Raw genomic sequence first — 72,089 nt, forward strand, 5'->3', positions numbered from 1 at the left:
TTCAACATTCACAAAATTCATTTTACAATTCACAAGACTCATTCCATACCCCTCAAAATAACTTCACCACAATACATCCATATCCATAAAATTACTCTCAACCTTCATTTCTTGAGCCACTAGTTGAGGATAACCTTCAATGGTCCAGAGAATTCTTGGAAAGACAAGAAAAATTCTTGGAAAGCCAAGAATAACTCATTGAAAGACTAGAGCAATCCTGGAAAGAACAAAAAATTCTCTTCATGAAGATGGATGGGCATTTAGAGCAAATAAGGAGAAACTTAGGATTGCCAAGCATTGAGGATGAAGATGAATTTGTGGGTGAGAAAGTGGAAGAACAAGAAAAAAATGTCCCTGTGTCAAGTGAAATTTCAATGAAGAATGAGGTTGTGGAGGTATATAAGCCTAGGATTCCATATCCACAGAGGCCACTTGAGGTAACAGAGGAACATGAAGACTCACTCCCAAAGGACTTAGTGGAACATCATAAAAAAAGAAAGGGAGAAAGTCAATCAAGGGAGTTCACAGTCAAGTGAAGCAGAGAGTTGCATAGAGGAAGGGTTCATCGAACCATCAATTCAAAAGGCTTTTGATGAAGAGAACACTCCAACAATCACACAACACCCAAGTCTTGAAATCAAAGAAGTGAAGGAAATCAACAAAAGCACCAAAAAGAGGATTGTGACCAAGATACGAAGGACAACATTCATGAAGAAAAAAAGGTCAATTGCAAACAATCCAACCCCTGCCCCAACAAGCGAAGAAAATCAAGCAAATAACAAAAGAAAGCTTGTTGGGAAGTGGCCAAAACAGGGGACATCAACTTACTCTTCTCTCCCCTTGAGGTCATTCCTTTTAACAAACTGGAAGAAGAGGAAGAAAGTTGAGAACAACATGTCAAGCTAATGACATTAAAAGAGCGCTTGTTGGGAGGCAACCCAACCGTAGGTAACAATTCCTTTCTTTGCTTTGTCAATTTTCAATAATTGGGCATATGATTACATTGTATGTTTGGTGTTGCCATGCAACAATTTGATTTTCAATCTTCATTGGGTACTTGCATCATTCTAAAATGAACGTGTCACACTAAGTTTTAAGTTGGGTGTGCCACTTAATTTTCTATGCAATGATTCCAGCAACACCACTTGTTTGTATAATCATAATGCCTTTGCTTCTTAGGCCTGCAGTGTTATCTTTGTTTTGGTGTGACACTTTTTCTTTCTCTTTGCTCTAGTCATTCCTTTATTTTTCATACTTTCTTTTATTTTGCTCCTTAACTGTTTTTGTTAATACCTCACCAAGAAATCCTTACTCGTGACAAATTTTTCTCTTGGTGATTGTGTTATTAGCATAAAACAGTTTCCTTTGTTTAGTTTTAGTTCAAATAAATTGACATGTGATTGCATTCTAAGTTTGATGTTGCTATGCAACAAAATTTATTTCCAATCCTTACTGGATACCTGCATCAATTCCAGGTGAAAGTGTCACATTAAGTTTGGTGTGCCACTTATCCTTCATGCAATGTATCATGCACACCGCACTTTTTTTTGCAATCACAATGTCTCTATTTTCTATGCCTCTATTGTTATTTTTCATTTTACTTGCTTAAACATATGTACTACTGACACTCCATTGTTTAAGACACTCATGACCCATCATAGACCCATCACCACTATTTGAATTGTTTCTTGAGGATAAGCAAGCATTCTAAGTTTGGTGTGGGAAGGGAAAGAATAGGAGGAAAAGGATAACAACAATGAAGATGAATTACAAGGTGGTAACGTTCCTTTTCCATCTTACTTGTTTCCAGTACTTTAAACTGCATGAGTGTCTCTTATTTTCTTAGTATGCATATGTATTGTGAATAAGCATAGCTTGATTTCTTGAATTGCAACATGCTTCTGTGACATTATGACTACCATCTTAAGTTTTGTGAGTTCAAAGCAATTAAGTATCATGATCATAAACAAACAAGGTAATTAAAGAAGAAGTTAGCATGAGCTTATAAGTATTGGGAAGCTAGCATGATTAGTGTTGCTCAATTGCATTAGAATTTGTTTAATTGAAGTTTTCATTTAGGACATTTTATGAAATTTTTGAAATCATGAAAACCTTGAAGAAGCAATTGCAAATAAGGCAAGAAAAAGAAAAGGGAATGAATGAGAAAGCTGAAGGCTCTGAGTACCAATGACAATTCATTTGTTAAGTACTTCCAGTGTTTATGTATCAGGCAAAAAGCTTGAAAACGAAACACTTAGAGTCAAGGCTAGGCTCATGTGCAAAAGCACTCCCTCAAAGCTCAAGACTCTGAGCATCAATGATTAGAGAGTAAAGAAAAGAAACAAATGAGCTTAAAGAAGCCCTCTAATTAAATGCTTGTTGTGCTTATGTATCAAGTGGTAATTAATACCTGAAAACAAAACATTTAGAGTTGTAGCTTTGTTTTCAACTCATGGTGCAAAGCACCCAAAAGGAGAAGCTAAGTGGAGAATGAAAAACTTGTTTCAAGGAAGAAATATAAAGAAAAGATTTCATAAAATGAGCTAGATAGAAACATCAATCATTTGAATTTCTTTTGTGATTGTTGTATGCATAGAAAACTAGCTAACCATGAACATCAACTTGCTATTCTTCTCACCTTGGGTTGTCAAAATTTATTGCATGATTCTTTGTTTACTTGAGGACAAGCAAAGTTCATGTTTGGTGTTGTGATGACCGTGCATCATGTTGTGTTTTTATATGCTTTTTCATACAGGAAATTAATGATTGATGCTTAATTATTAAGTGTTTTAGTGCTTAAATAGTATATTTCTTTGATCTTTTGATTTGATAAATTTTATAGGAAATAAGTAGAAAAATAAGCAAAGAAGCACAAGACAAGCTCAAAAGAAGAAAAGAAGAATTTTGGACACACTTTGAAGCTGGAGCATGCTTTTGAACCTTAGGCCACGCTTTTAAAAGCGTGGCCCATGATTAAGTCAAGGAAGATTGCTCCGTTTTTCACAAAAGAGCGCTCCAGCCAAAAGCGCTACATTCTTCTTCAAAGAGCACTTACGATAGTGAAGCTGGAAAATTCTCCAGTGACGTGTATGCGTCGAAGTGAGAACTTTGGAAGGCCACGTGTACATATGCATGATGCGTACGCGTGGAAGTGGCATTTTGGAAGATCACACATACGCATGCTTTTGTGAAGGGCCACGTGTACGCGTGGATGACACGTACACGTGGGAGAGCGCTCTTGGCGTGAGCGCTACGCTCTCCTGGAGAACACTGAAGGCGACGCGTACGCGTGGGTGACGCATACGAGTCATAAGGGTAAAATGCAAAATGGCGCGCACGCGTGGGTGTAAAAGTGCTCCGCTCTTCAGAACAATGCTACTCTCTCCTAGAAGCCTCATTCTGGTTCAATTAATCTCATTCCAAGCCCATTTGAACTACAAGCAAGCAAGCCCACTCATATGACTAAATGAAGACCACAAGGATCATCTAGAATAGCAATTTTCATGTAATTGTAATTTGTTTCCAATTTGTACTTTAGAAAAGCCTGTATAAAGGCTTTAGTTTCATAGTTTAGGAGAGGAGCACTGGAGTACAGTAGGAGTAGGGGTAGATGATGCACGGAAATTTGTCTCTCAATAAATTTCCCTTCGGCAAATATACCGAATTGTCGTCAAGTAAAAACTCACAATAGAGTAAGGTCGAATCCCACAGGGATTGATTGGTCAAGAAACTTTAATTAGAGGAATGTTCTAGTTGAGCTAAGCAGATATTGAGTTGAGGAATTACAGGAAATTAAATGGCGGAAAAGTAAATAATAGAAAGTGTAAATGCTGGAAATAAATGGCAAAATGTAAATGGCAGAAAGTAAATTGCAGAATCTTAAATGGGGATTTGGGAAGATGAGAATAAAAGTAAATGGTAGAAAATAAAAAGAATGGGTAAGATCAAAAATGGGGGATTCATTGGGATTAGGAGATGTTGCATTCTCCGGATCAAGTTCATTCTCATCTCTTCCTCAATCAATGTATTCATTGATCTCCTTGGAAATCTTAAGTGATTGGATTTCAATTCCTTGGCAACCCAATCTCTTTAAGCTTGAACAATTGCCCAATTCCTTGATTTAGTTGCTCATGGGAAGAGATGAAGTTTGGTCACTGATTATACCACATGCATTCCCAAATCAAAGTGTTGGTAGGATTATATGTCACTATATCCATCCAAGCCCCAATTTGGTCCAGCATAAGAAAGCAATTCTAGCATGATCTCCTCATTCCTCTTTCAAGGTTCCCAGGAGATCCAATTATGGAGAGCTTCTGTTCCAAGATAGCTAACCAATTGGATGAAGAACGAAAGCTTTCTAGTAAAATCAAGAGAAAAGAAAGAGGAAGAATAATGAAAACTATTATTGATCCATCAAATTACAACAGAGCTCCCTAACCCAATGAAAAGGGATTTAGTTGTTCATAGCTCTGGAAATGGAAAGGAAAAATGAAAAGTACATTCTGAAAATAAACTAGAAGTTGCAGAGAAAGTAAAATATACAGAGTATAGTTCTCAAGTTCCCGATCTCCTTTTCAATTCAAAACTATCCCTATATATACAACTCTTCAGATCTTCTAGTTGGATCTTCAAGTCTTGGATATGGGCCTTTGATCTTCAGTTGAACCAGTTACAGTCTCTAGTGGGCTCAGCTTTGCTTGCAAAGAAAGTGTGAGTTAGGCGTGATGGGAAGTTAGTTAGGACGTTAGTGGCGTTAACGTTAAGTGTAAATTTGGGTTCGAGAGCGTTAGTGACGATACCTTTGTCACTAACATTCCAAACTAAATGATCCACATTAACTTCAACGTTAGTGGTACTAACGTGACCACTAACGTGGCCTCTTATCCCTTCGCAAACGTTATTGGCACTCACCTTTACCAATAACGTTGCTCTTTGTCCCTTTCTTCCACGTTAATGGTCCACGTTAGTGTAACTAATGTGGCCCTTAACATGGGCATGCTCAAGCTTCGAGAGCGTTAGTGACATTCACCTTTGTCACTAACGTTTCAAAGTGCCCCTTTTTCCCACGTTAGTGTAACTAACGTGGCCACTAACGTGGGTATGCTTGCCATCTCCAATGTTAGTGACAAAGGTGAGTGTCACTAACGTTGGCCTATCATTCATTGCTCCATGTTACCCTTCACGTTAGTGGTCTTAACGTGACAACTAACGTAGGCAATCTAAGCTTGGCCTAGCGTTAGTGACAACGGTGAGTGTCACTAATGCTTGCGACCTCCTCTTTACTCCATGTTAGAGTCCACATGAATTGGATTAACGTGGCTCTTAACGTGTCTTAGTGTGGCGTTAGTGGTGATCACTTTCACCACTAACATTGGAGCTCCCCCTTTCTTCCACGTTAGTTCCCACATTAGTGTAAGTAACGTGGCAACTAACGTGGGTTATGATGGCATTCGAGGGCGTTATTGGTGGTGACTTTACCACTAACATTGCAAGCTTGCTCCCTTTCCACGTTAGTGGGCACGTTAGTGAGACTAACATGGCTCTTCTTTGCTTTCTTTGTCCTGAAATCAAACAAATAAGGTTCATCAAAGATTTGTTTCAAGTAATGAGATCATGCATCCTCCATATTATCATTCAATTCATGCATAATTCTCATGAAATCATGTAAAGTTCATAATGTTTGCTTGAATCAAGATATAAGTGTATATTTACCCAAAACTTGCTTATTTACTAAGAAAATGCATGAAACTATCTTAAAGGAGTAAAGAAAAAGGTCAGTGAAACTGGCCAAAATGCCCTAGCATCACAACACCAAACTTAAAGCTTGCTTGTCCCTAAGCAAGTACTAAAACATAAGAATGATGAATGAAAGAACAAGAGAAACAAGTTCTTATTACAGAACTAAAGTTCTTGGCTTCATGGGGTTTCATACATAGCAATTTAGGTTCATTCCTTTACTGGTTTTCAGGTTCCTATCATGCTCTTGAATACTTGCTTGATTGCATTCTATGAGATCCTTATTCCTTGATATCCCCCTTCTTTTAAGGGTTTATTGCATTCTTAGGCTACGTGCTCTGTGAGGGGGAGACTCTTTAAAAGAATCTTTCAGCCAACACTCCCGAACCAGTTGGTTCAAGGTGCTAGGTGTTGAAACACCCCTAAGGACTTACTCCCTCAAGTCTCTCTTCCCCATACATGCACACCACAGGCATATGGTTTGTTATTTTCTTTTCTTGAGGCCTTGGTGTCCAGCACCTCTTTGGATTACTAAGTGTTCTGTAGCAAGGTTGCTCATGATAGTGGATTTTCAGTTGATAATCCCGGGTTAGTTAACCCAAGTTACCAAGTGATGAAGCACTCCTAAGAACTTATTCATCCAAGCAGATCCTTGATACAGGAACACCACAGACACATCCCTCAAGATTTAAACCCTTGGTGCCTAGCCTTATTTCTTATTCTTTTTCTTTCTTTTTCTAATTCTCGCTGTTCTTTTTCTTTTTCTTATTAGGACCTTGTTATTTAACTAGTCTCATAGAATGTGCTTCAAGCACAAGATTCAGAACATGTAGCTGCCTGTATTCCTTATTGGTGAACCAACTTAGCTAACCAATTACTACACCACAAACATTAAGAACTTACTCCATAAGATGAACCCCACTCTGGTTTTTCATAACATTTTCTTTTATTTAACTTAAAGGACAAGCATACATTTAAGCAAGATGAAAAAGAAAACAAGGAACTTAGACTAGCACACATATGACAAAGGCAATAAAATCTTAAAGGCTGAATTGAAACTTCCTAAGCTACTTGATAAACCACTATTTTATGGTTTATCTTGTGCCCAATTGAGTGAATTTTATCAACTCTTTACCCATTTATTCATACTATTTGTATGGTTTTACTTTTTCCTTCCTGATTTTGTGCTATGATTGAAAACATGCTTCCTTGGCCTTATATTTGCTAATATTAATCCTCTCTTATTACCATTAGATGCCTTGATATGTGTGTTAACTGTTTTCAGAGATTACAGAGTAGAAATGGCTTGGAGGATGGAAAGGAAGCATGCAAAAGTGGAAGGAATAAAAGAAGTTGAAGGAACTGCAAAGCTGTCAGGCTGACCCTCTCGCACTAAAACAGTCATAACTTGAGCTACAGTGGTCCAAACGATGCGGCTTTAGTTGGGTTAGAAAGCTAACGTCCGGAGCTTCGATTTGATATATAATACGCTATAGTTGCCCTGACATTAGGTGACACGAACGCGTGCTTCACGCGGATGCATCGCAGTGACGAAAATCAGCGTGGCAGATTTCTTCTCCAGTGATTTCTGGGCTGTTTTCGACCCAGTTTTCGGTCCAGAAAACACAGATTAGAGGCTATAAAGTGGGAAAATCCATTCATTCATAATCATGAGCTCATACATTCACTTTTCATAATTTAGATGTAGTTTTTAGAGGGAGAGGTTCTCTCCTCTCTCTTAGGATTTAGGATTATGATTCCTCTTAAAGGAATTAGGATTTCTTATTATTTCAACTTTATTATTTCAACTTACAATTTCTTCCGAGTTCCAGGTTCAATGTCCTTTTTATTTATTTTATCAATTTAGCTTATGAACTCTTTATGTTTAGATTGATTTTCTCTTATTAATGCAATTGAGGTATTTCAGATTTATGATTCTTATTTAGCTTTTTTACATTCTTGGCTTTAATTGATTAACTGGAGGCTCTTGAGTTATCAACTTATCGTGATTGGTTGTTATGTCGGCTAATTGACTGGAATTCCACTAACTCTAGTCTTTCCTTAGGAGTTGACTAGTACTTGAGAAATCTAACTAATTAGTTCACTTGACTTTCTCTTGCTTTAGCAAAGGTTAACTAAGTGGGATTAACCTCCATTCTCATAAGAATAACTGGGATAGGACTTCCAAATTTTCATACCTTGCCAAGAGTTTATTTTATAGTTATTTATTTATTTTACTTGTTATTTAAATTACTTGTTCCTCACTTTCAAAACCCCCAATTTACAAAACTCATAACCAATAATAAGAACATACCTCCCCTGCAGTTTCTTGAGAAGACGACCTGAGGTTTAAATACTTCGGTTATCAATTTTAAAGGTGTTTGTTACTTGTGGCAACCAAAACTTTTGTAAGAAAGGTTGATTGCTTGGTTTAGAAACTATACTTGCAACGGGAATTTTTTCTGAATTCTAAACCGTCAATCTTCCGTTCTTCAAAATGGCGCCGTTGCCGGGGAATTGCAAACGTGTGCCTTATTATTGGTTATTGTAAATATTTGCTTTTTACTTGTTTATTTGTTTTTGTTTTTGTTTTTTATTTTTGCTTTTTTGTAAATTAAGAGGTTATTGGTTTTTATTTAGTTATTAAAAAAAAATTTTCAAAAGTTTGTTCTTCATGTTCATCTTAAAGTTTGTTTTTTCAAAAAATTTAAGTTTGGTGTCATTTTATTGTTTTTCTCTTCCCTCATTTAATTCAAAAATATCTTTTCTCTTTATTTTTATTGAATTTTCGAAATTTCCAAAAAAAAAAAATATTCCGATTTTGATTTTAAAATTTTATCTTAGTTTTTAATTTCAAAATATATCTTATCTTATCTTAGTTTTTAATTTCAAAATTCAAATCTTTTTCAAAAATCATATCTTTTTCAAAATCTTCTCTTATCTTATTTCAAAATCAAATTTCAAATTTCAATATTTAAATTCCAAAATTCAAAATCCAAATTTTAAATTTTAAATTTTAAATTTTAAAAATCAAACCTTTTCAAAATTTAAATCTTTTTCAAATTTTTATCTTATATTGTTGACTTTTTCAAAATTCAAATTTCAAAATTTAAAAATTCAAATTTAAAAATTTTCAAATTTCAAATTTCAAATTTCAAAATTCAAATTTCAAATTTCAAATTTCAATAACCTTTTAATTTAAATTTGTTTTTATTTTCGTTTTTAATTTTTATTTGCTAATATGAACTCTCACCCCTTTGGCTATGAGTCTGGTTACAATTATATTGCAGGAAGAGAAAACTATAATGAAAATAGACATCAAGGTTGGAAGAATCAAAGATGGGAGGAGCCACAAGGATTTGATCAACCCTCTTGGCAACAACCCCCTCCAACGCACTATAACCAACAACCATTCTGTGATGCATACCAAAATGATGACTATGGTGGACCCCCTTGTAGTTACCAACAAGCCCCGCCATATGCTTATGAACCACCTCCTCAACACTACTTTGAACAACCATACTCACAAGTCCCTTACCACCAAATACCACCATATGACCCTAACCTGTATCCACCACACCAACCACCATATGAACCACACCCAGAACCACTACCTCAATATTCACCATCTCTATATCCTTATCAAGAAGAACCACCTTCCTATTATGAACCCTCTCTCCCAACCAATGAACCCTCATATCGACCCCAACCTCCAATGGATGACAGACTTCGTGTTCTTCTTCAAGGGGAAGCGAAGATGCAAAGGAGTATACTAGAACTCACGACTACCTTAACCGAGGTAGTAAATATAATAGCTTCCCGACATCTGAACACTCAAAGAACTCCCATGGCTACATGTGGAGAATCAAAAGAAGAGCAAAGCATGAAGGAGACACTAGAAACTTCGGTGGACAATGAGGAACATGGCTTTGTACTAGAACAAGTGGAGGAAGCCATAATAGTTGCAGAGGAAGAAATAGTTACAGACTTAGGAGATGCTGAACCTCCATGGGAAAGTCAGGTTATAGAACCTCCTTCCAAGGCGATTGAAATTGATGCTGAGGAGGGTGTACAACCTCCAAGGCATATCATAGTTGAAGACTTGGAAGAGGTTGGTTAAGAGATGGAGATTAAAGAAGAAGAAGCACAGCCTCCCATGCCCTTGGTGAGCAATGAAGAAGAGATTGAATTGGAAGAAAGCTACCAAGAGGAAGAGGTTGATATTGAAGAAACTTGCAAAGAGGTCGAAGTTGTCAGAGAAGAGCACAAGGGACTGAAGCTTGCAAATTTGTTAGAAATACCTCCCCCTAAGTTGCCATCATCCTTCACAACATTCAAGTGGGTAAAATTCATATCCCTTAGCTTTCTAATTCCACTTGAATATGGGCTACTGAAGACGGATGGTCAACTTAGAGCTCTTTGTGGCATTAAGAGTAAGAGAAAGATGGTCAGTGGTAAGAATTGTCCTACAAGGTTCATTATGGTTGTAAGCTTTAAGTTTAAAACGCAAAGGTTGGTGTAGAGCTCAATTGAATGGGTCTGGGAAGTTATTTGGATGCTTCAGTGAGAATTCTAAGGTTGAACCACCCAGATGGAATCATGATAATCAACTTGAAGACGGGTGTAGAAACAAGATTGGGATCCAGGAATATATGAGGATCAATTTTGGGAGCTCAAAGCTTGTGAAAATCTCCATCAAAGATTGAGGAATTTACTTGGTATTGATAGAGCTTATTGGAAGTCCAAGCATTGGTGGAAGTTTCAAGATGAGTTCAAGCACAAGCCACCATGAGACGGAGCTCACAAAATGTCCAACTTAAGGACTTTAACTAAAAGTGCTAAGTGGAAGACAACCCACCATGGTATGATCACTCCTTTTCCAATTATAATTTTATTTAGTTTTGTTTATTTTTTAGTTTTATTTTACTTCATTGAACCTGGAATAATTCATAACATCTGCATACTGCATTCTGCATTTTGCATTAAAAAAAATATATTTCGCACGCGACGCGACAGCGTCGACGACGCATTTGCATCATATGTGCCTCAAGGAAGAAAAGAGATTTTACAGAGAGTCACGTGACAGCGTGGCTGGAGGCGTGCCTTTAGCACAGATTGATCCACGCGACCGCGTCGATGACGCATCCGCGTCATGTGGGAAAAATGCCTCCCACGCGTCCGCGTCACCCACGCGAACGCGTGGCCCTGTAAAATCGACGTAAACGGATGTATGGCAGAAAGTTATGATGGAGTGGGGATGGAACTATGCTAGAAGCACAAGCCCTGCCACACGAACGCGTGCCCCACGCATTCGCGTCATTTTCAAAAGAAAGGCCATTCACGCGATCGCGTCAAGCACGCGATCGCGCCACCCAGATTTTTTGGCAATATGCATTTAAAATAGAGAGTTGCGCAAACGTGAGGCTGCACTCGCGCCAATCGCACAAATCAGGCCACGCGATCGCGTGACCCACGCGTCCGCGTCACCCCCGCCGCACAGCTTATCCAAATCAGCGCCAAATATCTTATCTTTTCTTCCTCAATCCTAATTTTTCCTCCCTCCTTTCTTAATTACTTCTTCTTCCCTTCTTTCCCTTCTCATTCCTCTTATCTTTCAGTTTATTTTATTTTAATTCATTTTTATACTTTCATTCATTACATTTTAATTTAGTGCATATTTTTATTTTTCTTTTCTAAATTCATTATTTTTCTATTGGTGTTAAATTTTCTTATTCAACTGTTACATCTTTTCTTGAATTATTCTGGTGCTTCATAACTTGTTTTATTCTGATTGGGTATTATCAATTATATGTCAATGCTAATTTTTATAATACTGGTATTCCTTTTGCATTGACATGAATTTATATTATCTTTCATTACCTACACTTCTCCCCCATTTGTTGCAATTTTTGCACCACTGGTATGCCATTTGCTTCCACTATTTTCTCACTTGCATGTTGTAGCTACCATGTAATTGAGACCTTTATTATTTGGCATTAACACCCATATTTTATTTATGTTCTTATCTTTATTTCTGGGTTACTTTCCTTCTTTTTCTCTTCTTTCAGGATGGCCACCGAGGAAGGAAAAGGGAAAGCTTCTAACTGAGGAGACAGGCAAGTCAATCTGCACAATCTATAGAGAAAGACATAAGTTAGAGCAGCCCATCCACTTGTACATCTTAGCATGCACCGAGGACGGTGCAATCTTTAAGTGTGGGGAGGTCGATACCGATCTCCATGGGTTAGTTACTCTTCTATCTCAACACCAATGGTTTTTTTCCTTGTTAGTTGTTGCATTTGCATGTTTGATTGCATGATTATTTGATTTTGAGCATATTTTACCACTTGGTTGAAGTAGTATTTTCTTTTTCAAGAAACCTTTTAGAGCATTTCACTAATTTGAATAAAATTTAATGTTAAACTTGTTTGAAGAAATATTGTACTGGAACATGGTTTAGAGCTTGAACACACAAAACCAGTGAGATTTTGAGCCTATTTGATTGGTTGCATTTTATCAACCAAAATTTTATTTTTGGTGTGTGTTGTTCTCTCTAAAATTGTGATTTTTCTCTTGCTTAATTCTATATTTCCATTATTTGATCTATGCATACACTTACATGATTGAGGCCTTTATTTCACTGAGCTTACATACCCATGTGGCCTTACCCTTTTCATTATTCTTTGCAAACCAATTTTGAGCCTATTTTACCCCTTTGTTCTTTACTTTAGCACATCATTAACTCTAAGCGAAAAACAATAATGTCCTTAATTTGAATCCTTGGTTAGCTTAGACTAGTGAGAGTGCTTATGATTTAAGTGTGGGAAAATTGGGTTTGGAAACATTTGGTTTGAGAATTGAGTATGTTAGAATTTTCTGAAAATGTGAATGAAATGTTTAGGACATGATTCATGCATCCAATAATTTAATCATATGCATTGAGAAAAATAAAAGAAAAGAAAAAATATATATATATATATATATATATATATATAAAGATGTGAGAAAAAGAAAAGAAAAAGACAAAATAAATAAAAGGGGACAAAATGCCCCAAAGTAAATGATGAAAGCAATGCATATGTAATTACATGGATTATCTTAAGTTAGGTAGGAAAAGTTTAAGTTAATTAAGGATTCAGATTTTAGTCCACTTGGCCAAATACAATCCTACCTTGACCCTGACCCCATTACAACCCTTAAAAGACCTCTTGATATGTGTATCTGTGCATTAAATTTTTGTTGATTGTTAGATGAAGAGCAAGTCTTAGAAAGCAAAGTTAGTAGAGAATTGAGAGAATCGAAACCTTAAACACATGAGTGATTAGAGTGTATACACTTCCAGTGAGGGTTCGATGCTCGATTCTTTGTTCCCGGCTTTCATGAGCCTTTTTCTTCTGCAAGTCTATTTGTACTTCATTTTTATGATTTGAATTAGTGAAATCCAGTTCATGTTTGTTCTTGAAAGGTTTATTTACTTTTCACCATGTTGGTAGAAACATTTTGCATTTAGTTGCATTCATATAGATAGGATTGCATTTCATACATTTTACCATTCCTCTTCACTCCTTTACAGCTTCTCTTTAGCTTAGCATGAGGACATGCTATTGTTTAAGTGTGGGGAGGTTGATAAACCACTATTTTATGATTTATCTTGTGCTCAATTGAGTGGATTTTATCAACTCTTTACCCACTTATTCATACTATTTGCATGGTTTTACTTTTTCCTTCCTGATTTTGTGCTATGATTGAAAACATGCTTCCTTGGCCTTATATTTGCTAATATTAATCCTCTCTTATTACCATTAGATGTCTTGATATGTGTGTTAAGTGTTTTCACGGCAGGAATGGCTTGGAGGATGGAAAGGAAGCATGCAAAAGTGGAAGGAATACAAGAAGTTGAAGGAACTGCAAAGCTGTCAACCTGGCCCTCTCGCACTAAAATAGTCAAAACTTGAGCTACAGAGGTCCAAACGACGCGGTTCTAGTTGCTTTGGAAAGCTAACGTCCGGGGTTTCGATTTGATATATAATATGCCATAGTTGCCCTGACGCTAGGTGACACGAACGTGCGCTCCACGTGGATGCGCCGCAGTGACGAAAATCAGCGTGGCAGATTTCTTCTCCAGCGATTTCTGGGTTGTTTTCGACCCAGTTTTCGGCCCAAAAAACACAGATTAGAGGCTATAAAGTGGGAAAATCCATTCATTCATAATCATGAGCTCATACATTCACTTTTCATAATTTAGATGTAGTTTTTAGAAGGAGAGGTTCTCTCCTCTCTCTTAGGATTTAGGATTAGGATTCCTCTTAAAGGAATTAGGATTTCTTATTATTTCAACTTTATTATTTCAACTTACAATTTCTTCCCAGTTCCAGGTTCAATGTCCATTTTATTTATTTTATCAATTTAGCTTATGAATTCTTTATGTTTAGATTGATTTTTTCTTATTAATGCAATTGAGGTATTTCAGATTTATGATTCTTATTTAGCTTTTTTATATTCTTGGCTTTAATTGATTAACTGGAGGCTCTTGAGTTATCAACTTATCGTGATTGGTTGTTATGTCAGCTAATTGACTGGAATTCCACTAACTCTAGTCTTTCCTTAGGAGTTGACTAGGACTTGGGAAATCTAACTAATTAGTTCACTTGACTTTCCCTTGCTCTAGCAAAGGTTAACTAAGTGTGATTAACCTCCATTCTCATAAGAATAACTGGGATAGGACTTCCGAATTTTCATACCTTGCCAAGAGTTTATTTTATAGTTATTTATTTATTTTACTTGTTATTTAAATTACTTGTTCCCCACTTTCAAAATCCCCAATTTACAAAACTCATAACCAATAATAAGAACATACCTCCCTGCAGTTCCTTGAGAAGACGACCCGAGGTTTGAATACTTCAATTATCAATTTTAAAGGGGTTTATTTCTTGTGACAACCAAAACTTTTGTAAGAAAAGTTGATTGCTTGGTTTAGAAACTATACTTGCAACGGGAATTTATTCTGAATTCTAAACCGTCAATCTTTCGTTATTCACTACTATGGAAGCATGTTCTATTTCATACATGATTTTTCTTATTTAGATATTGAAAGAAGGAAAATGAAAAGGAACTCCGCCACCTTTTACTCATGAGGGTGCCCATGCTCTCTTTCTTATTTGTTCTCTTTATGTCCTTTTTGAGAGCTTGAGCCCCCATTTCCTTTGCGCTTTCCAACCAACTTTTTCCAGAAGCCAGCATCTTCCATCTTCTTCTTCAATGTTTCCTTATGTTGTTTCACCTTCCCTTCTTCTTGTTCTATTAGGTCTTTTTGGACTGTATCATACCTTGAGATCGCAGAGTGAAAGTTATGCATATGCCCAGCCACATAAGTCAACTTGGCCTGAGTGTTTATGTTGAATTCTTCCCTGTGTAGTTGCCGTCCTTCATTAAGCACGCTGAACTCGTTGAATGCTTTCATCTGAGCTAGCTGACGTTGGTTGAGTTCTTGAAGGCGTTTATCTTGAAGCTCTTGCCTTTCAGTCAGTTGATTGATGGCTTGAGTGAGTTGGGAGTAGTGTTCCTGTTGCTGCTCCATTTGTTGTTTCTGCAACTCCCCTTGTTGATTCATCCAATTAGCAAGTAGTTCTTCCTGACGATCCATCCTTTGGGATTGAAAGTGTAGTTGTTTCTCTTGTCTTTCCATATATCTCCTTGCCAAATCTTCAATGGCTCCTTGAATGTGAACCAGATTTATGTTGGTTGGATCGTATTGATCTTTTTGCTGGTATTCTGTTTGTTGAGGTTCTTCTTGATGAGGTTTTTCTTGTGATGTTCTTTTCCTTATCTGAGTCCTTCTCTGTTGTTGAGAAGGTGCTACATATGTTATGCACTGAAGCGTAACTAACCTTCCAGGGTTTATCCAATTTGGATTGCTATCTTCGAAGACTACCTTGACTTTCATACATAGTTTCAGGATGGTACTGGGGTACCAAAGCCGAGCACTCGGATCAATCTTTTCAGTTGCTTCTTGGATCCCCTCAGCTATAATTTCATGTACATTGATATCTCCACCCCTCATAATGCAATGTACCATAGTAGCTCGAGCAATGTTGACCTCAGAATTGTTTGAGGCTGCAAGGATAGATCTTCTCACGAGCTCAAACCATCCCTTGGCTTCTGGGATGAGATCTGCTCTTCTAATGAACCGTGGCCTCTTATCCGAATACCTTTCCCAATCTGATCCTATAACACACATATCATTCATAATTTCTTCAAGCTCGTCATTGTCGGGGCCATTACTTATTCTTGCTTGATAACTTGGCTTGTCAGAGGGTTGTGATCTCAGATGAAGAGTCCTCATGATGGTATTGGGACTGAAGTCCACCTCTATTCCTCTCACATAGCTACTGAAGGTAGAGGCCTTGGTGGTATCTTCTCTGGCCATATTGGCATAGAACTCCTTAATGAGATTTGCATTTATCTTTGTGCCTGGGTTCGTGAGCTCTTGCCAACCCCTTTGTTCAATCTTCTCTCTAATCTGTGGGCACTCATCATCATTGAACTGAAATGTCAATTCTGGCAATATTTTCTTGTGCTTTATCCGTTCAAATTGAAGCTCATGGAAGGCGGTCTTGAACCCCCCTTCATCAAAAGGGATGCTCTCCACCGGTCCCTTTCTCTTTCGCCTCTTGGAGCTTAATGATGCCATGAGTAGAAGTTAGAACGTGAAGGTGTTGAGAATTATGGATTAATGATCGAATTCGGCCGGGTTAAGATAGGGAATAGTTATGGGATTGTGTTTGGATGAAGGAAGAAGTGTTGGGTGTGTGTGTTCGAAAGATAAAAGAATAAAATGAAAGGGCATTTGAATATGGAGGGGTATAGAGTAGGGGTCATTTATATAGGAAGATGATGGGTGATTGAAGGGTGTGGATTGATGGTAAGAACCAATGATGGACGGTTGGGGTTTGGCTTGAAATGAGCACCAGGATCACCACTTTCATGATGTGAGTGGTTCGGTTTCCAAGTGTGTCATTCTTCCAATGTTGCATGGCCACATTTCCCAATGCATTCCCCTTTGAAGACATGTGTATAGACCCCTTTTGTGAAGTGGCTGAGCTCCCTTCTTCATTTGTCCCAGCAATTCCTTCCAATCTTCCCTTCATTTCTCCTACAAGATAAAAGGAATGAAATAAATGAGTTTTGATAGTGGCGGCAAAATTAGAAAGTGGAATAACTACTTTTTAAAATTTTTGTTTTTAAATAATTAAGTGATTTTCATGAATGCAAACCAACATACTCTCTTTAGAGTTCATGTATGCAACATTGGTGACACCAAACTTAGTTTGTGACCATGTAGTGTAAAAAGAATTGACTTAGGCTCTAAGATTAACATGATATGTATATCCTCTTAGTGTGCCTTGAACACCAAACTTGTTGTTCACTATATGTTGCATATAAGGATTCATTTAAGTGTTTGTCAAAGTTGATTTGGAATTCATGAACCTCGCTTTATTAACTACTTTAAACATCCTAAAAAGAAACTGAAAGGATATAAAACATATAAAACATGGGTTGCCTCCCATGAAGCGCTTCTTTAGCGTCATTAGCTTGACGTTTTGCCTTTGTTAGGGTGGTTGGTAATGCTTCAAATCTTCCCCTCACGCAGTGAATCTATCTCCGTTGACTTCATTAAAATCCTCCACATGTTCCAAGGAGAGAATTCTACTAATGGTGAAAACTTTAGGCAGCAGAGATGGAATGGTGGGTAGATGAGGTGGAATAGCTGGGAAATGAGCAGAGATTACTTTATCCCCTGGAGAGAAATCTTATGTAGGGATCTTCTTGTTCCTCCATCCCCTTGGTGCCTTCTTCCTTGTTTCTTTTAATGCTCTCCTGCTCCTTGTGGCTTCTTTTTCCAGGGAGATTTTGTTGCTGGTCTCATGTGACTCTGGTGGGTTTAGCTCCTCTTGGGTTTCCTTTAGCTGTTGTGCCTTCTGATTGTATTGTTCGTCAACCAAAGGGATTCCCAGGGTTATTGTTTGTGCTTCAGTGCTTGTTTCTTCCACCAGTGCCTTATTGTGATCTCCCCTTCATTCCTTGTTTTCTTGATCTGCTTCTTATGAGGGTTTGAAGACATTGAAGGTAAGTTGTTCATCATGTATCCTCAGTATTAGCTCTCCTCACTCCACATCTATAAGTGCTCTGACTGTGGCTAGGAATGGTCTTCCCAATATGATTGGATGGAGGTAACTCTCTTCCATTTCCAATATGACAAAGTCTGTAGGAAGGAAGTAGTTCCCAACCTTTACCAACACGTTTTCAACCACTCCTACTGCTTGTTTTTGAGTTTTGTCAGCCAGCTTGATGACTACATTTGTGGGCATTAGCTCATTGATCTGAAGCTTCTTCATGAGGGATAAAGGCAATAAGTTAATGCTTGCTCCCAGGTCACAGAGTCCCTTATCAATCACTGTTTCTCCTATGGCACAGGGGATGTGAAAACTCTCTGGATCCTTCCTTTTCGTAGGCAACTCTGGTTGAATGAGAGCACTGCACTCCTTATTCATCACTATTGTTTGCCCTCCTTTGAGTGAACTTTTCTTGGTCAGCAGCTCTTTCATACATTTGATGTATGAGGGCATTTGTTGGAGAGCCTTGATGATGGTATATTTACATGGAGAGATGCAAACATGTCGAGGAACTTTGAGTACACTTTCCTTTCTACACCACCCTTGAGTCTATGGGAAAAAGGTGCATATGGGTTCAGAATCTCCTTCTCCCTTAACTCCTCCCTCTGTGTGGGGTTGGTTCCTTGGTCACTCTCTTCTTGCTTCTCTGCTGGAAAATTTTGAGGGTATTCTAAGGGTTTGTTCAGTTCTTTCTCAGTCCCCTTATCACTTATAGTGACCATCTTGCATTCTTTCCATCTCACTTTCTTTGCTTCACCTCTCGGATTTTTCTCTGTGTCACTTGGGAAGCTATCAGTAGGTTTGGGAATCTGCTGAGAAAGGTATCCCACTTGAGACTCCAGCCTCTTGATGGTGTCTCCCTTGTTTTTGATATTAGCTCACACCTCATCCTTGAACACTCTGTTGTCTTGGAATTCTTTGCATATATTTTCAAGTAAAGTCTCAATTCTGGAGAGTCTTTCTTCGGATGGTGATGATGGGTTGAGGTTGGAGTGGTGAGAATGGCCATTTTGGTTTTGATATGGATGATGAGAGGTATTGTTGGGTAGGTATTGATATGATCTCTGTGTTGAATGTTGGTGAGTTCAATTATTGTTGGGGTTGTGACGTCTCTGATCTTGAAGGCCTTGATCTTGTTAATTTCTCCACCCAAATATTGGGTGGTTCTTCCAACCAGGATTATAAGTTCTGGAGTATGGATTATGGGTCTGCCTAGGTGAGTTCCCAATGGGACTGCTACAACTTGGTTTCTTTCCATCCTCTTGGTAAGGTCAGCCAGCTGCTTGGTGATCATCTTGTTTTGAGCCAGTAGCGCATCCATGTTGTTCAGCTCCATTACTCCTCGCGTATTGCCCATTTCAGAAGCATAGAAGTAGTCATTCTCACCTACAGTCTCTATAACATCTATGGCTTCTTCAACGGTCTTCTTCTTGTTTAGAGATCCCCCAGATAAATGGTTTAATGCCTTCTTTGATTCATAAGAAAGACCCTCATAGAAAATGTGTAACTGCACCCATTCATTGAACATATCTGGCGGGCACCTTTTTGTCAAGTCCTTAAACCTCTCCCGTGATTCATAGAGAGTTTCACCATCTTGTTGCCTGAAGGTTTGCACCTCAGCTCTCAACCTGATGATTCTTTGAGGAGGATAGAATCTCGCCAAGAATTTGTTTACCACATCTTCCCAGGTTGTCAGACTCTCCTTCGGGAAGGATTCTAACCATTTAGATGCTTTATCCTTGAGTGAGAAGGGAAACAAAAGCAGCCTATAAGTGTAAGGATGGACACCATTAGACTTCACAATATCACATATCCTTAGGAAGGTGGTGAAATGTTGATTGGGGTCTTCTTCGGCACTTCCTCCGAATGCACAGTTGTTCTAAACGAGGGTGATAAGTTGGGGTTTTAGTTCAAAGTTATTGGCATGTATGGTTGGCTTTTGGATGCTACTTCCATAGTTTCCTAGGTTTGGATTGATATAAGAGCCTAGAACTCTTCTTTCTTGCCCAGCATGATTCACTGGACCTTCTCTGACATGGTTGTGAGCTTCTTCTTTATGGTGGTTCTCCATATTCTCCTCTATGTCTGGTTCAAAATAATCTTCCTCTTCCTCAGCACCAACGACTCTCTTTCCTCTTGCTTCCCTCCTTAATATAAGGAAGGTCCTCTCAGGTTCAAAATCAAAGGAAGTTAAAGCGCCGCTTCTTCTGCCTGTCATATAACCAACAAGGCAAAAAGCAAGAGAGAAATTGAATGGAAATTACTCTTGTTAGAATGGCTGTTAGTGTGAGTGATGTAATATATCAAACAGTTAGTGGGTTAGTTAACTGACCTGTAAACAATGACGAAAACACAATAAACGGGTAAGGGATAAAGGAAAGAAAATAACTAAAAATGAAAGTAAATCACTCAAATGGAATTAAACAAAACAAAAGAAAAATGCTCAATCTAGTTATCCTCCAACTTAATCATTGTCGATACAAAATCAATCCCCAGCAACGGCGCCATAAACTTGATGCACGAAAACTTATCTCTCAACAAGTTTCCCTTGGGCAAGTATACCGAATTATCGTCAAGTAAAAACTCACAATAGAGTGAGGTCGAATCCTACAGGGATTGATTGGTCAAGGAATTGAGTTAAGGAATTGCAGGAAATTAAATGGCGGGAAAGTAAATAACAGAAAGTGTAAATACTGGAAATAAATGGCAGAATATACATGGCGGAAAGTAAATTGCAGAATCTTAAATGGGGATTTGGGAAGATGAGCATAAAAGTAAATGACAGAAAATAAAGAGAATGGGTAAGATCAGAAATGGGGGATTCATTGGGCTTAGGAGATGTTTCATTCTCCGGATCAAGTTTATTCTCATCTCATCCTCAATCAATGCATTCATTGATCTCCTTGGCAATCTTACGTGATTGGATTCCAATTTCTTGGCAACCCAATCTCTCTAAGCTTGAATAATTACCCAATTCCTTGATTTAATTGCTCATGGAAAGAGATGAAGTTTCGTCACTGATTATACCACATGCATTCCCAAATCAAAGTGTTGGTAGGATTATATCTCACTATATCCATCCAAACCCCAATTTGGTCCAGCATGAGAAAGCAATTCTAGCATGATCTCCTCATTCCTCTTCCAAGGTTCCGAGGATATCCAATTATGGAGAGCTTCTATTCCATGATAGCTAACCAATTGGATGAAGAACGAAAGCTTTCTAGTAAAATCAAGAGAAAAGAAAGAGGAAGAATAATGAAAACTATTATTGATCCGTCAAATTACAACAGAGCTCCCTAACCCAATGAAAAGGGGTTTAGTTGTTCATAGCTCTGGAAATGGAAAGCAAAAATGAAAAGTACATTCTGAAAATAAACTAGAAGTTGCAGAGAAAGTAAAATATACAGAGTATAATTCTCAAGTTCTCGATCTCCTTTTCAATTCAAAATTATCCCTATATATACTACTCTTTAGATGTTCTAGTTGGCTTTTCAAGTCTTGGATATGGGCCTTTGATCTTCAGTTGAAGAAGTTACAGTCTCTAGTGGGCTCAGCTTTGCTTGCAAAGAAAGTGTGAGTTAGGCATAATGGAAAGTTAGTTAGGACGTTAGTGGCAGTAACGTTAAGTGTAAATTTGGGTTCGAGAGCATTAGTGACGATAACTTTGTCACTAACGTTCCAAACTAAATGATCCACGTTAACTTCAACGTTAGTGGTACTAACGTTGTAAACCCCGGTTAAATTAGTAAATAATTAGTCAATAAATCAGTTTTTAATAAGGAGGATTAGAAATGTGAATATTATATTAAATTAGGATAGAGCTCGTTGAAACGAAAATTTTGACACCAATTTCAAAAAAAATCGGTCAAAAATTAGACCGAACGGGCCGAACCGGTTGAACCGGCCCAAACCGGGCCCGTGGGCCCAACCGGCCCAGCATTTAATGAATCCAAGTCTCTCTTCTTCCCCATTCAGCAGAGGCAGCGTGAAACACATTTAGGGGAAGAGAGAAACGAAGAACGTTTCCAACCCTCACGGTAAATTTAATTTGCCGTAACTCCTCCGTCCGAGCTCCGATCGCCGCACCGTTTGTGGCCACGCGTCCACCGCGTCGAGCTCTACATTTCTACCGGAACAATTTTATAGGTAAATCATTCTTTTATTCTCAGCCTCTTCTTCCCCAATTTTTGGGAAATTAAGTGGAGGTATTAAATTTCTTTACTCTTTGATGTTTTAGGATCCAATTAGCTTGAGGAAAACGTTCACTCTTGCTTATGTGAAGCTTGGGTAAGGTGAGAAAATCATAATTCCATTTTAATTTCATTTAATTTGAGCTTTGAGTATTAAATTGGGTATATATGTGTTATAAATGTGTATTAGGTTGTAAATAAATAATTGGAGCTTGAAATTGTGAATACTGGAGCTTGGAGGAAGCGGATTAGTTGAGGTTTTGAGGGCTGTGTTCTTTTAGGAAAATTGTCTTGGAATAATTCTTGGGAATCGGCTAAGGTATGGTTTAGGTTTCTTGCATTTAATATATAATGTTCTGTGAAAACTTAGGCTAGATGACCATAGGATAAGTTGGAATGCAGGTGTATATTTAATGTTTAGTAATGGGTTGATGAATATGCTTGGTTTGGTTTGGTGATTTGTTTGTAAGATGATATTGGTTGCTAGTTGGATCTTTGAAAGGATATGTGATTGAATTGTTGATTAAATGGCTATATTTTAGTTTGGTTGAATGATGATTGATGAAAATATATGGAGCTTGTTGAGGATTATTGTTAGCAATTTGGATTGGTGGTAATAGGTTTGAAAATAATTGGAATGGAAATTTTGAATGAAAAATGAGCTATTTTGTGTTAAAATCCTAGGATTTGTGAACTATGATTTTTAGTTGAATTTTGGTTGTTGGATTTGAATATTGTATGAGTATAATTATTGACTGAGGTAGATTTATTGTGGTGATTGTTATGATGATGAGGAAGGGTATGTTGAATTGAAAAGAATACAGGTTTGGACCCGAAAAGGGTGGCAAAGTCCGAGTTTTAGAAGAGATGCTGCCGAAATTTTATAAAAATTAAAGATTTTGTTTAGATGATTATTTAAAAAGATTTAGATTCAAAGGTTATATGGTTTGATTTTGAGTTATTAAGAAAATGAGCATGTTTTAAGTTTGATTCATTTAGAAAAGAATAAATTATGTTTTGAATTGAAACTATTGATGGACGGAATGGGAGGTGTGATAATGAAAGATAAGGATTGAATATGATTGATGTATGATGATGAATGAGATGCGATTGAGAATGATGTGGATGTTGATGAATTATAATTGAATTATTTATATGGCTTGAATAATTTAATGATCTGAGATACGAGGTTCCCTGGATTAAGTGCCGTGGCTTGCCACCACGTGTACCAGGTTGAAAACTCGATACTCTGTTGACCCTACGACGTAAGTGTGACCGGGCACTATATAAATTCCCGGGAATGTTACCCCCATTGAGTAATATTGATTATTTGAGATAAAGCTATGCATAGACTCTTGGGGATGCACGTCGGGGGACAGTCTAAGGACAATTCAGACTTGTCGGGTTGGCTGGATAACCGACAGATGAGCCTCATCAGCCATAGGACAGGCATGCATCATCTACATATTACTTGAATTACTTGCTTGTGCTTTAATTGGGTGTGCCTATATGTACTTGCCATGTTAAATGTGTATTTGTTACCTGCAGTATTTGTAACCTTCTTGTGCTTGCCTTTATCTGTCTATTTGTCTGTGAAAATGCATGATGGAGTTGGAGGTATGGAGGAATGGCAGTATGGGACCTAGATTTAAGATTAAGTTAAGTTAGGTTTAAATATTCTTAGAAACCACCTTTTATGGCTTCTGTTTAATACTTTAAACTCTATAATCTGAGTGTCGGCGTTCTAGGATTGCCTCTGGCATTCCTAGGACCTTATATATTATGTGTGTGGCACCTTTACCATACTGAGAACCTCCGGTTCTCATTCCATACTATGTCGTTGTTTTTCAGATGCAGGTCGAGAGGCATCTCGTTAGGCGTCTGGACTCTTGAAGCGGAGTGGTTACTGGGTTATTTTGTTATGCTATGATGTATATATATGTACTTAGCTTTCTCTCCACATAACTTATTCTTTTTGATCCTCCTAGAGGTGTATGGAGAGGTAGGATTTATTTTATGTACATTTGGGTTTTGGATATGTATATATATGTATATATGTGTGTATATTCTCCGGCCAGTCTTGACTTCGCAGGCTGAGTCAGGAGCTCGTTATTGTATCTTTGACTCTCTGTTCCTGTTTTGGGTTACTTTACACTTGACAGCGGTAGCTTTCTTAGCACACAAGTTAACTCGTTTTTCGAGCGTTGCGCTTTTATTTCACGATTTCTATTTCCTCTATTCTTCAAGGCTCCTAGCATATTATAATTCTTCTGCTATTATATATATACATTTTATTTTAGAGATCGTAATACCACACCACTTCTGTTTTACGACTTAAGCGTAAAGCTCTGAGTGGTAGGGTGTTACAAACGTGACCACTAACGTGGCCTCTTAGCCCTTCACAAACGTTATTGGCACTCACCTTTACCAATAATGTTGCTCTTTGTCCCTTTCTTCCACGTTAATGGTCACTAACGTGGCCCTTAACGTGGGCATGCTCAAGCTTCGAGAGCGTTAGTGACATTCACCTTTGTCACTAACGTTTCAAAGTACCCCTTTTTCCCACGTTAGCTCTGCACATTAGTGTAACTAACGTGCGTATGCTTGCCATCTCCAACGTTAGTGACAAAGGTGAGTGTCACTAACATTGGCCTATCATTCACTGCTCCACGTTATCCTTCACGTTAGTGGTCTTAACGTGACCACTAACGTAGGCAATCTAAGCTTGGCCTAGCGTTAGTGACAAAGGTAAGTGTCACTAACGCTTGCGACCTCCTCTTTACTCCACGTTAGAGTCCACGTTCGAATATGGAATTCAAAGGTATCAAATAGAAAATGATACTATGAATCATAGAACTATAATGAAATGCACGATCAACCACCAGTTATCAAATTTGAAAAAGAGTCAGAAGAAATGGTTCGATCCTCTTATTTTGATTTCTCGAACCGAGAGATCCATGAATCGGGATCTTAATGCATGTAGATACAAATGGTCCAATGGGAGCAAGAATTTCCAGGAACATTTAGAACTTCTCAGTTCTGAGCAGAATAGCCGTTTTCAAGTAGTGTTCGATCGATTACATATTAATCAATATTCGATTGATTGGTCTGAGGATGAGGTTATCGACAAAAAAGATTTGTCTAAGTTACTTTGTTTCTTTTTGTCCAAGTTACTTCCTTTTTTGTCCAAGTTTCTTCTCTTTTTGTCTAACTCACTTCCTTTTTTCTTTGTGAGTTTCGGGATGAATTGGATTAGCGTGGCTCTTAACGTGGCTTAGTGTGGCGTTAGTGGTGATCACTTTCACCACTAACGTTGGAGCTCCCCCTTTTTTCCACGTTAGTTCCCACGATAGTGTAACTAACGTGGCAACTAACGTGGGTTATGATGGCATTTGAGGGTGTTATTGGTGGTGACTTTACCACTAACGTTGCAAGCTTGCTCCCTTTCCATGTTAGTGGTCACGTTAGTGAGACTAACGTGGCTCATAACGTGGCTCTTCTTTGCTTCCTTTGTCCTGAAATCAACCAAACAAGGTGCATCAAAGCTTTGTTTTAAGTCATGAGATCATGCATCCTCCATATTATCATTCAATTCATGCATAATTCTCATGAAATCATGTAAAGTTCATAATGTTTGCTTGAATTAAGATGTAAGTGTGTATTTACCTAAAAGTTGCTTATTTACTAAGAAAATGCATGAAATTATCCTAAAAGAGTAAAGAAAAAGGTAAGTGAAACTGGCCAAAATGCCCTGGCATCAGTAGAATAGAAGGCTTTTCACTGACAATAGGAGTAGGAGTAAGAGTAAAGGCTGGAGGATTAGAGACTCCAGAGAGCTTAGTGTAGAATTTCTCTTTTGTACTTGTTTTACTTTCTGCACTTTCCTTCTTAGTTTGTACTGAATTCACTTTTATTTTTATGTAATTTCCAATTCTAGCACTTGTTCTCTGATGCAAATTTACATTTCTGATCGTATTACTTTCAATTTCCTTTCATGCAATTTTAAATTCCTGTAAGTGTTCTTATAGCTATGATTCACTAAACCCCAACTCATTAGGGGGAGGAGCTCTATTTAATTTATATGAATTGAATGAAATTTTTTTCCTCTCAGTCTACCTGGGTAGCTAAGAGATAACTTCTGTTTTTATTTGATTCATTCACTCCGAAAGGTGGTTCAGATCTATTGAATTTCCATGTGAGCCTTAGAAGGGGAATCATGGAAGTTAGAACTGATGGTCTATCTCTTCCAACGCTCTTGAACAATACTATTCAGGAGGAATTGAGATCTTGAGAATTTGTGTGGCTTATGGATGAGAGACATGCACTTAAACTCTTCTCATGACAATTGGATCAAAGAATTGGCAAGATTGATTGTGATTAGAGAGATTGGATTGCCAAGGAACTAGGATCCAATCAATTTTAATCTGCTATAGATCTACTCATATGATTGAGAAAGAAGTTGAGAACCATTTGATTCATTGTGGATTATGATATCTCCAATCCCTGATGAGTCTTTCTTTCTGTTAATTCTCATTTTGATTGCCTTGAATCTTATTTGATTGCTTTGATTTACTGCTTCTTTTAATTTTCCAACACCCAATTCCCATTTACATTTTCAACAATTTACTTTTTAAGTTTCAGTCATTTAAATTTCTTGCCATTTAAGTTTCAAGTAATTTACATTCAGCACTTTAGATTTCTTGCAATTTACTTTCTATTGATCAAACATCACTCAATTCATCACTTGTGAGCTTAACTAGACTAATCACCTCGCTAAAGTTGCTTAATCCATCAATCCTCGTGGGATCGACCTCACTCTCAGTGAGTTTTATTACTTGATGCGACACGGTATACTTGCCGGTAGTTCATACGTGTGAAATCTAATTTTCACGTATCACCTGTGCGCACGCATAGGCAAGGAAATGCTTTCTGTTTACAGCGGTAGCATAGCTGGTGCGCGCACATAACCAATGATGTGTTGTAACATGTACGCACGCACAGCCCTGTACGCATGCACAAGTTGGGAATGACAGTCCGTTGAAGGCGCTAGCACACCTTGTGCGAGCAAACGGACCTTGTAAAATTTTCCTACCCAGTTTTCGTGCCCTTGAGAAATTTGATTTTTGGGGTTTGGTCTTGAGTGAAATCTTGTGTCTTGGGTGTTCAAGTACACTCTAATCCTTGCTTAGCATTGGATTTTAGCTTCCAAAGCTGTTGGAAAAAGTAAGAGGTCTTGAACACTTGTGAAGTTTTAATTATGATGAGCCCTAGGTTGATTAGTGATGATTTGTGTGTATATAGATTGATTATTGTGAGTTTGGAAGCCTTTGGAGCTTGTTGGTGCTTTTTGGAGTGAAATTGGAAGCTTGCTTGTGGTGGAAAGCTTGAGTTGAGCTCAATTTGGGGTTTTGGTTCATAGGGGATTGGCCAAGGTATGGTTCGGTTTCCTCTATGTAGTATATAATATTCATGGACACTTAGGCTAGTGACCCATAGGATAGGTTTGAATTAAAATGGTTGTTGAGTTGTTGAATGTTGAGGTATGATGATTTATGATGAATTAATGAGCTTTGGTTATGTTGATGAAGTGTTGTATGGTAACTAATGATTTGGAATGATTGATAAATGGCTATATTGATGTTGATAGTTTGATATGGGAGATTGATATTGAAATTGATGATAGAATAATGATTGGTGAATGTATTTGATGAGCGGATAATTTATACGCTTTTTGGCATTATTTTTAGTATGTTTTTAGTATATTTTAGTTAGTTTTTATTATGTTTTTATTAGTTTTTAAATAAAAATCACTCTTCTCGACTTTACTATGAGTTTGTGTGTTTTTCTGTGATTTCAGGTATTTTCTGGCTAAAATTGAGGGACCTGAGCAAAAATCTGATTCAGAGGCTGAAAAAGGACTGCAGATGTTGTTGGATTCTGACCTCCCTGCACTCAAAGTGGATTTTCTGAAGCTGCAGAAACCCAATTGGCGCGCTTTCAATTGCGTTGGAAAGTAGACATCCTGGGCTTTCCAGAAATATATAATGGTCCATACTTTGCCCAAGATTTGATGGCCCAAACAGGCGTTTCAAGTCAGCTCAAGAATTCTGGCGTTTAACTCCAAAACTGGCACAAAAGCTGGAGTTAAACGTCCAAACTGGCACAAAAGCTGGTGTTTAACTCCAAGAAAAGTCTCTACACATGGAAGTGTCAATGCTCAGCCCAAGCACACACCAAGTGGGCCCGGAAGAAGATTTCTGCACTAATTACTGATTTCTGTAACCCTAGGCTACAAGTTCCCTATAAATAGGACCTTATACTATTATATTTCTACACACATCTTGGGACATTTAGTCCTTAGACCTTTGAGTCTGGCCATTCGGCCATGCTTACACTATTTTTTCTTATGTATTCTCAACGGTGGAGTTTCTACACACCATAGATTAAGGTGTGGAGCTCTGCTGTTCCTCATGAATTAATACAAGTACTATTATTTTTCTATTCAACTCAAGTCTATTTCTTCTCCAAGATATTCATTTGTTCTTCAACTTGATGAATGTGATGATCTGTGACACTCATCATCATTCTCACCTATGAACATGTGCCTGACAACCACCTCTGTTCTACTAGCAATGGCTTGAATGCGTATCTCTTGGGTTTCTAATCTAAGATTGGAACCTTCGTGGTATAGGCTAGAATTAATGGCAGCCATTCCTGAGATTCGGAAAGTCTAAACTCGCGATTGTGGGGCGTGTGACAGACGCAAAAGGATCAATGGATCCTATTCCAACATGATCGAGAACCGACAGCTGATTAGCCGATGTTGTGACAAAGCATCAAGACCATTTTCACTTAGAGAATGGGATGTAGCCATTGACAACGATGATGCCCAACATAAAGCTTGCCATGGAAAGGAGTATGAATGATTGGAAGAAGGCAATAGGAAAGCATAGGTTCAAGGGGAACAAAGCATCTTCATACGCTTATCTGAAATCCACCAATGAATTACATAAGTATCTCTATCTTTATTTTATGTTTATTTTCATCACCTTAAACTCCATAACCATTTGAATCCGCCTGACTGGGATATACAAGATGACCATAGCTTGCTTCAAGCCGACAATCTCCGTGGGATTGACCCTTACTCACGTAAGGTTTATTACTTGGACGACTCAGTGCACTTGCTGGTTAGTTGTGCGGAATTGTGACAAAGTGTGATTCATGTTTAAGAGCTCCAAGTCTTTGGCGCCATTGTTAATGATCACAATTTCACATATCAAGTTTTTGGCGCCGTTGCCGGGGATTGTTCGAGTTTGGACAACTGACGGTTCATCTTGTTGCTTAGATTAGGTATTTTTTTTCAGAATTTTTAGGAATGAATTCTAGAGTTTCAAGGTGATGTTCTTATCATCACAAAAGCTGATTGATTCTCATCAATTTAGCTATTGAATGTAATGTCCTGCTGAAGCTTGGCCAAACATGTCTAATCTTTTTAGACTGAAGCTTTAGACTAACATTGCATGATTCCTGGAATTCTTATTAAAAGTTTTGAATCTTTTTATTTTCTTTCCCATATAAATTTCGAAAATCACAAAAAATTTATAAAACCATAAAATCAAAAATATTTTTATGTTTCTTGTTTGAGTCTAGTATCAATTTTTAAGTTTGATGTCACTTGCATGTTTCTATTTTTCTTGCATTTTTCATGCATGTGTCTTCATTAATCTTCAAGTTGTTCTTGATGATTTCATAGCTCTGATCTTTAAATTCTCTTGTTTTGTATGTTTTGTTGTTTCTTACATGCATTTTTACATTGTTATAGTCCTTAGTATATAAATTTTTAAGTTTGGTGTCTTGCATGCATTGGTTATTTGATCATAGTTGCATTTTTTATTGATTCCCATCATCAAAAATTCAAAAATAATTTATAAGACTATGTCTTTTCAAGTCAATAATACAGAGAATTGAAGATTCAGAACATTCAGTAGAGAAATCAAACAGAAAAAGCTGGGCGTTCAAAACGCCCAGTGAAGAAGGAAAACTGGTGTTTAAACGCCAGCTAGGGTACCTGGCTGGGCGTTTAACGCCCAAAAAGGTAGAGATTTGGGTGTTAAATGCCAGAATGGGCACCTTTCTGGGCGTTTAACGCTAGGATGACACTAGAGGGAAGATTTTGTTTTTAATTCACAATTTTTTCAAGTTTTCATAATTTTTCAAAATCAAATCTTTTTCAAATCATATCTTTTCAATCATATCTCTTTCAAAATCAATTTCTTTCCATTTTATATTCATTTTTACCATTTTCAACAATCCTTGCTTCAATTAAAGATTTACTTCAAAACTTTCAAGTTGTTACTTGCCTATTAAGAAAGGATCAAACTTTAAATTTTAAAATCATATCTTTTAATTTCTTGATAGTCAAGTAATCAACTTTAATTTTAAAAATTTTTCTTTTTCTAAATTGATTTTCAATCATATCTGTTCAAACATATCTTTTCAATCACATCTTTTTCAAAATTAATTTTTTTCAATTATATCTTTTTCTAATTTCAAAATCTTTTTCAAAAATCACTTTATTTCTTTCCCAATCTTAGTTTTCGAAAATCTCAATCAAATTTTCAAATTTCTTTTTAAATCTTTTAATTAATTTTGAAAATTTCTTCCCTCTTCTCACATCCTTCTATTTAAGGGACTAACACTCCTCCTCAAGGTGTAATTCAAACTCTATCCCTCTTGATAAGTTCGAATTCTCTCATCTCTATCTCCTCCTTCTATTCCTCTTTTCCTCTGACACCTCAAGGAATCTCTATACTGTGACATAGAGGAGTCCATACTTTCTTGTTCTCTTCTCTTTCATATGAGCAGGAACAAAGATAAAGGCATTCTTGTTCAAGCTGATCCTGAACCTGAAAGGACCTTGAAGAAAAAGCTAAGAGAAGCTAAAGAACAATTCTCTTTAGAGGGCCTAACAGAGCTCTTCAAAGAAGAAGAAACCATGGCAGCTGAAAACAACAATGCCAACAATGCAAGGAAGGTGCTTGGTGACTTTACTGCACCTACTCCTGATTTCTATGGGAGAAGCATCTCTATCTCTGCCATTGGAGCAAACAACTTTGAGCTTAAGCCTCAATTAGTTTCTCTAATGTAACAGAATTGCAAGTTTCATGGACTCCCATTGGAAGATCCTCATCAGTTCTTAGCTGAGTTATTGCAAATCTGTGACACTGTCAAGACCAATGGGGTTGACCCTGAAGTCTACAGACTTATGCTTTTTCCTTTTGCTGTAAGAGACAAAGCTAGGACATGTTTGGATTCACAACCTAAAGAAAGCCTGAACTCTTGGGAAAAGCTAGTCAATGCCTTCTTGGCAAAGTTCTTTCCACCTCAAAAATTGAGCAAGCTTAGAGTGGAAGTCCAAACCTTTAGGCAGAAAGATGGTGAGTCCCTCTATGAAGCTTGGGAGAGATACAAGCAATTGATCAGAAGGTGCCCTTCTGACATGCTTTCAGAATGGAGCATCATAGGAATCTTCTATGATGGTCTGTCTGAACTATCCAAGATGTCATTGGATAGCTCTGCTGGAGGATCTCTTCATCTGAAGAAGACGCCTGCAGAAGCTCAGGAACTCAATAAAATGGTTGCAAATAACCAATTCATGTACACTTCTGAAAGGAATCTTGTGAATAATGGGACAAATCAGAAGAAAGGAGTTCTTGAGATTTATACTCTGAATGCCATATTGGCTCAGAATAAAATATTGACCCAACAAGTCAATATAATTTCTCAGAGTCTGTCTGGAATGCAAGCAGCAACAGGCAATACTAAGGAAGCTTCCTCTGAAGAAGAAGCTTATGATCCTGAGAACCCAGCAATGGAAGAGGTGAATTATATGGGAGAACCCTATGGAAACACCTATAATCCTTCATGGAGAAATCATCCAAATCTCTCATGGAAGGATCAACAGAGACCTCAACAAGGTTTCAACAACAATAATGGTGGAAGAAACAGGTTTAGCAAAAGCAAGCCTTTTCCATCATCTTCTCAGCAACAGACAAAGAATTCTAAGCAAGACCCCTCTGACTTAGCAACAATTGTCTCTGATCTAATCAAAACCACTCAAAGTTTCATGACTGAAACAAGGTCCTCCATTAGAAATTTGGAGGCACAATTGGGTCAGCTGAGTAAGAAAATTACTGAACTCCCTCCTAGTACTCTCCCAAGCAATACAGAAGAGAATCCAAAGAGAGAGTGCAAGGCCATAAACACGTCTTACATGGCCGAAGCTGGAGAGGAGGAAGAGGCAGTGATCTCCACTGAGGAAGACCTCAATAGACGTCCACTGACCTCCATGGAGTTCCCTAATGAGGAACCATGGGAATCTAAGGCTCAGACGGAGACCATAGAGATTCCATTAAATTTACTTCTGCCTTTCATAAGCTCTGATGAGTATTCTTCCTCTGAAGAGGATGAAGATGTCACTAAAGAGCAAGTTGCTAAGTACCTTGGAGCAATCATGAAGCTAAATGCCAAGTTATTTGGTAATGAGACTTGGGAGAATGAACCTCCATTGCTCATCAAAGAACTGGATGACTTGACTAGGCAGAGATTACCTCAAAAGAGACAGGACCCTGTAAAGTTCTCAATCCCTTGTACCATAGGCACCATGACCTTTGAGAAGGCACTGTGTGACCTAGGGTCAAGCAAAAACCTTATGCCTCTCTCTGTAATGGAGAAGCTAGGGATCATTGAGGTACAAGCTGCAAGAATCTCACTAGAGATGGCAGACAATTCAAAGAAATAGGCTTATGGACTTGTAGAGGATGTCTTGGTAAAGGTTGAAGACCATTACATCCCTGCTGATTTCATAATCCTAGAAACTGGGAAGTGTATGGATGAATCCATCATCCTTGGTAGACCCTTCCTAGCCACAGCAAAGGCTGTGATTGATGTTGACAGAGGAGAATTGATCATTCAGGTGAATGAAGACTCCCTTGTGTTTAAAACTCAAGGATATCCCTCTGTAACCATGGAGAGGAAGCATGAAGAGCTTCTCTCAATACAGAGTCAAACAGAGCCCCCACAGTCAAACTCTAAGTTTGGTGTTGGGAGGCCACAACCAAACTCTAAGTTTGGTGTTGAACCCCCACATTCAAACTCTAAGTTTGGTGTTGGGAGGTTCCAACAATGCTCTGAACATCTGTGAGGCTCCATGAGAGCCCACTGTCAAGCTATTGACATTAAAGAAGCGCTTGTTGGGAGGCAACCCAATTTTTACTTATCTATGTTAAATTTCTATTTTCTATTGTTATTTTATGTTTTCTGTAGGTTGATGATCATGTGAAGTCACAAAAACAATTGAAAAAGCAAAAACAAAGTGAAACTAGAATGAAAAATAGAACACCCTGGAGGAGATAGTTACTGGCGTTTAAACGCCAGTAAAGGTAGCAGAATGGGCGTTAAACGCCCAGTCTGGCACCATTCTGGGCGTTTAACGCCAGAAAAGGGTACCAGACTGGCGTTTAACGCTAGGAATGGGCAAGAAGCTGGCGTTAAACACCAGAAATGGGCAGCAGCCTGGAGTTTAACGCCAGGATTGGCAGAAAGGGGCATTTTGCACGTCACTTGGTGCAGGGATGAGATATCCTTGACACCTCAGGATCTGTGGACCCCACAGGATCCCCACCTATCCCACTACTCTCTTTCTTCTTGACCTATTCACCAATCACCTCAATACCTCTTTCCCAAAAACCCCTCACCTATCAAATCCCACTATTCTCTTCACCACTCACATCCATCCTTCATAAAACTACACTTACCTCACCATCAAAATTCAAACTACTTTCCCTCCCAAACCCACCCATAATGGCCGAACCACACACCCCTCTCACTCCTATATAAACCCATCTTCACTTCTTCATTTTCACACAACCTAAACACCACTTCTTCCCCTTGGCCGAAACACAAAGCCCACTCTATCTCCTCTATTTCTTCTTCTTCTACTCTCTTCTTTCTTCTTTTGCTCGAGGACGAGCAACCTTCCAAGTTTGGTGTGGTAAAAGCTAAAGCTTTTTGTTTTCCATAACCATTTATGGCACCAAAGGCTGGAGAAACCTCTAGAAAGAGGAAAGGAAAGGCAAAAGCTTCCACCTCCGAGTCATGGGAGTTGGAGAGATTCTTCTCAAGGGTGCATCAAGACCACTTCTATGAAGTTGTAGCCAAGAAGAAGGTGATCCCTGAGGTCCCTTTTAAACTCAAAAAGAATGAGTATCCGGAGATCCGACATGAGATCCGAAGAAGAGGTTGGGAAGTTCTCACCAACCCCATTCAACAAGTCGGAAACTTAATGGTTCAAGAGTTCTATGCCAATGCATGGATCACCAAGAACCATGATCAAAGTGTGAACCCAGACCCTAAGAATTGGCTTACAATGGTTCGGGGGAATTAATTAGATTTTAGTCCGGAAAATGTAAGGTTGGCATTCAACTTGCCTATGATGCATGGAGATGCACACCCCTACACTAGAAGGGTCAAATTTGATCAAAGGTTGGACCAAGTCCTCATGGACATATGTGAAGAGGGTGCTCAATGGAAGAGAGATTTAAGAGGGAAGCCAGTTCAACTAAGAAGGCATGACCTCAAGCCTGTGGCTAGGGGATGGTTGGAGTTCATCCAATGCTCAATCATTCCCACTAGCAACCGGTCTGAAGCTACTATAGACCGGGCTATCATGATCCATAGCATCATAATTGGAGAGGAAGTGGAAAGTTCATGAGGTTATATCCCAAGAACTCTACAAAGTGGCGGACAAGTCCTCTCCTTTGGCAAGGTTAGCCTTCCCTCATCTCATTTGTCACCTCTGCAATTCGGTTGGAATTGACATAGAGGGAGACATTCTCATTGATGAGGACAAGCCCATAACTAAGAAAAGGATGGAGCATGAGGAAACTCCTCATCATGAAATCCCTGAGATGCCTCAAGGGATGCATTTTCCTCCACAAAACTATTGGGAGCAAATCAACACCTCCCTAGGAGAATTAAGTTCCAACATGGGACAACTAAGGGTGGAGCACCAAGAGCATTCCATCCTCCTCCATGAAACTAGAGAAGATTAAAGAGTCATGAGAGAGGAGCAACAAAAGCAAGGAAGAGACATTGAGGAGCTCAAGCACTCCATAAGATATTCAAGAGGAAGAACTAGCCGCAATCACTAAGGTGGACCCGTTCTTTAATCTCCTTGCTCTTTATCTTCTGTTTTTTTGAATTTTTATGCTTTATGTTTATTTATGTTTGTGTCTTATTACATGATCATTAGTGTCTAAGTGTCTATGCCTTAAAGCTATGAAAATGAATCCATCACCTTCCTTAAATGAAAAATATTTTTAATTGAAAAAGAAAAAGAAGTACATGAATTTTGAATTTTAAAACAGTTTAATTATTTTGATGTGGTGGCAATACTATTGTTTTCTGAATGAATGCTTGAACAGTGCATATTTTTGAATTTGATTGTTTATGAATTTTAAAATTGATGGCTCTTGAAAGAATGAAAGGAAAAAGAGAAATGTTATCTGATGATCTGAAAAATCATAAAATTGATTCTTGAAGCAAGAAAAAGAAAAGCTTGCAGAAAAAAAAAAAAGAAAAGCAAGCAAAAAAAGCCAATACCCCTTTAAACCAAAAGGCAAGGGTGATAAAAAGGATCCAAGGCTTTGACCATCAGTGGATAGGAGGGCCCACAGGAATAAAATCCTGGCCTAAGCGGCTAAACCAAGCTGTCCCTAACCATGTGCTTGTGGCGTGAAGGTGTCAAGTGAAAACTTGAGAGTGAGCAGTTAAAGTCGAGGTCCAAAGCAAAAAGAAGAGTGTGCTTAAGAACCCTGGACACCTCTAATTGGAGACTCTAGCAAAGCTGAGTCACAATCTGAAAAGGTTCACCCAGTTATGTGTCTGTGGCATTTATGTATCCGGTGGTAATACTGGAAAACAAAGTGCTTAGGGCCACGGCCAAGACTCATAAAGTAGCTGTGTTCAAGAATCAACATTCTTAACTAGGAGCGTCAGTAACACTATCTAGATTCTGAGTTCCTATTGATGCCAATCATTCTAAACTTCAAGGAATAAAGTGAGATGCCAAAACTGTTCAGAAGCAAAAAGCTAAAAGCCCCGCTCATCTAAATTAATACTGATCTTCATAGATGTTTTTGGAATTAATTGTATATTCTCTTCTTTTTATCCTATTTGATTTTTAGTTGCTTGGGGACAAGCAACAATTTAAGTTTGGTGTTGTGATGAGCGGATAATTTATACGCTTTTTGGCATTATTTTTAGTATGTTTTTAGTATATTTTAGTTAATTTTTATTATTTTTTTATTAGTTTTTAAATTAAAAATCACTCTTCTGGACTTTACTATGAGTTTGTGTGTTTTTCTGTGATTTCAGTTATTTTCTGGCTGAAATTGAGGGACCTGAGCAAATATCAGATTCAGAGGCTGAAAAAGGACTGCAGATGCTGTTGGATTCTGATCTCCCTGCACTCAAAGTGGATTTTCTGGAGCTATAGATACCTAATTGGCACGCTCTCAATTGCGTTGGAAAGTAGACATCCTGGGCTTTCCAGAAATATATAATAGTTCATACTTTGCCCGATATTTAATGGCCCAAACAGGCGTTCCAAGTCAGCTCAAGAATTCTGGCGTTTAACTCCAAAACTGTCACAAAAGCTGGAGTTAAACGCCCAAACTGGCACAAAAGCTGGCGTTTAACTCCAAGAAAAGTCTCTACACATGGAAGTGTCAATGCTCAGCCCAAGCACACACCAAATGGGCCCGGAAGAAGATTTCTGCATTAATTACTGATTTCTGTAACCCTAGGCTACTAGTTCTCTATAAATAGGACCTTATACTATTGTATTTCTACACACATCTTGGGACATTAAGTCCTTAGACCTTTGAGGCTGGCCATTCGTCCATGCTTACACTATTTGTTCTTATGTATTCTCAACGGTGGAGTTTCTACACACCATAGATTAAGGTGTGGAGCTCTGCTGTTCCTCATGAATTAATACAAGTACTATTGTTTTTCTATTCAACTCAAGTCTATTTCTTCTCCAAGATATTCATTTGTTCTTCAACTTGATGAATTTGATGATCCGTGACACTCATCATCATTCTCACCTATGAACATGTGCCTGACAACTACCTCTGTTCTACTAGCAATGGCTTGAATGCGTATCTCTTGGGTTTCTAATCTAAGATTTGAACCTTCGTGGTATAGGCTAGAATTAATGGCAGCCATTCCTGAGATCCAGAAAGTCTAAACCTTGTCTGTGGTATTCTGAGTAGGATATGGGAAGGGATGATTGTGACGAGCTTCAAACTCGCGATTGTGGGGCGTGTGACAGACGCAAAAGGATCAATGGATCCTATTCCGACATGATCGAGAACCGACAGCTGATTAGCCGATGTTGTGACAGAGCATCAAGACCATTTTCACTGAGAGGACGGGATGTAGCCATTGAAAACGGTGATGCCCAGCATAAAGCTTGCCATGGAAAGGAGTATGAATGATTGGAAGAAGGCAATAGGAAAGCAGAGGTTCAAGGGGAGCAAAGCATCTTCATACGCTTATCTGAAATCCACCAATGAATTACATAAGTATCTCTATCTTTATTTTATGTTTATTTTCATCACCTTAAGCTCCATAACCATTTGAATCCACCTGATTGAGATTTACAAGATGACCATAGCTTGCTTCAAGCCGACAATCTCTGTGGGATCGACCCTTACTCACGTAAGGTTTATTACTTGGACGACCCAGTGCACTTGCTGGTTAGTTGTGCGGAATTGTGACAAAGTGTGATTCACGTTTAAGAGCTCCAAGTCTTTGGCGCCATTATTGATGATCACAATTTCGTGCACCAGTATTCGTGGGAAAATTGTTTGTAATGTTATATGTTTGATATTTGAGATTGAGAATGATGAAGTGTGGTTGAAAAATTGGTGTGAATGATGAATGGTGACCCAAAAAGGTAGATTCTGCTGTAATTGGAAGTTTGGCATTGTTTTGGTTGGGTGTGGTTTGTGAAAGTTGATAAATTGAGATTTTGTGAGTGTTGGTAAAAGTTGGTTTTTGGTGAATTTTGTCAGATCATAACTTATGTCTCAATTTTAAAAATTGGTTAAATTCATTTAGAATAAAAATTCATTGAAAACTCTTTAAATTGATATAAAGTTTGTAAAATTTGGATTTTTGTAGAGGAAGTTATGATCATTCAAAGATTGGTGTCCAAATCTGAAATTCTGCAAAGTTGCAGAATTTTGTGATTTCTGGTATGTGCGCACGCACAGCCCTTGTGCGAACGCACAACCCAGCAAAATTTTAAACCTGTGCGCATGCACAAACCTGTGCATGTGCACAGGCAGGGAAAGGCTTTCTGTTTACTGCGCTAGCACTGCTGGTGCGCGTACATAACCAATGATGTTTTGCAACCTGTGCGCACACACAAGTTGGGAAGGGCAGTCTGTTGAGGACGCTAGCACACCTTGTGCGAGCGAACGGACCTTGTAAAATTTGGCACCTGTGCATACGCCGACTTTTAAAAATCTTCCTGTGCGCACGCCCTGTTTCTCAAACTTAAACTTTGTTTTCAACTAATTCACCTTCCCAACAAGATTGTAAGCTTCTATGACACCATTTTAAGTCTTTTGGGCCTAATTTTGAGTATGAGAACATGGGAAATAACTTAAGAGTTTTGGTTGATATTATTTTGAAAAATTAACAAATGGAGGCTTAGGTTTTGGGTGTACTGAAGATGGGTTTGATGGCGTGTAAATAATGATTGGTGTATAAGATGAGAACTGATGAACTACTGAGTTCGGAATGGAAATGTGAATTGACAGTAGTTGAGATGAGTCGAGGACTCGGAATGGAAATGTTGATGTGACAGTGGTTGAGATGAGTCGAGGACTCGAATGTGCAATAATGAATTATTGATGTATTGAAAATGTTTTCTGAAAAACCATTGAACTACTATTTTATTTTGAGATTATGAGATGCTATGCACTCGGCAGGGACGGTAGTTAATCTGGCCTGTCGAGGTATCGGCGGCAGCGTACGGACGGTGGTTAATCCCGCTTACATTGAGAAGGGAGGTCTGTGGCAAGAGTATCCTGATAGCATCCCTTCGGAGTGGGGTTGGCAGTTGAACCGACATCTCCATGGAGGTGTGTGGGGTTGGCAGTTGAACCGACAATGTGATATCACAGCCAGTAGGACAGGCATTCATCATATGCATCTTCTATCTGTTTGTTTGCTTTGTCGAGTTGTAATTGTATGCCTATTGGTATAACATGCCTAATTGCTACCTGAATTACTTGCATTACATGCCAATACTTGTGTTTTACTTGCATTGTAATTAATTGTGATTTCTACTTGGATTGAGGAGGTTCGGAAGGCGGTGGCGATGGGATCGCATGGAGGAGAGGTTGGTGAAGGCTGTGGGATAGCGGTGTTGGTTAGAATAGAAATCTCCTAAGATAGAGTACCCTATTTAATTATGTTAGGATTTATATAATTATGCTCTATTGTTTTAGCATGCGTAAGATGAATTTTGTGATGGATATGAAGCCTACGATTGCCTTTGGCATCCCGGGGTCTTATATCTTACATCACTGGGCACTGTTACCATACTGAGAATCTCCTGTTCTCATACCATATTTCTGTTGTTGTTTTCAGATGCAGGTCGCAACCCACCTCGGTGAGTTGCTTGGATAGTGACAGAAGCAGAGGATCCTGTTACTCTTGGAGTCTTTTTTATTTATTTTTGCTTATATATCTCTCACTTTTGTATTTTACTTTTGCCTAGAGGCTTGTATTGAGAGAGAAACACCTGTATAAGCTGTTTTTAAAGTGTCTAGTTTCTGTATGTCAGTATGTGGCTAGCCGGCTTAAACTCCGTGAGTCGTGGCTAGATTCTCATGATAGTATACTATTATCTTTTGTTATATTATATCTATATCTTGTGCCTTAAGTTAGATGCTTCGTTAGTACATTTTGCGCTTTTTAAATCCTGTTTTTGAGCTATATCTTTCATCGGGCTTCTAGATTATATTATTTCTTCTATATATTATATGTATGAGCTTAGAACTGTCGTAACCTTTGATTAACCTTTGCTTTACGACGTGAGATAAGGCTTACACTAATTAGGGTGTTACATTTAGTGGCACTAACATTGCCACTAACGGTCTTCTTCCTTGCTTCGCCCATGTTAGTGCAGCCGTTAGTGGCACTAACGTTGCCACTAACGGCTAAACCATCCATTGCCCGCCGTTGTTGCTGCCGTTCGTGTGCCTGAATTGGCCACTAATGTCACCTTGTTTCTGCTTCTTCCTTGCCTGAAATCATTCAACCATTGCATCAAAGCCTTGCTCGAATCACAAGATAATGCATCATTCATTGCATCAATTAGTTAATTGCGTAAATCTCATGAAAATGTTTATAATTCTCAATGTTTGATTGAATCAAGACATGTATGCATAACTCATCCAAATGCTTGCTTATTACATAAGAATATGCATGAAACTAACCTAAAACATACTAAAAATGGCTTGTAAAACTAGAGAAGTATTATAGATTCTGTAAAAGTAAGTAAATAAGAAATTAATCCTTGAAGCAAAATAAACAGCAAAAAAAAAGCATGGTCCAAGGCTTTTAGCATCAATAGTTAGGAAGATCTAAAACGATTAAAAGCTTAAATGAGTTGCTTTCCTAACTATATGCTTGTGGTGTGAATGTGTCAAGTAATCCTTGAGACAGAGTACTAAGTGTCGACATCAAGCGCAATTACAAAGTATGCCAAAGGATTTGAGCACCACTGTCTAGGAGTAATAAAATGAAAAATTAAAACTTTTAAAAAAGAGTTACCCAGTTAGGTGCTTATGGTGTTGTTGTTTCCAGTCAAGCTTGAAGACAAAACATTTAGAGTCATGGCTAGGCTCAAGGTGCAAAGCACCAAAGGAAAAGAAAAGAAAAAGTTGTGTTCAAGGATCAATCAGAGCTTCAAGAAAAAGAGAATCCATAATACCATCAAGATTTTAGTTCTAAAGGGTATCAATATTTCTGAGCTTCGAGAGATAATGAGATGCCAAACCTATTCAAAATTACAGTGTCATTAGCCCCACTCGGTGATTAGACAAGAGCTTAAATGAACATTCAAGTCTTAGGCATTTTCTCTTCTTAGTCCTGTTTTCTTTTTAGTTGCTTGAGAACAACCAACATTTTAAGTTTGGTATTGTGATACGTGAATATCTTATACCCATTTTAGGCTTATTTTCTAGTTAAATTTAGTTAGAATTTAATAAGTTTAATTATATTTTAGTGTTAAAACCCTCTTTGGATGCTATTTTGAGTTTTTCTGGTGTTTTTATTATTTAAGGTGAAATTTGGATCAATTTGGCAAAATTTTAAGCAAAAAGAAAAAGTTTTGAAGTTTCCCCTTTGGGCGCTAAATGCCAGTAGCAACCAGTGGAGTCAGGAGCGTTTCTGCCCCCCTTTGGGTACTAAATGCCAATCTTGGCATTTAGCACCTGGCAATCTAAACCGAATCCACACTCAAGGAGAATCTTTAGTGGATTCAGCTTAGTTATTATCTTATCTTTTATTTTTGGAATTTTTATTTACAAATGAAATCTTTTAGGTTTAGGATTTATTATTTTATTTTAATTTGAAATCAAATTATGTTAGATATAAAAAGGAAAAGATTCATCTTTTTAGGAAGATCTTCTCATTTTCAAACGTTTTAATTTTCCAGAACCCTTGTTTTCTCTGTAAGTCATGAGCCACTAAACCTCCTCGGTTAAGGTTAGGAGCTCTATTTATTTTCTATGTATTAAGACTATTGCTTTTATATTTTAATTAGTGTATTGATTCAGTTTCAAGGAATGCTTTCGTTCTTCATCTTATGAATCTGGGTAGAACGACAGTATAACCCTTATTGTACAGGTGTTCTTGTGATTCTGGACAGAGCTATCTCACTTTAACAACAGCTTGAAAGTAAATTTCTCCTAAATTGCTAATTATTTGAACTGAGTTTTATGCTATAGTCATAAAACTGAGGTGGTGAGGTATTATAACCTCTAAAAATAAAATCATATATGTATAATATAGGTGAAATGAATATATATTCGAGGAGCCTTGAAAGAAAGCTTAAATAATAAGTCACAAAAATAAAAGTGCATCGCTCGTGTGAATGTAAACCGAGTAAAATCGAAAAGGATAAAACAAAAGTATAAAGAGTAGAAGGTCATGAGTTACAAAATACCGAATCTCTGACTCAACCTGCAAAGCTAAGGTTGGCTGGTAGAATAAACAAATAGATATATGATGAGCGGATAATTTATACGCTTTTTGGCATTATTTTTAGTATGCTTTTAGCATGTTTTAGTTAGTTTTTATTATATTTTTATTAGTTTTTATTTAAAATTCACTTTTCTTGACTTTACTATGAGTTTGTGTATTTTTCTGTGATTTCAGGTATTTTCTGGCTGAAATTGAGGGACCTGAGCAAAAATCTGATTCAGAGGATAAAAAGGACTGCAGATGCTGTTGGATTCTGACCTCCCTGCACTCAAAGTGGATTTTCTGGAGCTACAGAAGCACAATTGGCGCGCTCTCAATTGCTTTGGAAAGTAGACATCTTGGGCTTTCCAGAAATATATAATAGTCCATACTTTGCCCGAGATTTGATGGCCCAAACTGGCGTTCAAAGTCAGCTCAAGAATTCCCAGTGTTAAATGCCGGAACTGGCACCAAAGTGGGAGTTAAACGCCCAAACTGGCACAAAAGCTGGCGTTTAACTCCAAGAAAAGTCTCTACATGAAAATGCTTCAATGCTCAGCCCAAGCACACACTAAGTGGGCCCAGAAGTGGATATTTACGTCATTTACTCATTTTTTGTAAACCCTAAGCTACTAGTTCTCTATAAATAGGACCTTTTGCTATTGTATTTAGAGAGGAATCTTTGAGTAGTTCTATGCTACCATACATCACGTTTTGGGGCTGGCCTCATGGCCATGCCTAGACCATGTTCTTATGTATTTTCAACGGTGGAGTTTCTACACACCATAGATTAAGGTGTGGAGCTCTGCTGTACCTCGAGTATCAATGCAATTACTATTGTTCTTCTATTCAATTCAGCTTGTTCTTTTTCTAAGATATCACTTGTTCGTCAACTTGATGAATGTGATGATCCATGACACTCATCATCATTCTCACCTATGAACGTGTGCCTGACAACCACCTCCGTTCTACCTTCGATTGAGTGTTTATCTCTTGGATTCCTTAATCACAATCTTCGTGGTATAAGCTAGAATTGATGGCGGCATTCTTGAGAATCCGGAAGGTCTAAACCTTGTCTGTGGTATTCTGAGTAGGATTCAAGGATTGAATGACTGTGACGAGCTTCAAACTCGTGATTGTGGGGCGTTAGTGACAGACGCAAAAGAATCACAGGATTCTATTCCGACATGATCGAGAACCGACAGATGAATAGTCGTGCTGTGACAGAGTGCGTTGAACATTTTCACTGAGAGGACGGGATTGTAGCCATTGACAATGGTGATGCCCAACATAAAGCTTGCCATGGAAAGGAGTAAGAAGGATTGGATGAAGACAGTAGGAAAGCAGAGAGACGGAAGGGACAAAGCATCTTCATACGCTTATCTGAAATTCTCACCAATGAATTACATAAGTATCTTGGTGCACGAAATTGTGATCTCCAGGCTCGAACAAATCCTGGTAATGGCTCCAAAGCTTGGTGCTCTGATCTTAATTCATGATTGTCACAACTTCGATACAACTAACCAGCAAGTGCACTGGGTCGTCCAAGTAATACCTTACGTGAGTAAGGGTCGAATCCCACGGAGATTGTTGGTATGAAGCAAGCTATGGTCACCTTGTAAATCTCAGTCAGGCAGATATAAAGTGATAATGGTGTTTTCGAATATTATATAATAAAATAGGGATAGAGATACTTATGTAATTCATTGGTAGGAATTTCAGATAAGCGAATGGAGATGCTTTTCGTTCCTCTGAACCTCTGCTTTCCTGCTATCTTCATCCAATCAGTCTTACTTCTTTCCATGGATGGCTTTATGTGATACATCACCACTGTGAATGGCTACTTTCGGTCATCTCTCGGGAAAATGATCCAATGCCCTGTCACGGCACGGCTAATCGTCTGGAGGCATCACCCTTGTCAATGGCTTCATCTTATCCTCTCAGTGAATAATATGCTCACGCACCCTGTCACGGCACGGCTATTCATCTGTTGGTTCTCGATCATGCTGGAATAGGATTTACTATCCTTTTGCGTTTGTCACTAACGCCTTGCAATCGCGAGTTAGGAGCTCGTCACAGTCATTCAATCATTGAATCCTACTCGGAATACCACAGACAAGGTTTAGACCTTCCGGATTCTCTTGAATGCCGCCATCATTCTAGCTTACGCCACGAAGATTCTGGTTAGGAGATCTAAGAGATATTCATTCTAGCTTAATTCATGTAGAACGGAAGTGTTTGTCAGGCACGCGTTCATAAGGGAGAAGGATGATGAGCGTCACACATAATCATCACCTTCATCACGTTCTTGGGTGCGAATGGATATCTTAGAAGCGAAATAAGAAGAATTGAATAGAAAACAGTAGTACTTTGCATTAATCTTTGAGGAACAGCAGAGCTCCACACCTTAATCTATGGAGTGTAGAAACTCTACCGTTAAAAATACATAAGTGAAGGTCCAGGCATGGCCGAGATGGCCAGCCCCCTAAAACGTGATCAAAGGATCATAAGGTAATCCAAAGATGAAAAACTGAGACCAAAGATGGTCAAAAAGACCAGTAAAGGGTCCTATTTATAATAAACTAGCTACTAGGGTTTACATGAGTAAGTAATTGATGCATAAATCCACTTCCTGGGCCCACTTGGTGTGTGTTTGGGCTGAGCTTAAGTGTAGCACGTGCAGAGGCCATTTGTGGAGTTGAACGCCAGTTTCTGTGCCAGTTTGGGCGTTCAACTCTGGTTTTGGATCCTTTTCTGGCGCTGGACGCCAGATTTGGGCAGAAGGCTGGCGTTGAACGCAAGTTTACGTCGTCAATTCTTGGCCAAAGTATGGACTATTATATATTGCTGGAAAGCCCTGGATGTCTACTTTCCAATGCAATTGGAAGCACGCATTTCGAGTTCTGTAGCTCCAGAAAATCCACTTTGAGTGCAGGGAGGTCAATATCCAACAGCATCAGCAGTCCTTCTTCAACCTCTGAATCTGATTTCTGCTCAAGTCCCTCAATTTCAGCCAGAAAATACCTGAAATCACAGAAAAACACACAAACTCATAGTAAAGTCCAGAAATGTGAATTTAACATAAAAACTAATGAAAACATCCCTAAAAGTAACTAGATCCTACTAAAAACATACTAAAAACAATGTCAAAAAGCGTATAAATTATCCGCTCATCACAACACCAAACTTAAATTGTTGCTTGTCCCCAAGCAACTAAAAATCAAATAGGATAAAAAGAAGAGAATATACTATAAATTCCAAACTATCAATGAAACATAGCTCCAATCAAATGAGCGGGACTTATAGCTTTTTGCCTCTTGAATAGTTTTGGCATCTCACTTTATCCATTGAGGTTCAGAATGATTGGCATCTATAGGAACTTCAGATTTCGAATAGTGTTATTGACTCTCCTAGTTCAGTATGATGATTCTTGAACACAGCTTCTTTATGAGTCTTGGCCGTGGCCCTAAGCACTTTGTTTTCCAGTATTACCACCGGATACATAAATGCCACAGACACATAATTGGGTGAACCTTTTCAGATTGTGACTCAGCTTTGCTAAAGTCCCCAATTAGAGGTGTCCAGGGTTCTTAAGCACACTCTTCTTTTGCTTTGGACCTTGACTTTAACCGCTCAGTCTCAAGTTTTCACTTGACACCTACACGCCACAAGCACATGGTTAGGGACAGCTTGGTTTAGCCGCTTAGACCAGGATTTTATTCCTTTAGGCCCTCCTATCCACTGATGCTCAAAGCCTTGGGATCCTTTTTATTTGCCCTTGCCTTTTGGTTTTAAGGGTTATTGGCTTTTTCTGCTTGCTTTTTCTTTTTCTCTTTTTTTTTTTTCGCCTATTTTTTCTTTTTTTTTTCTTTTTTTTTTTTTCTGCAAGCTTTGTTCTTTGCTGCTTTTTCTTGCTTCAAGAATCATTTTTATGATTTTTCAGATTATCAAATAACATGTCTCCTAGTCATCATTCTTTCAAGAGCCAACATATTTAACATTCTTAAACAACAACTTCAAAAGACATATGCACTGTTCAAGCATTCATTCAGAAAATAAGAAGCATTGTCACCACATCAATATAATTAAGCTAAGTTCAAGGATAAATTCGAAACTCATGTACTTCTTGTTCTTTTGAATTAAAACATTTTTCATTTAAGAGAGGTGATGGATTCATAGGACATTCATAACTTTAAGACAAAGTTACTAACTACTAATGATCATGTAATGAAGGCACAAACATAGATAAGCACATAACATAGAAAACGAAAAACAGAGAAAGCAAGAATAAGGAATGAATCCACCTTAGTGATGGTGGCGTTTCCTTCTTGAGGAACCAATGATGTCCTTGAGCTCTTCTATGTCTCTTCCTTGTCTTTGTTGCTCCTCCCTCATTGCCTTTTGATCTTCTCTTATTTCATGAAGCATGATGGAGTGCTCTTGATGTTCCACCCTTAGTTGTCCCATATTGGAACTCAATTCTTTTAGGGAGGTGTTGATGTGCTCCCAATAGTTTTGTGGAGGAAAGTGCATTTGAGGCATTTCCGGAATCTCATGGTGATGAGCTTCTTGCGCCTCTTGAGCTCCATGACTGGGCTCTCTTGCTTGCTCCGTCTTTTTCTTAGTGATGGGCTTTTCCTCTTTAATGAGGATATCTCCCTCTATGTCAATCCCAGCTGAATTGCATAGGTGGCAAATGAGGTGAGGAAAGGCTAACCTTGCCATGGTGGAGGACTTGTCAGCCACCTTGTAGAGTTCTTGAGGTATAATCTCATGAACTTCCACCTCTTCTCCAATCATGATGCTATGGATCATGATGGTCTGGTCTATAGTAACTTCAGACCGGTTGCTAGTGGGAATGATTGAGCATTGAATAAACTCCAACCATCCTCTAGCTATAGGCTTGAGGTCCAATCTTCTTAGTTGAACCAGCTTGCCTTTGGAGTCAATCTTCCATTGAGCTCCTTCTACACATATGTCCATAAGGACTTGGTCCAACCTTTGATCAAAGTTGACTCTCCTTGTGTAGGGGCGTGCGTTCTCTTCCATGTATGGCAAGTTGAACGCCAACCTCACATTCTCTGGACTAAAATCTAAGTATTTCCCCCGAACCATTGTAACATAGTTCTTTGGATCCGGGTTCTTACTTTGATCATGGTTCTTGGTGATCCATGCATTGGCATAGAACTCTTGAACCATTAGGATGCCGACTTGTTAGATGGGATTTGTTAGAACTTCCCAACCTCTTCTTTGAATTTCATGTCGGATCTCCGGATACTCATTTCTTTTGAGTTTAAAAGGGACCTCAGGGATCACCTTCTTCTTGGCCACAACATCATAGAAGTGGTCTTGATGGGCTTTGGAGATGAACCTTTCCATCTCCCATGACTCGGATGTGGAAGCTTTTATCTTCCCTTTCCCTCTTCTAGAGGATTCTCCGGTCTTAGGTGCCATCAATGGTAATGGAAAAACAAACAAAAGCTATGCTTTTACCACACAAAACTTAGAATATTGCTCGCCCTCGAGCAATAAACAAAAGAATAGAAGAAGAAGAAGAAGAAATATGGAGAGGGAGAGGGAGATGTGGTTTCGGCTAAGGAGAGTGTAGAGGGGTGTGTTGTGTGAATTTGGTGAAGAATGGAGGTCTTTATATAGGGAATGGAGGGGGGGTTAAGGTTCGGCCATATGGGTGGGTTTGGGTGGGAAATTGGTTTTGAATTTTGAAGGTAGGTGGAGTTTATGAGGTAGGTTTATGGGGAAGAGTGGATGGATGTGAGTGGTGAAGAGGTGATGGGGAAGAGAGTTTGAGGTGATTGGTGAGGGGTTTTTAGGGAAGAGTGTTTATGGGGTTGTGTGAAAGAGAGTGGTGAGAAGAAGTGAGTGGAGGTAGTTGGGGATCCTGCGGGGTCCACAGATCCTGAGGTGTTCAAGGATTTACATCCCTGCAGCCATTAGGCATGTAAAAATGCCTTTGTACCCAACTCTGGGCGTTCAGCGCCAGGTTGGTGGCCATTTTGGGCGTTCAACGCCCATTTGTGTGCCATTTCTGGCGTTGAACGCCAGAACCATGCCTGTTCTGGCGTTCAGCGCCCAAAAGCTGCCCATTTTGGGCGTTCAGCGCCAGAACCATGCTCTGTTCTGGCGCTGAACGCCAGACAGATGCTCCTCCAGGGTGTGATTTTTCTTCTGCTGTTTTTGATTCCGTTTTCGAATTTTTTGTTTATTTTGTGACTCCACATGATCATGAACCTAAGAAAACAACAAAAATAAGAATTAGATAAACATTGGGTTGCCTCCCAATAAGCGCTTCTTTAATGTAAATAGCTTGACAGTGGGCTCTCATGGAGCCTCACAGATGTGCAGAGCTTTGTTGAGACTCTCCAACACCAAACATAGAGTTTGGATATGGGAGTTCAACACCAAACTTAGAGTTTGGTTGTGGCCTCCCAACACCAAACTTAGAGTTTGACTGTGGGGGCTCTGGTTGACTCTGCTCTGAGAGAAGCTTTTCAAGCTTCCTCTCCATGGTTGCAGAGGGAGATCCTTGAGTTTTGAATACAAGGGAGTTCTCATTCCATTGAAGGACTATTTCACCTCTGTCAACATCAATCACAGCTCTTACTGTGGCCAGGAAAGGTCTTCCTAGGATGATGGATTCATCCTCTTCCTTTCCAGTATCCAGGACTATGAAATCAGCAGGGATGTAAAGGCCCTCAACCTTTACTAATACATCTTCTACTTGTCCATAAGCCTATTTTCTTGAGCTGTCTGCCATCTCTAGTGAGATTTTAGCAGCTTGCACCCCATAGATTCCCAGTTTCTCTATTACAGAGAGGGGCATGAGGTTTATTCCTGAACCAAGGTCACACAGAGCCTTAAAGATCATGGTGCCTATGGTACAGGGTATTATGAACTTTCCAGGATCCTGTCTCTTCTGAGGCAATGTCAGTTGATCCAGATCACTTAGTTCATTGATGAAAAAGGGAGGTTAAACTTCCCAAGCATCAATGCCAAACAATTTGGCATTCAGCTTCATGATTGCACCAAGAAACTTGGCAGTTTGCTCTTCAGTGACATCCTCATTCTCTTCAGAAGAGGAATACTCATCAGAGCTCATGAAGGGCATAAGGAGGTTCAATGGAATCTCTATGGTCTCTAGATGAGTCTCAGATTCCTTTGGTTCCTCAGAGGGAAGCTCCTTATTGATCACTGGACGTCCCAGGAGGTCTTCCTCCTTGGGATTCACGTCCTCTCCTCTCCTCACAGGTTCGGCCATGGCGCTTATGTCAATGGCCTTGCACTCTCCTTTTGGGTTCTCTTCTGTATTGCTTGGGAGAGTACTAGAAGGGATTTCAGTGATCCTTTTACTCAGCTGGCCCACTTGTGCTTCCAGATTTCTAATGGAAGACCTTGTTTCATTCATGAAACTTACTGTGGCCTTAGATAGATCAGAGACTAAATTTGCTAAGTTAGAAGCATTTTGTTCAGAGTTCTCTGTCTGTTACTGAGTTGATGATGGAAAAGGCTTGCTATTGCTAAACCTGTTTCTTCCACCATTATTAAAGCCTTGTTGGGGCTTTTGATCCTTCCATGAGAAATTTGGATGATTTCTCCATGTTGAGTTATAGGTATTTCCATAAGGTTCACCTAAGTAATTTACCTCTGCTATTGCAGGGTTCTCAGGATCATAGGCTTCTTCTTCAGAAGATGCCTCTTGAGTACTGTTGGATGCAGCTTGCATTCCATGCAGACTCTGAGAGATCATATTGACTTGCTGAGTCAATATTTTGTTCTGAGCCAATATGGCATTCAGAGTATCAACTTCAAGAACTCCCTTCTTCATAGGCGTCCCATTGCTTACAGGATTCCTTTCAGAAGTGTACATGAACTGGTTATTAGCAACCATGTCAATGAGTTCTTGAGCTTCTGCAGGCGTTTTCTTTAGGTGAATGGATCCACCTGCAGAGGTGTCCAGTGACATCTTTGATAGCTCAGATAAACCATCATAGAATATATCCAGGATGGTCCATTCTGAAAGCATGTCAGAAGGACACTTTTTGGTCAACTGTTTGTATCTTTCCCAAGCTTCATAGAGGGATTCACCTTCTTTCTGTCTGAAGGTTTGAACATCAGCTCTAAGCTTGCTCAGCTTTTGAGGAGGAAAGTACTTGGCTAAGAAAGCCGTGACCAGCTTATCCCAAGAGTTCAGGCTGTCTTTGGGTTGAGAATCCAACCATAATCTAGCTCTGTCTCTTACAGCAAAGGGGAAAAGCATGAGCCTGTAGACTTCAGGATCTACTCCATTAGTCTTAACAGTATCACATATCTGCAATAATTCAGTTAAGAACTGAAAAGGATCTTCAGATGGAAGTCCATGAAACTTGCAGTTCTACTGCATCAGAGAAACTAATTGAGGTTTCAGCTCAAAGTTGTTTGCTCCAATGGCAGAAATGGAGATGCTTCTTCCATGTAGATTGGAATTAGGTGCAGTAAAGTCACCAAGCATCTTCCTTACATTATTATTATTTCCGGCTGCCATATTCTCTTCCTGTTCAAAAATTTCTGAAAGGTTATCTCTGGATTGTTGTATTTTAGCTTTTCTTAATTTTCTCTTCAGAGTCCTTTCAGGTTCTGGATCTGCTTCCACAAGAATGTTCTTATCCTTGCTCCTGCTCATATGACAAAGAAGAAGGCACAGAAAAATAATAATAATAATAGAGATCCTTTATACCACAGTATAGGGATCCCTTTGTGAGTGGAAGAAAAGAGGGGGAGACAAAGAATGTGATGTAAAGGAAGAAGCACAACTGTACGGATGGAAGAGATGTGAGATGAGATGTTAGGATATGAATGAATAAATAGAATAGGATGGGGGAGGTATAGTTTTCGAAAATTATTTTGAAAAAGAGTTAGTGATTTTTGAAAAATGGTTTTTGAAAAATGTTAGATATTTTCGAAAAATTTTTAAAATTTAAAAATAAAAATAATTAGTTAATAAAAAAGAAATTTTTGAAAAAGAGGGGAGATATTTTCGAAAATTAGAGAGAGAGAGAATTAGTTAGGTAGTTTTGAAAAAGTTAAGAAACAAACAAAAAGTTAGTTAGTTAGTTGAAACAATTTTTGAAAAGATAAGAAGTTAGGAAGTTAGAAAAGATATTTTGAAAAGATATTTTTGAAAAAGATAAGATAAGAAGATATTTTTGAAAAGATATGTTTGAAATTAGTTTTGAAAAAGATTTGATTTTTAAAATCACAATTAATGACTTGATTCATAAGAAATCACAAGATATGATTCTAGAACTTAAAGTTTGAATCTTTCTTAAAAAGCAAGTAACAAACTTCAAATTTTTGAATCAAAACATTAATTGATTATGTTATTTTCGAAAATTTGATATAAAAATAAGAAAAAGATTTTTGAAAAATATTTTTGGAATTTTCGAAAATAACTAAGAATTTTGAAAAAGATTTGATTTTTGAAAAAGATTTTGAAAAAGATAAGATTTTCAAATTGAAAATTTGATTTGACTCATAAGAAACAATTTGATTTTAAAAATTTTTGAAAAAGTCAATCCAAATTTTCGAATTTGATGAGAGAAAAAGGGAAAGATATTTTTTTGATTTTTGAATTTTTATGATGCAAGAGAAAAACACTAAAAGGATGCAATGCATGAAATTTTTAGATCAAAACAATGAATGCATGCAAGAATGCTATGAATGTCAAGATGAACACCAAGAACACTATGAATGTCATGATGAACATCAAGAACATATTTTTGAAAAATTTTTAATGCAAAGAAAACATGCAAGACACCAAACTTAGAATTCTTTAATGCTTACGCACTAAGAATTCAAGAATGCATATGATAAACATGAAAAGACACAAAACAAAAATTCATCAAGATCAAACAAGAAGACTTACCAAGAACAACTTGAAGATCATGAAGAACACTATGAATGCATGATATTTTCGAAAAATGCTAGATGCATATGCAAGTGACACCAAACTTATGATATGACTCAAGACTCAAACAAGAAACAGAAAATATTTTTGATTTTTATGATTTTCTAATTTTTTTGGATTTTTTTCGAAAATAATATGAAAAAGAAAAATAAGGATTCCAAAATTTTTAATATGAATTCCAGGAATCTTGCATTTTTAGTCTAAAGCTTCAGTCCAGGAATTAGACATGGCTCACTAGCCAGCCAAGCTTTCAATGAAAGCTCCAGTCCAAAACACTAGACATGGCCAATGGCCAGCCAAGCTTTAGCCTTTAACACGAGAGTATATTGCTCTTTGATAACAAATTGCAAGCCTCAGTCCAAAAGAATTTAGACATGGCTTTACAGCCAGCCAGGCTTCACATGCTTCATGAAAACACTAGAATTCATTCTTAAAAATTTTGAATAAATTTTTGAAAACATTTTTATTTTTTTCGAAAACAAGAAAAATTTTTTTGAAAATATTTTTGAAAGATTTTTGAAAAGAAAACGAAAAGAAAGTTACCCAATCTGAGCAACAAGATGAACCGTCAGTTGTCTAAACTCGAACAATCCCTGGCAACGGCGCCAAAAACTTGGTGCACGAAATTGTGATCTCCAGGCTCGAACAAATCCTGGTAATGGCTCCAAAGCTTGGTGCTCTGATCTTAATTCATGATTGTCACAACTTCGATACAACTAACCAGCAAGTGCACTGGGTCGTCCAAGTAATACCTTACGTGAGTAAGGGTCGAATCCCACAGAGATTGTTGGTATGAAGCAAGCTATGGTCACCTTGTAAATCTCAGTCAGGCAGATATAAAGTGATAATGGTGTTTTCGAATATTATATAATAAAATAGGGATAGAGATACTTATGTAATTCATTGGTAGGAATTTCAGATAAGCGAATGGAGATGCTTTTCGTTCCTCTGAACCTCTGCTTTCCTGCTATCTTCATCCAATCAGTCTTACTCCTTTCCATGGCTGGCTTTATGTGATACATCACCACTGTCAATGGCTACTTTCGGTCATCTCTCGGGAAAATGATCCAATGCCCTGTCACGGCACGGCTAATCGTCTGGAGGCATCACCCTTGTCAATGGCTTCATCTTATCCTCTCAGTGAATAATATGCTCACGCACCCTGTCACGGCACGGCTATTCATCTGTTGGTTCTCGATCATGCTGGAATAGGATTTACTATCCTTTTGCGTCTGTCACTAACGCCTTGCAATCGCGAGTTACGAGCTCGTCATAGTCATTCAATCATTGAATCCTACTCGGAATACCACAGACAAGGTTTAGACCTTCCGGATTCTCTTGAATGCCGCCATCATTCTAGCTTACGCCACGAAGATTCTGGTTAGGAGATCTAAGAGATATTCATTCTAGCTTAATTCATGTAGAACGGAAGTGTTTGTCAGGCACGCGTTCATAAGGGAGAAGGATGATGAGCGTCACACATAATCATCACCTTCATCACGTTCTTGGGTGCGAATGGATATCTTAGAAGCGAAATAAGAAGAATTGAATAGAAAACAGTAGTACTTTGCATTAATCTTTGAGGAACAGCAGAGCTCCACACCTTAATCTATGGAGTATAGAAACTCTACCGTTAAAAATACATAAATGAAGGTCCAGGCATGGCCGAGATGGCTAGCCCCCTAAAACGTGATCAAAGGATCATAAGGTAATCCAAAGATGAAAAACTGAGACCAAAGATGGTCAAAAAGACCAGTAAAGGGTCCTATTTATAATAAACTAGCTACTAGGATTTACATGAGTAAGTAATTGATGCATAAATCCACTTCCTAGGCCCACTTGGTGTGTGTTTTGGCTGAGCTTAAGTGTAGCACGTGCAGAGGCCATTTGTGGAGTTGAACGCCAGTTTTTGTGCCAGTTTGGGCGTTCAACTCTGGTTTTGGATCCTTTTCTGGCGCTGGACGCCAGATTTGGGCAGAAGGCTGGTGTTGAACGCCAGTTTACGTCGTCAATTCTTGGCCAAAGTATGGACTATTATATATTGCTGGAAATCCCTGGATGTCTACTTTCTAATGCAATTGGAAGCGCGCCATTTCGAGTTCTGTAGCTCCAGAAATTCCACTTTGAGTGCAGGGAGGTCAGAATCCAACAGCATCAGCAGTCCTTCTTCAACCTCTGAATCTGATTTCTGCTCAAGTCCCTCAATTTCAGCCAGAAAATACCTGAAATCACAGAAAAACACACAAACTCATAGTAAAGTCCAGAAATGTGAATTTAACATAAAAACTAATGAAAACATCCCTAAAAGTAACTAGATCCTACTAAAAACATACTAAAAACAATGTCAAAAAGCGTATAAATTATCCGCTCATCATATCTCTATCTTTATTTTATGTTTTATTTATCTTTTAATCATTCATCCTCCATAACCATTTGAATCCGCCTGACTGAGATTAATAAGATGACCATAGCTTGCTTCATACCAACAATCTCCGTGGGATCGACCCTTACTCACGTAAGGTTTATTACTTGGACGACCCAGTGCACTTGCTGGTTAGTTGTGCGAAGTTGTGATAAAGAGTTTAGATTACAATTGAGCGTACCATGTTGATGGCGCCATTGATGATCACAATTTCGCATACCAAGTTTTTGGCTCCGTTGCCAGGGAATGAACGAACAATAGTTTCACATTTGTTTCCGGCAACAACACCAAGTTTTTGGCACCGTTGCCGGGGATTGTTTGAGTTTGGACAACTGACGGTTCATCTTGTTGCTTAGATTAGGTACTTTTCCTTTTTATTTTTTGAAAAAAAATTTCAAAAAATACAAAAAGATTTTCTATTTTGTTCTTCAAAGTTTTTAAGAATAAATTCTAGAGTTTCATGATGATTTGTTGAAGTCTGGCTAGTTGTGAAGCCATGTCTAATCTTATTGGACCGAGGTTTCAACTTATCATCACAAGAGCTTGTTGAGTTCTATCAATTTTGCTATTGTTAGCAATGATCTGCTAAAGCTTGGCTGGCCATTGGCCATGTTTAGTGTTTTGGACCAGAGCTTTCATTGAAAGCTTGGCTGGCTAGTAAGCCATGTCTAATTCCTGGACCGGAGTCTTAGACTAGCGTTGCAATGATTCCTGGAATTCTTATTAAAAGTTTTGATTCTCTTTATTTTCTTTTCTATATAATTTTCGAAAACCACAAAAAAAATTTTTAAAATCATAAAATCAAAAATATTTTATGTTTCTTGTTTGAGTCTAGTGTCTCATTTTAAGTTTGGTGTCAATTGCATGTCTTTATTCTTCTAATTTTCGAAAGTTACATGCATTATGTTCTTCATTGATCTTCAAGAAGTTCTTGATGATTTCCTTGCTCTGATCTTTAAATTCTCTTGTCGTGTGTGTTTGTTGTTTTTCACATGCATTTTCATATTGTTATAGTCCTTAGTATACAAACTTCTAAGTTTGGTGTCTTGCATGCATTGTTTATTTGAATTTAGTTTTCATGTTTAGTTGCATTTTGATCATTTCTCATCATTAAAAATTAAAAAATTTTTAAAATTGTGTCTTTTCAAGTCAGTAATACAGAAAATTGAAGATTCAGAACATACAGCAGAGGAATCACACAGAAAAAGCTGGGTGTTCAAAACGCCCAGTGAAGAAGGAAAACTGACGTTTAAACGCCAGCCAGGGTACCTGGCTGGGCGTTTAACGCCCAAAAGGGTAGCATTTTGGGCGTTAAATGCCAGAATGGATACCATTCTGGGCGTTTAACGCCAAGATGACACAAGAGGGAAGATTTTGTTTTTAATGCACATTTTTTTCAAGTTTTCATAATTTTTCAAAATCAAATCTTTTTCAAATCGTATCTTTTCAATCATATATTTTCAAAATCAATTTCTTTCCATTTTCAAAAATACTTGCTAACAATTAATGATTTGATTCAAAACTTTCAAGTGTGTTGCCTTTTCTATTAAGAAAGGTTTAATGTCTGAATCATATCTTTTAAATTTCTTATTAGCCAAGTCATTAATTTTAAAAATCAAATCTTTTTTTTTAAATTGTTTTTCAATCATATCTTTTCAATCATATCTTCTTAATCACATCTTTTTCAAAATTAAATTTTCAATCATATCTTTTTGATTTCTAATTTCAAAATCTTTTTCAAAAATTACTTTATCTCTTTCCCAACTCTAATTTTCGAAAATCATTCTTCAATTTTTAAAAATTATTTCAAAATCTTTTACTTTAATTTCGAAAATTCTTCCTCTCTTCTCACATCCTTCTATTTAAGGACTAACACTCCTCCACTATCAATAATTTGAACTCTATCCCTCTTGATAAGTTCGAATTCTTCTCTTTCTACCTCTTCCTTCTATTCTTCTTTTCCTCTGACACCTCAAGGAATCTCTATACTGTGACATAGAGGATTCCATACTTTCTTGTTCTCTTCTCTTTCATATGAGCAGGAGCAAAGACAAAGGTATTCTTGTTGAGGCTGACCCTGAACCTGAAAGGACCTTGAAGCGAAAGCTAAGAGAAGCGAAGCCACAACTCTCTGAAGAGGACCTAACAGAAATCTTCAAACTAGAAGAAGATATGGCAGCCGAAAACAACAACAATGCCAACAATGCAAGGAAGGTGCTGGGTGACTTTACTGCACCTACTCCCAACTTCTATGGGAGAAGCATCTCTATCCCTGCCATTGGAGCAAACAACTTTGAGCTTAAGCCTCAATTAGTTTCTCTGATGCAACAGAATTGCAAGTTTCATGGACTTCCATTAGAAGATCCTCATCAGTTTTTAGCTGAATTCTTGCAAATTTGTGACACTGTCAAGACCAATGGGGTTGACCCTGAGGTCTATAGACTTATGCTATTCCCTTTTGCTGTAAGAGACAGAGCTAGGATATGGTTGGATTCACAACCTAAGGAAAGCCTGAACTCTTGGGAAAAGCTAGTCAATGCCTTCTTGGCAAAGTACTTTCCACCTCAAAAATTGAGTAAGCTTAGAGTGGAAGTCCAAACCTTCAGACAGAAGGAAGGTGAATCCCTCTATGAAGCTTGGGAAAGATACAAACAATTGATCAGAAAGTGTCCTTCTGACATGCTTTCTGAATGGAGCATCATAGGTATCTTCTATGATGGTCTGTCTGAACTGTCCAAGATGTCATTGGACAGCTCTGCTGGAGGATCTCTTCATCTGAAGAAGACGCCTGCAGAAGCTCAGGAACTCATTGAAATGGTTGCAAATAACCAATTCATGTACACTTCTGAGAGGAATCCTGTGAATAATGGGACAAGTCAGAAGAAAGGAGTTCTTGAGATTGATACTCTGAATGCCATATTGGCTCAAAACAAAATATTGACTCAGCAAGTCAATATGATTTCTCAAAGTCTGTCTGGAATGCAAGCTGCACCAGGCAGTACTAAGGACGCTTCATCTGAAGAAGAAGCCTATGATCCTGAGAACCCATCAATGGAAGAGGTGAATTACATGGGTGAACCCTATGGAAACACCTACAATCCTTCATGGAGAAACCATCCAAATCTCTCATGGAAGGACCAACAGAGGCCTCAACAAGGCTTCAACAACAACAATGGTGGAAGAAACAGGTTTAGCAATGGCAAGCCTTTTCTATCATCTTCTCAGTAGCAGACAGAGAACTCTAAGCAGAACCACTCTGACTTAGCAACCATGGTCTCTGATCTAATTAAAACCACTCAAAGTTTCATGACTGAAACAAGGTCCTCCATTAGAAATTTGGAGGCACAAGTGGGTCAGCTGAACAAGTTACTGAACTCCCTCCTAGTACTCTTCCAAGCAATACAGAAGAAAACCCAAAAGGAGAGTGCAAGGCCATAAACACAATCAACATGGCCGAATTTGGAGAGGGGGAAGAGGCAGTGATCGCCACTGAGGAAGACCTCAATGGACGTCCACTGGCCTCCAATCAGTTCCCTAATGAGGAACCATGGGAATCTGAGGCTCATAATGAGATCATAGAGATTCCATTGGATTTACTTCTGCCATTCATGAGCTCTGAAGAGTATTCTTCCTCTGATGAGGATGAAGATGTTACTGAAGAGCAAGTTGCTAAGTACCTTGGAGCAATCATGAAGCTAAATGACAAGTTATTTCGTAATGAGACTTGGGAGGATGAACCCCCATTACTCACCAAAGAACTGGATGACTTGACTAGGCAGAGACTACCTCAAAAGAGACAGGATCCTGGGAAGTTCTCAATACCTTGTACCATAGGCACCATGACCTTTGAGAAGGCTTTGTGTGACCTAGGGTCAAGTGTAAACCTCATGCCTCTCTCTGTAATGGAGAAGCTAGGGATCCTTGAGGTACAAGCTACAAGAATCTCACTAGAGATGGCAGACAATTCAAGAAAACAAGCTTATGGACTTGTAGAGGATGTCTTGGTAAAGGTTGGAGACCACTACATCCCTGCTGATTTCATAGTCCTAGAGACTGGGAAGTGCATGGATGAATCTATCATCCTTGGCAGACCCTTCCTAGCCACAACAAAAGCTGTGATTGATGTTGACAGAGGAGAATTGATCATTCAAGTGAATGAAGAATCCCTTGTGTTTAAGGCTCAAGGATATCCCTCTGTAACCATGGAGAGGAAGCATGAAGAGCTTCTCTCAAAACAGAGTCAAACAGAGCCCCCACAGTCAAACTCTAAGTTTGGTGTTGGGAGGCCACAACCAAACTCTAAGTTTGGTGTTGAACCCCCACATTCAAACTCTAAGTTTGGTGTTGGGAGGTTCCAACATTGCTCTGAACATCTGTGAGGCTCCATGAGAGCCCACTGTCAAGCTACTGACATTAAAGAAGCGCTTGTTGGGAGGCAACCTAATGTTATATCTATCTATTTTCCATTGTAATTTTATGTTTTCTATAGGTTGATGATCATGTGAAGTCACAAAAACAATTGAAAAAGCAAAAACAGAATGAAAAACAGAGAAAAAAATAGCACACCCTGGAGGAAAAGCTTGCTGGCATTTAAACGCCAGTAAGGGCAGCAAATGGGCGTTTAACGCCCAGTCTGGCACCATTCTGGGCGTTTAACGCCAGAAAGGGGCACCAGACTGGCGTTTAACGCCAGGAATGGGCAAGGAGCTGGCGTTAAACTCCAGAAAAGGGCAACAGCCCAGCGTTTAATGCCAGAATTGGCAGAAAGGGCATTTTTGCACGCCACTCAGTGCAGGGATGAGCTATCCTTGACACCTCAGTATCTGTGGACCCCACAGGATCCCCACCTACCCCACCACTCTCTCTCTTCTTCACCTATTCACCAATCACCTCAATACCTCTTCCCCAAAAACCCCTCACCTATCAAATCCTACCATTCTCTTCACCACTCACATCCATCCTTCATAAAACCCTACCTACCTCACCATCCAAATTCAAACCACTTTCCCTCCCAAACCCACCCATACTAGCCGAACCCTACACCCCTCTCAACTCCTATATAAACCCATATTCACTCCTTCATTTTCACACAACCTCAACACCACTTCTCCTCCTTGGCTGAACCACAAAGCCTCCTCCATCTCCTCCATTTTTCTTCTTCTTCTACTCTTCTCTTTCTTCTTTTGCTCGACGACGAGCAAACCTTCTAAGTTTGGTGTGGTAAAAGCATTGCTTTTTGTTTTTCCATAACCATTTATGGCACCTAAGGCCGGAGAAACCTCTAGAAAGAGGAAAGGAAAGGCAAAAGCTTCCACCTCCGAGTCATGGGAGATGGAGAGATTCATCTCAAGGGTGCATCAAGACCACTTCTATGAAGTTGTGGCCATGAATAAGGTGATTCCCGAGGTCCCCTTCAAACTCAAACAGAGAGAATATTCGGAAATCCGACATGAGATCCGAAGAAGAGGTTGGGAAGTTCTCACCAACCCCATTCAACAAGTCGGGATCTTAATGGTTCAAGAGTTCTATGCCAATGCATGGATCACCAAGAACCATGATCAAAGTGTGAACCCGGACCCAAAGAATTGGCTTACAATGGTTCGGGGGAAACGCTTAGATTTTAGTCCGGAAAATGTAAGGTTGGCATTCAACTTGCCCATGATGCAAGGAGATGAACACCCCTACACTAGAAGGGTCAACTTTGATCAAAGGTTGGACCAAGTCCTCATAGACATTTGTGAAGAGGGCGCTCAATGGAAGAGAGATTCAAGAGGAAAGCCGGTTCATTTAAGAAGGCATGACCTCAAGCCCGTGGCTAGGGGATGGTTGGAGTTTATCCAACGTTCAATCATTCCCACTAGCAACCGGTCCACAGCTACTATAGACCGGACTATCATGATACATAGCATCATGATTGGAGAGAAAGTGGAAGTTCATGAGGTTATATCCCAAGAACTCTACAAGGTGGCGGACAAGTCCTCTCCTTTGGCAAGGTTAGCCTTCCCTCGTCTCATTTGTCACCTTTGCAATTCGGTTGGAATTGACATAGAGGGAGACATTCTCATTGATGAGGACAAACCCATCACTAAGAAAAGGATGGAGCAAACAAGAGAACCTCATCAAGAGCATGAGGAAATTCCTCATCATGAAATCCCTGAGATACCTCAAGGGATGCATCTTCCTCCACAAAACTATTGGCAGCAAATCAACACCTCCCTAGGAGAATTGAGTTCCAACATGGGACAACTAAGGGTGGAGCACCAAGAACATTCCATCCTCCTCCATGAAATTAGAGAAGATCAAAGAATCATGAGAGAGGAGCAACAAAGGCAAGGAAGAGACATTGAGGAGCTCAAGAACTCCATAAGATCTTCAAGAGGAAGAACAAGCCGCCATCACTAAGGTAGACCCGTTCTTTAATTTCCTTGTTCTTTACTTTCCTATTTTTCGAATTTTTTATGCTTATGTTTATCTATGTTTGTGTCTTATGATCATTAGTGTCTTAGTGTCTATGCCTTAAAGCTATGAGTGTCCTATGAATCCATCACCTTTCTTAAATGCAAAAATGTTTTTAATTGAAAAAGAAAAAGAAGTGCATGAATTTCAAATTTTAAAACAGTTTAATTATCTTGATGTGGTGGCAATGCTATTGTTTTTCGGAATGAATGCTTGAACAGTGCATATTTTTTAATTTGATTGTTTATGAATGTTAAAATTGTTGGCTCTTGAAAGAATGAAAGGAAAAGGAGAAATGTTATCTGATGATCTGAAAAATCATAAAATTGATTCTTGAAGCAAGAAAAAGCAGTGAAAAGCTTGCAGAAAAAAAAAGATATATGCGAAAAAAAAGAGAAAAAGCAAGCAGAAAAAGCCAATACCCCTTTAAACCAAAAGGCAAGGGTGATAAAAAGGATCCAAGGCTTTGAGCATCAGTGGATAGGAGGGCCCACAGGAATAAAATCCTGGCCTAAGCGGCTAAAACAAGCTGTCCCTAACCATGTGCTTGTGGCGTGAAGGTGTCAAGTGAAAACTTGAGACTGAGCGGTTAAAGTCGAGGTCCAAAGCAAAAAGAAGAGTGTGCTTAAGAACCCTGGACACCTCTAATTGGGGACTCTAGCAAAGCTGAGTCACAATCTAAAAAGGTTCACCCAGTTATGTGTCTGTGACATTTATGTATCCGGTGGTAATACTGGAAAACAAAGTGCTTAGGGCCACGGCCAAGACTCATAAAGTAGCTGTGTTCAAGAATCAACATATTTAACTAGGAGAGTCAGTAACACTATCTGGATTCTGAGTTCCTATAGATGCCAATCATTCTGAACTTCAAAGGATAAAGTGAGATGCCAAAACTGTTCAGAAGCAAAAAGCTAAAAGCCCCGCTCATCTAATTAATACTGATCTTCATAGATGTCTTCGGAATTCACTAAATATTCTCTTCTTTTTATCCTATTTTATTTTCAGTTTCTTGGGGGCAAGCAACAATTTAAGTTTGGTGTTGTGATGAGCGGATAATTTATACGCTTTCTGACATTGTTTTTAGTATGCTTTTAGCATGTTTTAGTTAGTTTTTATTATATTTTTATTAGTTTTTATTTAAAATTCACTTTTCTGGACTTTACTATGAGTTTGTGTATTTTTCTGTGATTTCAGGTATTTTCTGGCTGAAATTGAGGGACCTGAGCAAAAATCTGATTCAGAGGCTAAAAAGGACTGCATATGCTGTTGGATTCTGACCTCTCTGCACTCAAAGTGGATTTTCTGTAGCTACAGAAGCCCAATTGGCGCGCTCTCATTTGCGTTGAAAAGTAGACATCCTGGGCTTTCCAGCAATATATAATAGTCCATACTTTGCCCGAGATTTGATGGCCCAAACCAGCGTTCAAAGTCAGCTCAAGAATTCCCAGCGTTAAACGCCGAAACTGGCACCAAAGTGGGAGTTAAACGCCCAAACTGGCACAAAAGCTAGCGTTTAACTCTAGAAAAAGTCTCTACATACGAAAATGCTTCAATGCTCAGCCCAAGCACACACTAAGTGGGCCCAGAAGTGGATATTTACGTCATTTACTCATTTTTTGTAAACCCTAAGCTACTAGTTCTCTATAAATAGGACCTTTTGCTATTGTATTTAGAGAGGAATCTTTGAGTAGTTCTATGCTAGCTTAGATCACGTTTTGGGGCTGGCCTCATGGCGATGCCTAGACCATGTTCTTATGAATTTTGAACGGTGGAGTTTCTACACACCATAGATTAAGGTGTGGAGCTCTGCTGTACCTCGAGTATCAATGCAATTACTATTGTTCTTCTATTCAATTCAGCTTGTTCTTGTTCTAAGATATCACTTGTTCTTCAACTTGATGAATGTGATGATCCATGACACTCATCATCATTCTCACCTATGAACGTGTGCCTGACAACCACCTCCGTTCTACCTTCGATTGAGTGTTTATCTCTTGGATTCCTTAATCAGAATCTTCGTGGTAAAAGCTAGAATTGATGGCGGCATTCTTGAGAATCCAGAAGGTCTAAACCTTGTCTGTGGTATTCTGAGTAGGATTCAAGGATTGAATGACTGTGACGAGCTTCAAACTCGTGATTGTGGGGCGTTAGTGTCAGACGCAAAAGAATCACAGGATTCTATTCCGACATGATCGAGAACCGACAGATGAATAGCCGTGCTGTGACAGAGTGCGTTGAACATTTTCACTGAGAGGACGGGTTTGTAGCCATTGACAACGGTGATGCCCAACATAAAGCTTGCCATGGAAAGGAGTAAGAAGGATTGGATGAAGACAGTAGGAAAGCAGAGAGACGGAAGGGACAAAGCATCTTCATACGCTTATCTGAAATTCTCACCAATGAATTACATAAGTATCTCTATCTTTATTTTATGTTTTATTTATCTTTTAATCATACATCCTCCATAACCATTTGAATCCGCCTGACTGAGATTTATAAGATGACCATAGCTTGCTTCATACCAACAATCTCCGTGGGATCGACCCTTACTCACGTAAGGTTTATTACTTGGACGACCCAGTGCACTTGCTGGTTAGTTGTGCGAAGTTGTGATAAAGAGTTGAGATTACAATTGAGCGTACCATGTTGATGGCGCCATTGATGATCACAATTTCGCATCCCAATATACAAAACCCCAAAATAAAATTATACTTACAGAGGACAATCTAACTACAGAATATAAAGCATAAGCCCAAAATACAGAGTCCCAAATAAACAATTCGCTTGCAGAATGAACTTCAGACGCTTACCGAGGTGTCTCTCAATTTGCATATGAAAACAACAACATATATATGGTATGAGAACCGGAGGTTCTCATCATGGTAAAGGTGCCCACATAGATAATATATAAGGTCTCGGGAATGCCAGAGACAATCCTAGAACTTTGACACTTAGATTATAAAACTTAAAGACTTAAAATAGTATCCATAAACAAGAGTGGTTTTCTAAGGATTACTAAAATTAACCAAAACCTTAACCTAGCCCTCCATCATCTACTTTCCTCCAAAACATCCATCTGCAGTGGAATAACATAGAAAAGCAAGGAGACAAAGAAAACATAGGTAGTTTACAGATACAACAAATAAAACAACATGAATATCAATTAGGCAAACCCAAGAATGCAAACCAAAGAAAACAAGCTAGTGCACATGATGTAAGCCTGTCCTATGGTTGTTGATATCAAATGTCGATTACTTAGCCAGCCCAACATGTCCTGGTAGTTAACCATGGACAGAACATCAAACACAGAGCAAGTGGGACAATGCCGCAACCCTTGCATCTTACCCGCGTACTCGGAACAGGGGACAACTTCACCCTGCCTCTTAACCAGGTGGTGTTACAGTTCTCAACCCGGAGCAAGCGGTGGTAAAATTCCACCCTTGCAACTTACCCAGAGCTTCGAACTCTTAACCCGATCAATTGGATAACACCACTGCATCTTACCTGGCAACCTTGCCTTTTACCCGGAATAAGTGGATAACACCACTGCGCCTTACCCATAGACATATCACAATCAAATTCAAGTTCAAGTTTATTTACATTATTATTCTAATTCATTCATAATCAATAATTCATTAATTCATTTTCCATACATTCTCAACATCTCCATACTTCTTTAACATATACCCAGAGTGAGTGGTCATTGCCACCGCCTCTTACCCGGGCACCTCTATCTCATTCAATTCATTCAAATTCAATTAATGTAACGACCCAACTTTCTGTACGTCATGATCGTACTAAAAGTGAGGCGTTACAAACCTATTTTCCTTATTAATTATTTAATATTGAGACTTTAGTTCGATATCGCGTTTCAATTTTTAAGAAAATTCTAGAAAATTGTTTTTGTTAATTAAAATCATATATCAAAGATCTCCAAGCGATAGTAATCATATATTTACTAATAATAATAAATGCTATACAAATAAATTCAAAATAAAACTCGAATACAATACCTATCCCTCTGGATAAAATAAAAACCAAAGCAACAAAGGCGATGAAACTCTATAAAAGCATCAGGAATCATAAGTAAATCTACTAATCATCTGCAGCTTCATACTGAATCTTCAAACCTGTGACACTGAAAGGGTGGAATATTTTGGGGTGAGAACAAACCACACGTTATCAGTAGGGAATGAGAATGCCGTAAAAGTAATGAATAAAATGCGAATAATTATCATACCCAAGAAAACTACATTCTTATCAAACCTTTTGAAAATACTCTTAGTTTTACTTTAGTTAATTAATTACCTGTTTTAGAATCTCAAATCACAAAACAAATTCTAATTATAAAACTAGTCATATTAACCATCTCTTAGCCACATAATTAATTCTCAATCACAACGTCACTTCTTAATCACGTTAATAAATTCACAAACCAATAGCACAAGCAAGAGATTCAATTCAATATACAAGCAAGTCACAATAAGACAAACAGCACAATCACAGAGAAGTATTACAAGGATTCACAATCAAATGCATATGCATAAACAAGGATGATGCATGTCTAGTCCTAGTGTAGGTAATGAGCTCATCTGTCGGTTACTAACCCGCTCCCGACGATACCCAGCAACCTCTGTCTGGATAGGGCTTTCCTGTTGGCAATACCCACTACAAGCAACCTTTGTCTTGCAGGGTGGCACTTATTAGCCGATGTACGCCCAACAGAGTCACTGTAAGCAACCTTTGTCTTACAGGAGTACATCACACTCACTACAAGCACCCTTTGTTTTACAAAAGTACACTGATCTCAATACCTCTGTAAGTAACCTTTGTCTTACAGCATAGTATTATAGCTAGGTATCCTAGGAAAGCTTTCTTAGTGGTCGTACCACCATCTATCTGACTGCTTCAATGCAACAGATGAACATACAAATATCTCTAGAATTACTTTAATGCAATAAATCACCTTTTAACAGGCCATCTACTTGTTCTCTATTCTCTTTATTATGTTACTATTTTCTCTTTGTCTCTTTACTCTGATCTAATTACTCTTTTCTCTTTATTAGTTGTTTTGCTCTTATTTCTTTTCTTGAATAAATAAAACTCAAGACATTATTCATTCTATACTTATTTAATCAACTCAAAACAAAATCATTTTTGTAATAAAATCCAGCTTAAACATGATATTTTTCTCAATAAATAAAACTCAAAACATAGTTCATTTCTTTTCTTAATAAATTAAAATCAAATAATATAATTTTCCCAAATCCAAATCTTTTAAATAACATTTCAACAAAGCCTTAAGATTTTATAAAATTTCGGCAGCACATCCCCTAAAACTCAGACTTAGCCACCCTTACGGGTTCCCTCTTTCTCAACAAATCACCAGCCCTTTTCTCAACAATTATCCAACAGAAGATTCTTAATCAAGTGGAATTCACAATTCATAATAATTAATAATTCAACCATACTCTGTAAATCCCACATAATCTATCAACCGAACTCCATTCTTATCAATTCATAACAAATTTTCGCATATCATAGAATCTTTTCAAAATTAAACATAATCAACTAGTATTCCAAAAATCAACCTTCATAATTCTGGTTATTTTAAAGCCATTTATCTATTAGCAAAGTTACTATTTTATTTTGAAAAAAAAATCACATTTCAAGAAAATAATTCAGTAATCAAACTTCAATCTTTTAACAGTTCTCAAACTTAATTCTAATTAATCATGAATCAACATTAACAACCTTCAAAACCAATTCCAACCAATCGTAAGTTAGTTTCACGGCCATTCTGATATATCAGATAAATAAAATCAACAGCAAGCACTTATTCTCAATAATCAGAATACAGCCACAACTCAACCAATTCAGCATAATCATATAAAATCAGAATTTTTAACAATTCCATCAAAATCAGAAATCCAATACCAATTACAGCCTCAAACCCAAAATTAATCTTGTCAATAAATCACTCACAACAACAAAACCAGTTACGTTCACAATCATTACCTAAACTCAATTCATCAATTATCAAAACAATAGTTTTTCAATAATTAACTCATGATATTTCAATTTAAAAAACAATATCAAATTAATCACCATCCACGACCACAATTCAACCAATTCTCATAAATCAACCAATTTCATCACCAAATTCAACCAATTTAATAAATAACACAAAATTAATTGTGATTCCATCACATTCAATTAGATTCACAATCACCAACAATCTCAATTTCGTAAATTTTTATCAATTAATCGAACAAGACATTTATAAATTATTTGCAGTTACTCATTAAACTTCATTGCATTCATAAATTAAAATATTTAATTTTGAAATAAATCCCCTACCTTGATTAACCGAACTCGGGAATCAAACGTGACAAACCCACTTATTTCGAGTTAACAGCAACAGTAGCCTCCGTTCTCTCGAGGCAACAAGGACAGCGATAACCACGCCCATTCTAATTACCTTTGTAGCGGTGACATCAGAGGTTCAGGATACAGACGGCCGTACTAAATAGAAGCATATATTATTGTATTCAAAACAAAATATAGTAGAGAAATAAAATTGGGAAGCAGAGCAACGAAAAAGAGTGTTACAGTTTAAGAATGGAATTGGGAATGCAGGGGAAATTGCTGTCGAATCCCCACGCTTCGTACAACTGAACCAGCAAATGCACTGGGTCGTCCAAGTAATACCTGAGTGAGTCATGGTCGATCCCATGAGGATTGTCATTTGAAGCAAGCTATGGTTATGTTGCAGGTCTTAGTCGGGCGAATTAAGAGTTGTTGATTTGGATTTGGAAGATGGAATTATAATGATAATCTTAAAACTTAGATGAATGTAAATAGTGATAAGGAGTTGGTTAAGGTTTGGAGTTACTTTGTCCTTCTAGATTAACTATAGTATTACTGTCTTCTTCAAGTGTGAATGATTCCTTCTATGGAAGGATGTATGTGATTGACGCTGGTTTGAGCAGCCACCAATACTCCTCTAGATCTGAACCCCAAGGTTAGTGCGGATCCATTCTGATTAAGGGTGAAGCTCCTGCAGTTCATTCTCTTTGATGATCCAACTTAAAATGCCACAGACAAGGTCAAATCTTCCGGATCAGAGGATACTGTGCCATTGGATTCTAGCCTCTACCACAGAGACCCTAATCTCCCCGTAAATCAGCTGAACTGATGTCTTGAGAAGTCCCTAACGAAGTCGTGGATTAGCCGTCTGAGAGATGTATAATCAAGCTAGTGGTTCATCATTGTCCGATGAAAGACGCACTCATAACCCATGTAGAATGTGATAATCTTATACCAGTTCAATACATTCATATTGATGAAGAACGAATATACATCTTAGAATAGAGAATCAAACACAGACTAAAGAGAAACAGTAATACTTTTTTTAATCCATAAAACTCAGCAGGGATGCTCCCCTCAACCTAGGAGGTTTAGAAACTCATACTGATAGAAAATACAATATGCAAAACAAAAATATGGTGAATGATAGGCGAGGATCCTTAACAAAGAGTGATCTTCTACTTTAAATACTAAACTAATGACTAGTAAGGATAAAACAGTCTTTAGTGCTAAAATCCACTTATAGGGCCCACTTGGTTAGTGTTTGTGCTGAGCTTTGATGAGATCCATGTGCTAGGGGGCCTCTAGGGCATTAAACGCTGGCTAAGGGGTCTTCTTTGGGCGTTTGGATGCCAGTCTCTACTTCTTGGGCACTGCATGCCAGGAAGGGGGCAAGAGGATGGCGTTGGACGCCAGTTTTTTACTTTCAAATTTGAAGCAAAGTATTGACTGTTATACATTGTTGGAAAGCTCTAGAAGTCAAATTTCCAAAGCTATTAAGAATGCTCTATTTGGACTTCTGTAGCTCGAAAAAAGCTCTTCCGATTGTAAAGAGGTCAGATCCGGACAGCATCTGCAGTGCTTTCTCTGTCTCTGAACCAGACTTTTGTTCCAACTCCTCAATTTCAGCCAAAAAAAACCTGAAATTGCATAAAAACACACAAATTCAAAGTAGAATCCAAAAATGTCTATTTAACACTAAAACCTATAAAAACTTAATAAAAACTAAACAAAACATACTAAAAACTATATGAAAATGATGCCAAAAAGCGTATAAAATATACGCTCATCACAACACCAAATTTAAACTGTTGCTTGTCCCCAAGCAACTAATAACACAGTAGGATAAAAAGAAGATCAAGATATAATAAATTTCTAAGTTTTCAATGAAGCTCAATTACAATCAGATGAACGGGACTTAGTAGCTTTTTACTTCTGAATAGTTTTGGCATCTCACTATACATTAAAATTTAGAATGGTTGGCATCTTTAGGAACTTAGAATCCAGATGATATTATTGACTCTCCTAGTTCAGTTCTTTTTTATTCTTGATGCATGGAAATTTGTCTCACAACAAGCTTCCCTTTGGCGAGTATACCGAATTGTCGTCAAGTAAAAACTCACAATAGAGTGAGGTCGAATCCCATAGGGATCGATTGGTTGAGAAACTTTAATTAGAGGAGTGTTCTATTTGAACGAAGCAAATTTGAATTTAGAATTGTGGAAAATTAAATGGCGGGAAATGTAAATGGCGAGGAAAGTAAAGAACGGAAAGTAAATAGCAAAATGTAAAATGCAGAAAGTAAATTGCAGAAATCTAAATGGGAATGGAGATGATTGAGCATAAATGTAAATAGCAAAAATTAAAGAGAATGGGAGAATCAGAGATGAGGAGTTCATTGGGCCAGGAGATATTGTGTTCTTCAGATCAAGTTCATTCTCATATCTTCCTCAATCAATGCAACTCATTAATCTCTTGGCAATCTTCGGTGATTGAATCCCAATTCCATGGCAATTCAATCTCTCTAAGCTTGAAAACTTTCCCAATTCCTTGATCTAATTGCTCATGGGAAGAGATGAAGTGTGGTCACTGATTATACCCCATGTATTTCCAAATCAAAGTATTGGTAGGATTATATGTCACTATATCCATCCAACCCCCAATCCGGTCCAACATGAGAAAGCATTTCTAGCTTGATTTTCTTATTCCTCTTCCAAGGTTCAAAGGAAATCCAAGTATGAGTAGCTTCTCTTCCAAGACAACTACTCAATTTGATGAAGATCGAAAGCTTTCAAGTAAACCAAAGAGAAAGGAATGAAGAAGAAAAATGAAAACTATGATTTTTCCATTGAATCACAATAGAGCTCCCTAACCCAATGAAGAGGGGTTTAGTTGTTCATAGCTCAATTCAAACAGAAATAGAAAAAGGAAAGAAAGTACATGAACTAAAAAAAATACAGAGAAAAGTGAGTCAGGGTTTCCCCTTTTAGTCCACCAAAAAGTTAAAAGTGAAAAAATAATAAAAGTTCTTAACTAACTTTAATTCTATCTATTTACACACTTTTTTCATTCAGTCTTGAAGTCTTTGGATGTGGGCTTTGGCCTTTGTTGAAACTAGTTGAGAGTGGCTCTTAATGACGTTGATGAGGACATTCGCAAAACTAACGTTCATACTCTGCATGGGTGCCATTTTGTATTGAATTTTGGAAGTAACGTTGGTGTCAATGTTTGCATGAAGAAAACATTGGGTCAAACGTTGCAAAATAGTGCTTGGATGTTTGCTATTAACGTTTGACCCAACGTTGGACCCATCGTTGGTGCACCAATGTTTGTTCACCCACGCATGCGCATCGCCCACGCGTACACGTCAAAATAGCATTTTGCGCGTGTGCGTCACTCATGCATGTGCGAAACTGGTTAAAATGCTTGTCCACACGTACGCGTCCCTGCAAAATCTTCCAACTTCAAAACTTCAAAATTATCGAGAACGTTGGGGGTAACGTTGGGTCACCAACGTTCCCTCCAACGTTGGCACCCTTTTTCTTCAATGTTGCCAGCAACATTGGTGAGCCAACTTGGCCACCAACGTTGCACCTTGAGAGCCAACTTTGGCTCTAACTTTGCACCTTTGAGTTAGGAACGTTTGAGGCAAAGTTGGAGGCCAACTTTGGCTCCAACGTTGCCCACTTGAGCATGGACGTTTGAGGCAAAGTTGGAAGCCGACTTTGGCTCTAACTTTGCACCGTTTGAGTATGGACGAGGCAAAGTTAGAAGCCAACTTTGGCTCCAACTTTGCACCATTGAGCATGGACGTTTGAGGTAAAGTTGGAGGCCAACTTTGGCTCCAATGTTGGCCTCTTGTCCTCTTCATCAATGTTTGAGGCAATGTTTGTGAGCCAACATTGGCTCCAATGTTACCTTCTCTGCTTCTTCCTTTCCATTCCTCTGCTTCTCTTCACTTATCATCAATCAAACACATTCATCAAATTCTTGCCAAAATCACAAGATCTTACATCATTTATATCATCAAATAAAATTTGCATAAAATCTTATGAAAAAGCACATAAACAGCCATGTTTAATTGAATCAAGGTATACATGAAATTCTCATCCAAATACTTGCTTATAGCTCAAGAGAGTGCATAAAACCTAATGAAAATAAATGAAAAAGGCTTGTGAAACTAGCCTAGATGCCCTGGCATCACAATACCAAACTTAAATCTTGCTTGTCCCCAAGCAAGTGATAGAACATAAGAAGAATGAAATGAAAATACAAGAGATACAAGTCCTTATTCAGAGAATTCAAATCCTTGGTTCATAGGGTTTCATGCATGGCAATTTAGGTTCATGTTCTTGCTGGTTTCTAGGCTATCATATGCTCTTGAATTCTCACTCTATTGCCTTCTATGAGACTCTTATTCTTGATCCTTAACTTAGCTCTGTTTTTGTTTT

General features: G+C 38.3%; 1 long non-coding RNA gene and 3 other non-coding genes across 4 annotated transcripts; 2 read left to right on the forward strand and 2 right to left on the reverse strand.

The window, feature by feature from the left end:
- The first annotated feature begins 22,088 nt into the window (after positions 1-22,088).
- On the forward strand, positions 22,089-24,251 carry LOC140180816 (uncharacterized). Its single transcript, XR_011874802.1, has 3 exons — positions 22,089-22,201; positions 22,290-22,418; positions 23,951-24,251. It is a non-coding gene; the product is annotated as an uncharacterized lncRNA (long non-coding RNA).
- Positions 24,252-31,496: 7,245 nt separating this feature from the next.
- LOC112768795 (small nucleolar RNA R71) lies at positions 31,497-31,604 on the reverse strand. The gene has a single exon (XR_003186183.1). It is a non-coding gene; the product is annotated as a small nucleolar RNA R71 (small nucleolar RNA).
- An 18,861-nt stretch (positions 31,605-50,465) lies between these two features.
- LOC112767650 (small nucleolar RNA R71) lies at positions 50,466-50,573 on the forward strand. Its single transcript, XR_003185092.1, has one exon. It is a non-coding gene; the product is annotated as a small nucleolar RNA R71 (small nucleolar RNA).
- A 6,817-nt stretch (positions 50,574-57,390) lies between these two features.
- LOC112768020 (small nucleolar RNA R71) lies at positions 57,391-57,498 on the reverse strand. The gene has a single exon (XR_003185459.1). It is a non-coding gene; the product is annotated as a small nucleolar RNA R71 (small nucleolar RNA).
- Positions 57,499-72,089: the final 14,591 nt, after the last annotated feature.

Source organism: Arachis hypogaea, chromosome 17, assembly GCF_003086295.3.
Source record: "Arachis hypogaea cultivar Tifrunner chromosome 17, arahy.Tifrunner.gnm2.J5K5, whole genome shotgun sequence".
Classification (NCBI taxonomy): Eukaryota; Viridiplantae; Streptophyta; class Magnoliopsida; order Fabales; family Fabaceae; genus Arachis; species Arachis hypogaea.